General features: G+C 38.4%; 1 protein-coding gene across 2 annotated transcripts; it reads left to right on the forward strand.

Annotated features, from left to right (window-relative positions):
- Nucleotides 1-12,266: 12,266 nt before the first annotated feature.
- On the forward strand, nucleotides 12,267-59,618 carry LOC149798802 (uncharacterized). 2 transcript variants are annotated; one of them, XM_089957699.1, is made up of 8 exons: nucleotides 12,267-12,744; nucleotides 14,374-14,558; nucleotides 15,824-15,944; nucleotides 34,879-34,969; nucleotides 45,223-45,429; nucleotides 45,714-45,874; nucleotides 56,863-56,968; nucleotides 58,026-59,618. In XM_089957699.1, the coding sequence occupies exons 1-8, from the start codon at nucleotides 12,487-12,489 to the stop codon at nucleotides 58,187-58,189; spliced, it is 1,293 nt and encodes a 430-aa protein (XP_089813825.1). In that variant the 5' UTR covers nucleotides 12,267-12,486; the 3' UTR covers nucleotides 58,190-59,618. The 2 variants fall into 2 exon arrangements, with proteins under 2 accessions (XP_089813825.1, XP_089813826.1); XM_089957700.1 differs by lacking the exons at nucleotides 56,863-56,968; nucleotides 58,026-59,618 and adding an exon at nucleotides 51,095-52,008.
- The last annotated feature ends 12,471 nt before the right edge of the window (nucleotides 59,619-72,089 follow it).

The raw sequence follows: 72,089 nt of genomic DNA on the forward strand, positions 1-72,089 counted from the left end.
GCGTGTGCCCTATGGAAAAGTGACAATATTTGCAAAAGTTAGGATACAGCGAACACACGTCCAAGTATTTGATTTCTTCTCCTTTCTCCTCGTTGGCGTAGTACAGCAAACACGTGGCATTCGCCAGTCCTCTTCACAAAATGTCCCGTGTGTTCAGTGGATCCACCAAATTGTACCTTTCCAGGATGCGTTTAAACTCGGGATCGGTTTTCAAACGATGATCGTACTCGTGTTCCCACATTTCCACCACTTGGTATCATTGCTGTTCTAACTTCAAGCGCGGCTGACAAGTGGCCTGGTACTAGTCTTGCATGGTATGTTGTAACGACTAATTTTTGTGTCACGTTGAGGGTAGCAGATGGGACATCCATGAAATAAGCACCCGTAACACTCGTACACGTTCTGAGGGTTTTCGAAGTCCCAGCCATCTACTGAATGCGTTCCGATGGTCTTTTCGCCTCATCCGTTGCGGAAGTGTTGGATCCATTTGTCTTGTTTGTCGCACATGCAAGTAATGTTACCAGCGTAGCGCTTTGACCGAGCATTAACGTTTGACAAAGTTTATCGTTTGAGAGCTTATGACAGCCAGGGTGTTTTCGGGCATGTACCGTTCGGTACACTAAAGGCAACGCTTTGGCAATGGTGCAGGCTTCTTTCAAAGGATCGATCCCTCCGTGCTCAATGAACAGTTCTCGAAATTTTCAACAGCAACGCCGTAAAATGTCCACGTCAGAACGACAATGCTTTAACATTTCTTCCTGAAAGTAGAAGGGGTCCGAGGCGTGACATTGGTTCCAAGCATAAAAAGCTTCTCGTTGTTTTGTGCGCATGTTGTCGGGGTCGTAGAAGTGAGCATCGTGCGAATGGGGGTAGGTAGAACGGAGTGTTGATTGGCTACGGTATTGAAAAAGTGCGGATTATAGCCTTTGGCTATATCTGTCATACCAAACATTTTAGGCATTAGGCTCAAAGACATGGTCAAGTAACTCATCGAATCTTTAAACTGCACTTGTCCCACTTGCATGGAAATGATTTTGGCTCCGTTCAAAGTCACTTTGCGACGTTCGGTACTTTGTTCAGCATAGTATCCCGAAAAAATTGCCCATCGTATCCCGATATCCTGAGAAACTGTGAGCCATCACTGTGGCATTGCAATGACAATCTCCGTAAATTTCAATGTCCTTATGGCTCTACTTCTCGTCGATGGTGTCTAAGATCCATTGGGAGAAATCGGACAGCGTGTTAAGTCCTCGAAATTTTTTTCCACGTCCTCCAGGAATCTTGCTGCAATGAGGACAATGCCTACATATAGACTCTTGGATGCACTTTTCGCACGCTCGATAAGCCGCACATACATTAAGAATGTGAATGCCGGTCTTTTGCATGCATTCGTGTTCGAAGTCCACAATTGTGACATTGTTTCTTTCCTGAACATACGTGCGCATTGGCATTATTAGTACATACGCTTTGTCCACAAGTAGGGCACAGTCGAAGCAGTTGACAAGCACTTTTCTACTATGAACCTTGCGTTTTCACATGTTGTTGACAAAAGTGCACTGAGAAGCTGGGCAATGCACCCGTTAGTGGCCTTCGTCAAGACAGGGTTTAGAGTAATATCTGTATCCCAGGAATCCAGTGATACTGGTAATGGCTTCGAAACGTTCATCGTGATGATAGACTTGAATGTATTTTCCGCCTTTAAAATCTTTGCCACGAAACATAAGAGGTCCGTGCACTTCTTGAGGGTGTATTTTTAAAGTGTAGCGTGGAGCTAAGACGCCTTGCAATGTTTGCATTTCAGCAATGCCACAGGTTATGTCTTTGGATATCCCAGCTTGCTGTAAAGGAGTTCTGCTTCTCTTCGTTGTTTGGCTCGGTTCGATTTGTTAATCGTTCTTGTCGGCATATGTTGGTCCCACCATGATGGCACGGGATAAACACAAATTTGTCTTGAGGATTATTAATTTGGACGAGGCTCTTTTTGGTGCTACGAAGGGCGCCCACCAATAACACTTTTCTGTGTTGTCCGGTCCCCTTGGGAAGAGAAACGTGGGTCATGAATAGTGTCGCTTTTCCATCGGTGAAACTTGTCGTTGGATCTTGTTCGATGACTTTGAAAGGTGTCAGTTCTGATGGGCTGCTAAACTCGATAGAAACGGGAGATTTCAGCCAGTCGTGATAAAGGGAAAGTCTCAAGCGATCGTCTTCCTTGGTTTGACATTGCTGTTTCAGTGTGGTTAACAAAGAATCCCACACATCGGTGATGAATTCTTCTGCATTCTCCAGCGGTACGTCAGATTTGAAATCTTTAAACTTCACAGTGTACGTGTAGGCCGTAGTTCTAAATTGTCTAGAGGAGCGTTTATCCGTCTCTCGAATGTGGTAGTACTTTTCAGGGTTTCATGGTAGTGGTTTACTTTGGTTTGGTGTAGACTCTTTGGGCCTGGTTTCTGGCTCACTCGTGTCATCTTCAAAATCGCTGGCACGGATTTGAGCTAAGAATTCAGCTACTGTGGGAGGCGATAGGTCTCGTTTCTCTCTCTTACTTTCTTCTCCTTTCTCCACGAAATGATGCGATCGTTTCATCTTAAGTGCAAAAGTCAAACGACTGCATTTGAAACGCCATGGTCTCCTTTATATAAATGTCATGTTAGTGTATATATAAAGGGTCAGTGTCTTCCCTCCAAGTATTCATTTCACTCTCAAGCCTAACAGAGCGATTGATGAGCCCACACAGATCGAACTTCTGATCCGAGCTTTTCGATGTGTCATACGAAGGTTTTATTTGGAGAAGCCGACGGACTACTCCCCCTTCCTTCGAGATAAAAGTCAAGATACTTGCTATATCTGCCAGAAAAAAGGGCATTGGTCTTCAGAGTGTCCAGACCGTCGAAAAAGCAAGACAGGTGTCAAAAGAAACAAAAGTTACGATACCTGTTATCACTGTCAAGAGAAAAGACATTGGTCTTCAGACTGCCCTAAGAAACGACATGAGCAGAAGGCAAAGAGGGATTCCGAACCGGAAGAAGAGGTACACTCCCAAAAAGAAGAACCCAGACATGTTAGGAAATAGAAGAAAAGACGACGAGAAGAAATTGAGGAAGAAGAGGAGGAAAAAACTGTGGAAGTGAAGAAATTAAAAAAAGGAGAGAGTGAAAAGACAAAAAAGAAGAAGCTAATGAGCTTTTTGAAGTGTTGTGTTGTGAATTTAATTCTAAATTCGTACAAGAATATAAGAGCAAAAAAATGTAAGTTTCTTTTGGTTTTGATTTTTTAGAATAAGGACCTACACTCACGCACTCACACACTATCATCATGGGGAAAAAGGGATTTTCAGTTTGAATTGACTTTGGCAAAATGAATACTAACTCTTTTCGAAAGAGGCTGGTGACCTTGAAAAGGACTATTGGGTGTTTGTTTTTAAAAAACAAACTCAGGGACAGGAAGTAATCAGCTTTAACTGCCTTATCCCTTTTCCACGGCCAAGACCAACTTCTGGACCTGCTTCTGTCGATGATTCGGTATAAATCAATAGGGTGATTATCTCAGGTGTAGTAGGTGTGTAGACAGGGTTGGGCTGTTTGGATCGGAAAGGTCTTTTTCTCTTGGGTCGTAATAAAGAAGTCTGATACATCTGTTTCAGACTCCTTAACTCTGAAAAAATGTCTAAGAGTACCGTCACCGTTTGACTTTCACCGTCCGCCTTCGCTCCTAGACCTTGTTTCTTTTCTGCTTCTTCTTCTTCTTCCTGTCGTTTCCTTATTGCCTCTTGTTCTTATCGCTGTTGCTGTTCAAGGAGGAAAGCTTGTTCTGCTTCTTTTTGCTGCTGTATAAAATTCTCAAATTCCCTTTTCTGTCTCAGTTTACAATTTTCGACGTGTGGTAAAGAAGGAGAAGGTGGCGAAGGTGCCGGTACCGGAACAAATTCTTGCGAAGAAGAGCAAATCCGCTAAATCCCAATTAAAATCGGTCTCGTCTGGAAGTAGGACCGTGTTTGCGTTGGTAAATGCTGCTGTGCCATCACTCCTCGTAGCCACGGCTGGTGCACCCAACTTCATTGTCTTCTTTGTTTCTGTCATATTCTAACCCTGATGCATTGATTCACTGCGCGGAAAGACTATCTCATCTATATAGGGAATGTGACATCACAGGCAGCTCTCTTCGGATTAGAAGATAGACTCCGCACTGTGACTGAATTTTGTAACGCGTGTTAGGATTTGTGAGAAAACTCAATCAGTTTCGATCCGCACCTTCCACTATAAATAACCGCGGTTTACTTCATTCCCTTCACCTGTTCTCGTCACAAGATGTGGACTAACGTAAAGTACAGCACAGGACAATTCCGCCTAGGCAAGCAAGTGGAATCAGTTAGATATGAGAAGTAAAGTCTTACTTTATCATTAGGATCATTGAGTTTAACAGTGAGATCTTTTAACTTAGAGTATCGTCTAGAAAATTGCTAGTGATTTGCATTCACAAGGACCTCCAAAGGAATATTACTGTTTTTTATAATTCACTTTTCTACTGAGTACAGTCTAAATCTTCCGTTATGCACACTGTGTAAAACTTTCATTTGTTATATTAGACTCATGTCCAAACTTCCAAATTTAGGTAACTTTGCACCACCAGGTGGTCTTTGATATTAAAATATCTAGACTAAGCTGTGGTGAGTGGTTTCTCTGGAAACATTAGTATGGCAAATATGTTAAACAGTCACGCCAACAGTGGAGAAAAAGGAGGGAAAATCAAAAACTATTTTCCAACAAATCTCAAGGTGACCGACCAAAGCCGACTGCTACTGGCACATAGGATGGCAGGATACCAAGTATTGGACCTCACCAACTTCACGAACATCGAGAGACCACCTCTGACAAAGTTCTTGCAACACTTGTTTCCGAGAGGGACTAGACCAAGTGACATCCGCGGACTACAAAACAGAGGAAGACGGCTTTATTTTCTATTCGTAAAAGAAGAAACACCGATCTATGAGAACAATCAGACGATGGAAAGCGGTGAAGATTTATGCCCCACCACCTCTGATCAAGGCCTTAGGCGAGAAATCCATAGAAGTACATTTTTCTGGTCTGCCCCTTGAGATACCGACCATAGAAATTAAGAGCAAAATAGAGAAGAAATATGGTGTCAAAGTCATAAAATCAAAAATGGCCACCTATTGGGGTTTCCCGACAGTGTATACTAGGGTAAGATTGATAAGCATCTCTCCAGATGACTCAAAGAAGATCACCCTTTATATATACAATTGGTTTTATAATGATAAATGATATAAAGGATGTCAGCGTCAACGCAAATGCAATAGATGCGGGGCTACTGGACACCTACCCAGAGACTGCCAATACCAATATCAAATGCAGCAAAACACACACCCAAAGACATACGCTGCAGCGACGACCAAAGCGGCGACAACCATGGACTTTGAGACAGAGAAAACACTATTAACTCTTTCTGACCCTATAGAAGATCACGATGAAACAGAGAAACCTGAAGAAATAATACCGACATCACAACTCGACAGCACAGGAAACAACACGCAAGACCAATCACACAAATAAAAGTCGGCATATCAAACCAGCTCTGCAGAAAAGAGGAACACCAAAGCGAGAGCCAGGATACTATAAAAAGGAAGGAAAAAGAAGTAAAACAAACAAAACTGGAGGAAAAAGACACTGCCCATTTTTTTTGTTCTTGAGGAGCCAGACTTTGAAGAAGTAATCAAAAATCCAGAAATCATAGCCTGTTAGAGCACACAAACCATTTCAGCGCCAGGGAAAGAAGAAATGTCGTAAAAGATAGATAAAACAATCAATTTAGAAGAAGCAACCGAATCCCCAAACCAAACCCAAGGGAATGGAAAGGGGATTAACCAAGATCAGACCTCCGCCCCCCTAAAATGCCCGCAAAAAGGAAAAAACCAACAGCCACACCAAGAACTTCTGAATCCGAAATAGTGGACTCTATAAGGAGACAAAAATGACCAGGAAATAAGGAAGAAACAAGACAATCACGAAGCGGGAACAAGGAACAAGTACAAGCTAGAAAAACTCTCTCCCTAACAAGGGATGACGGGAGGAGAACAGTTATCCTAGAAGAATATAGAGCTTTACATATTCAAAATACAGGGACCAAACCTACAAATCTTGACTATGAACATCAATGGAACTGTAAATAAAATAGAAAGAATTATAGCATAGTCCAAAAATTATGACATAATTTTAATACAAGAGACGCATGGGATGCCAGAACAGGTGTTGAAAGAACTGAAGGAAGATCTCGACGCTCTAGTTTTCACCAGTAACCACCAAACAGAAAGCAGAGCTGGGGTGGCAACAATTTTTCGGCCCACCGCTAAAGTTCTAAACCTTGAAAAACATAAAGTACCATATGAACTACAAGGACGTCTAGTCCATATAAAACATAACAATTGGAATATTTTCAACATATATATTCCAGCTGTAGGAATAAATCATCCCCCATTTTTTAAAAAAATTAGCAATGCAAATAATTATATATAAAGCCATGCTCTAGAACGCTGTATAATAGGAGGAGACTTGACTTGATACCGCCAGAGCTAGACAAATGTGTAAAACTTAACAGAAGCGGATAGAAACCTGCAAATTTGGATCAAAACCTTTATAAAAAACAAGCAACTTAATTTATACCTTTAGATGCCTAAACGGAAACACCGGAGAATACACCTATAAATATGATCACAATAAAGGAAGCCTTTGATATTTTCTATATATCAGAAAGGCATATCAACGTAATAAAAATTGTACTATTTTACAACAACAAATCTCCGACCACAGACTAGTAACGCTTGACCTGGTATTCACAAATACAATTAAGTGGGGACAGGGTATATGGAAACTGAACAATGCTCTTATGAATGATAGTGAGTACGTGAGCACTGTTCTGTTCGTACACACATAAACAATCTAAAACTGAAGCATTTTGGCGACGTCATAAACGAATAGGAACTATTTAAAAAAAGACATAAAACGCATAACTAAATCCTAAAGCAAAACTAACAAACTCAATAAAAAATGGATTCCAACAAAATATGCTGAACTTATAAATAAAAATGGACCAACTACAGAGATCGAGGATAAAATCATAAAACATTGGGACTAAATAGAAAGATTTAAACCAGGGCAGGAAAGTTCGGATACTTGTATCAAAGGGTAGGAGAATTTATAAAAGGATGGAAATTAAAAGAGAAGAAGCCCAAAAGATAGATTCCATCCGAATTAATAATACTGTCTATAAAGATAAAAAGGACATATTAGAAGCAATAAAAGATGACTACGGTAATATTTATAGAACCCAAAACTTTAATCAGGATACAGTAAATAACTATATACGGAACAGTGGTTATAAACAAATACCACTTATAAATAGAGAAGATTGTGATAAAATGTTTACAGCTGGGGACATTTTTAAGGAAATTAACAATCTATAAAAAGGGAAATCTCCAGGATCTGATGGCCTAATATCAGATTTCTTTATCAAATTTCAACAAGAATTCGTAGATATTTTAGAACTTCTTCGCAACAATATACATTTTACTGGGGAAATGTTAAAAAGATTAAAAGAAGGGAATATTACCCTACTATATAAAGGGAAAGGAGATACGAAAGAACTAAAAAATCGGAGACCGATAACACTATTAAACATTGATTATAAAATTTTAAGCAGAATTATAACAACAGAATAGGAACATGTTTAGACATAATTCTAGATATAACCCAAAGCTGTGGGGGGATATGTAGAAACATTTTAAATACTAATCTTTCAATAAATGCTATAATTAATCTTTTAAACATCAAAGGTAAAAAGGGAGCCATGTTTCTAATCGATCAGGAGAAAGCGTTTGATCGAATAGAGCATAACTTCATTTTCAAAACGTTGGGACACGTGGCTTCGGCCCAAATACTATCAATTAGATCAAAGCTACGTATAAAAACATTACCTCTAAAATAATTGTTAATGGAGTCTTGACAAAGGAAATAAGTATACAGTATATATATATATATATATATATATATATATATATATATATATATATATAGTTACGTGTTAAGGCTCGAATAAACAGTAACACAGAAAGAGTGGAAACAACAAGCTTTTTAAAATTTAATAAATAATTTATTTCCCTGGAAAAATTCTGTAAAAATGAAAAGAGAACAGAACGTACGGTTTCAAGAATCAAATCTAAAAATAATCCAAGAATAATCAACGAATTAAATTGCAAACGTTTTTGTAATAAATGTTCTAATAATTTCAAGTTAGAATCCTGATGGAAAATCCAAGATGGATGACGATGACATATGCTGTAGTCTGTAATGTGCTTATCTACAGTTCCTTGTAGAAATACAAATAATGGCACTCCGGTGTTGGAAATCCAAATTAAATTTGTAAGCAGTGTCTTTCCAAAATTTCTGTGTAAGCACTCCTCAAAATATTTCCAGAAAAAAAATTAATCCTTTTGAAATCCAACTGATCTGAAGAAAATTGTAGCTCAAAATCTGGCTAGAACAAAATAGCTTGACATCAGTGTAAAAGCCCAAAACTAAACTGAGAAATCTTTTCTACGCATCTCTATTAAAACTAACACATGCCCAGTAATGGAAAATCCGGAATTGCGAAACACAGTTCCACCTGACCGTGTTTATATATAAAAAAGTCACGTACACTTATTATGGCCCTGATTAGGCCAATGATTTTACTCCGAGAATAAAAAGAAATAAAATTGTTTACATCTTAAATCATGACCTTGACAGCAACCAATCATTTTAAAATAAAAATAGAACTTATTTACATGATTGCTACCAATTTTGAATCAAGGTCAGGATCTAGGTCAACACCTGGTGTTTACGAAAGAATGATTCAGGTCAACTGATTTTCTTGAAAAATATCTCCAGTTAATAAATTTACACTATTATAGCATATAATAAAATAAAGCTATTTGAATAAAATCAGATATACGTTATATATATATATATATATATATATATATATATATATATATATATATATATATATATATATATATATATATATATATATATATATATATATATATATATATATATAGTGTATATATATATATATATATATATATATATATATATATATATATATATATATATATATATATATATATATATATATATATATATATATATATATATATATATATGGTCCGTTTCGCCACCTCACCCACGAGGTTAAAACGCCATTTTTTCCTTTACCTGTGGACCTAACAATACGTATTTACACATTTTGTTGCTAAACATACCTCTGCTTTGCTTTGTGCAATTCATGCGCATCAATATACTATCGTTGGTGTTGCTGTTGCTGTTGTTGTTGTGGGTTTAACGCCATTTTCAGCACGTAATTGTTATGCAGATGTAATTTAGCTATTTGTTGTTAGTTTTAAAAAAAATCATTACATGTTATTGTAATGGAATATTGTTTAGTGGACTTGATTTAAAAAAAAATTAAGTTCAGTTCTGTTTGACCTGACTTTTTTTTATTGATAAACACCTAATAATATAAACACTGTATCTAATTTCTGACCTTGATTCAGAACCAGTGAAATTTTGGTAAACAACTTCTTAATTTTGTTTTTAATTATTTCTCAGAGTAAGAAATATTAAGTTAAGTCAAGGCCATACCTGGACGACATGATACTTATTATGCAACAAAGTTCTATTCCTTCTGGAAGGATAAACTCTTGACCCCCATCCGGGAATCTGTTTTGCGTTTTAGTTAGTCTTATAACTGATGTTATGATAAGAATTCAGTTAGTCGTGCCTTAACACTTGAGAAGTCAAGATGTTTTATGTTGTGACCAGTTTGGGGCTGAATTGTTATTCTCTTCAAATGATTGAATTTTTCTCGAGTAGTTGGTTTCCTTGGAAATACTCTAAATTAATTCTTGGACAAGGACAAGAACCGAAATTTGTACAAAATTAAAAACTGGAATAATATTTTCTGTGATTCAACAAGAGACTGTACAATCAGTACTACGCTGACTATGGCGTACGTTATCGCCTTCCATCTTGGAATTTCATCGGTATTTGGACTGTGATTCAATTAGAACTTTTAATTGATATGACTTGCGTTTTTTTTTATTCTTGGATTATAATTTGCATTTAATTTGCAATACCGTAAGTTCTTTTCTTTTTTTTCACTTCGTAGTCTAGGGAAATAAATTATTCGTTTAATGTTACGAAGTTTGTTGTCTTCACTCTTTTCTGTTACTTATTTTTAAACCACAGACACGTAAAAGAATAATGTTATGTATATCTATATTTTGCGTAACTCTTGGTACATGCTTTTATTTATTTTTTGAAATTTTTATTCATGATTGTAAATTGTACAAAATATCTTCAGTTAGATTTTGTCCACGTGACCTGAGTCTGTGAATTACTTTGGATCTATAAGTGTATGCTGAAGTATGTGTTAACAGTTATTATTAATAATCTTAATAATAAGACTTAGTGACGTATTAGGGTTAATTTTTCACTGGCAAATTGGGTTTGGAAAGTTCAGAATAATTCATTAACTTTCCAATAGTTGGGTTAGGTCACATGGATAAGCAATTTTGATGCAAAATAAGTAGCAAGATCCGTCACGTGGGAGATATTGTGAAATAAAGTCGCAATAAAAGGTTAAATAAGGAATAAACAGAGCAATCATACTCATGGCTATTTTGGAGTCATCATCATATCTTGTGTTCATGTTGTAAGTCTGCATATGTGCGTTATGTTGTAAATATATATATTCGAGAGGAAGAAACATTTGCTTGGACGTCTCAGTAAAAAATAGAAAATGCTCATTACTTGGACTATCAACGTATTCTGGAACTGTTGTGAATTATTCAAAGAATCAATACAAGTTTGATAACATCACAAGTCTTGGTGGACCAGTATATTTCCGGGTTTGAAATTTATGCGGAACTTTTCATTGTTTTGGACTTTCTTAGAACTGTATCGGGATTATTTTTGATTCACTTTATAAGATTGAAATTCCTCTCACGTTTTGATTTGTAACTTTGATATTTAAATTATTTGTTAAGTTTTACACAACGTGTTGGTTTTACTTCTTTCTGTAAGTTAGTTTGTGACCTTAGAGTGGTAATACTAGGTTATACGTGGCGGCTGGTATATTTGGTGGAGGGATAACCCAGGAAAGAACCAGCAACGCACGGGAAGTTACTGACAAGCTTTCTTACATATCCACACTGGTCGAGTCCGACACTCGAACCCACTCGGACAGATGTGAGATATCAGTGATCTGTTAAAGGAGAGCGTCCGTGAGTCGTCTACCCTAATATCGGGGATGGTGTTCAGCCATGACTACCCCACGTATGTGAAATCATCATAGGCTATCACGAAGACGACAGATACGGCTATTTGGAAAAGAAGAATTTATGTGGAGAGAACAAAACTGTCTGAAGAGAGAGCTGATGTATGGAACTTCTGTCAGACGAAGTTTGAGGAAGAGAATAATACCAGTGCAATGTTCCGTATGTTAACTCGATTGGGTTAACAACCCCAACGGCCCTTTTCAGGGCTACTCAGTTGCTTCGAAAAGATAAGCTCATTGCCAAATATTGTTTTGTCTTTATGTTGTAGAAGTATTTATTTGTTTGTGTATGTCTTTGTTTGTTTGTCCATATAAAACCCTTATGACCCTAAAAACCCTTATACCTACAAAACCCATGACGTCACCCATGCTAAATTTCCATTGACCCCGAAGTGCCATTCCCATGTTAAATTCCCATTGACACCCAAGTGCGATTCACATGTTAAATTCCCATTGACTCCGAAGTGTTATTCCCCATGTTAAATTCCCACTGACTCCCAAGTCTTGGCTCCCATGTTAGTTTCTCGTATGACCATGTGAATTTATTCGCCATTTTCACTATGTGAAACCATATGACCTCCAAGTTGCATACAAAACTACTTTGGAGGCCGTGAATATATTTTATTGTATGAAGCTGTTACTTCTTATGTCAATAGAGTGTTTCCACTATATTTGTGAAATACTTCCTTATGCCTACTCAATACAGGTAAATTTAGCCAGCCTATTCAATCTCACCTTGAGAGACTCAGACTTTTCATAGTCGGTTTTTCTCAAATGTCCTATTTTCATTTTGCAAATTTACAAGTCCATACGCATCAGGAAAATAACGTGGGTTTTCCAGTGTGCAACGATCCGTAGACTGTTAGTGAATTTTAGTATATTCACAAGGCCTCTGGTCATATTCTATAATATAAGAACACGCAAGTGTTGCAACGAGAGAAACTTCTGTTCTGTTAACAAAACTATTGTGACTAGAGTCCTGTACTAGAGTGTAAGCGTATAACTAGATACTGTTTTAGAAGATAATATAAGTGATAAGAATTAATAAAGAGAACCGAAGTGTCCTTGAGCCAAATATCCTTCTCGTACAACAACATGGCTGAAGGAGACAGTCATTCAGACGTACGTATGCGCCGTATGGAAACCAAAGAGTCAAATGAAGATTATATGGATGGCAAAGGTCAGAGTTACCAAGGTGAAATCATTAAGGAGAAAATTCGTGTCGAAGTCGAAGACACTGTTACAGTCCCACTGCTGCTACCAAAACATTTTGCAAATGGACAGCGTAATTCAGAAGAATGCCTTGACGTCCAAGATTTGCACGATTCCGTTATCTCGCCTGTCAATTCGTCGGTAAAATCACAATAATTGCATCTCCCTCTCTCTCTCTCTGTCTCTCTCTCTCTCTGTCTCTGTCTCTGTCTCTCTCTCTCTCTCTCTCTCTCTCTCTCTCTCATTATATCGTTCGAATTCATCATTCTATTTCTGTATTCCAAGCATGGCATTAACTGTATGTTATATAGAGTTAGCAGAAGGAAACCAAAAGTTGTTTCCATATTCAGATTTGTACACCGATCTATTGTCCTGGCCATTGTTATCTATTAAGTTGACTAAAATAAGCCTTATACTGTTTTAGGTCTAAATTAATCGCAGCAATGGTGGATTAAAATTCGTTTACAATGACGTATGTAAGCGTGACTTTTAAAATAAAGAATTACACATTTTCGTTGATTAAGAGGAAACGGTAGAAAAAATTGTCAACGTTTAGTATCAGTGATTGCTAATGAAAATAAAACTTCCTGATGAAAATCTATACACGTTTTAATTTAACCCCATTCAGTCAGTGTGTGTGTGTGTGTGTGTGTGTGTATGTGTGTGTGTGTGTATGTGTGTGTGTGTTTGTGTGTGTGTGTGCATGAACGGCGTTTGGGGGTGGCAAATGGGGCGACTGCCCCAGGCCCCGCTCTTGAGGGGGGCCCCGCGCTTCAGGCCTAAGGTCGTCCTTATTAGTTGGTCGAGCTATATTCTCAGCCAAATCCCGAAAGTTGATCTAGTCTAGACATAATCAGTGTTTGCAGTAGCATACCAATCGAGATACCGATACTCTGGCCCCGCTCGGTCATGGTCGGCCCTTGGCCCCGCGTACTCCTAACGCCACCTCTATGTATGTGTGTGTGTGCGTGTGTGTGTGTGTGTGTGTGTGTGTGTGTGTGTGTGTGTTTGACGTGGCCTTAACTATTTTCAGCCGTTTTTCACTCAGGGAAATTCATTTCACATTTCAATCACACCCCATCCCATGAAAATATTTTCGCTTTGTCACCTTTCTTATTTTCAGTAAATTTTCTAGTAGCTGGATTACATCATTCCTAAACGATTGTCCTGAACAAACAGTTTTTCTCCAAAGCTTGGGGGCTTTACTGTCAAATTAAATATTTATTGATTCTTAATTAACTTCCTCATAGACTATGATAGGGTTAGTTGACTCTGTAGTCTAAGTGTTCGTGTCGCTCAGTTCCTCCCGCGCTCTCAAATGTATGATCGGAGACGGCTGTGACGATGAGTAAATGCTTTGACATTGGCATTTAACCCTTTTAACATGGATTTGAATAAAATGCGAGTGGGAATTCAGTAACTGTTTGGACTTCGGCTTTTTGCTGGGACGTCATTTCAACTTTTATTTTGGGGGTAGGCAAAACTTGATTGGGGAGGGGGGCAAAATTTGATGGGCTTGTTAATTTTCGTATATAGGCTACAGCAATTTTACAGCATATGCAAATTCGGGGAGGGTGCTATTGCGACCCACCCCACCCATGACTCCCTGGCTTTTTGTCTACTTTTTTCTTGGTTTAATATCTGTAAAGATATTAAGACATTCGTGTGGAACATTGTCTGACATATTTTGTATACGAAGTAGTTCTGTTTGCAAAGATGAGTGATGAAGATCTATACTATTTTTACTTAAGAAAGTATTCCTTATTACAGGACGATGACGAAGATAGCTATACACGTAAAATCAAAAGGCGCCCGAAGCAACTGTACATCAATCGCAGAACACGGCTATTTAAGATTACAACATGCACGTATCGTTATAGACATCAAAAATTAAGACAGCACTACATAACCGATATTGAACAGTCAACAGATATTGAAGGAGAAACAGGAGTGATGTAAGTATGTTTTAATTGTATAACACTCAGCAATAATAATAATAATAATAATAATAATACCAGTAGTAGTAGTAGTGGTAGTGGTAGTAGTAGTTTTACTATAACGATTATTATTATGATTGTTATTCTAATTATTATTATTATTACAACTCTTATTATTATTATTATTATTATTATTTACATTTTTCTCTACTTGCATTCAATAACGTTTCTTAAACTGTATACTTTATGAAATAAAATGATTTGGTCTTGGAGCCACAAATTAAATTGCTCGTTAGTCTCATTTCTATAGCTTGTTTATTATCACGTAAACAGGTTTTACGTCTTGAGTAGGTTACGTTTATTTTTTTAACTTTTCCACTTAGGAAGAAAACTATTTCGCTTAAAAAGATGGATATTTATTGTATTTATTGTGACATGCAAAGTACCTGCGTCTGTCATTCCTGCAAATGCCATGCCTGATTCGAGATGGGGCGTTATTTATAAGTTCTTTGCCCATACGTATGGACGCATCGGAACCGACCGTATGAGCAAGGAAGAAATTCCGAACCTACCGAAACTTGGAAAAACGTTCTTCGAGGCGCTGCTTGGGTTGTATTGTATCGACTTCTCTGGCTTATTGATCTGGCATTTGCGCAAACATGGTTTCCGAACAACAGCAACGGACACAGTAGCACGTTTGGAATACCAAGGGACCACAAAATAACCCCGATGGTAGCACACCTGCATATGAGTCTGACTGACTTGGAACGACCACTACTTGCCCGCAGGTATTGTCTCTATATACGTGACTTTAAGGACGTCCGCGTATTGTAGAATACTTGCTGATCCAAGGGGAAGACAATTCCGTTGGCGACCGATTATGCGTTTTCTTCCAAACTAGAGGTATACGAGATTCGCGAATGGTTTGGAGGCTACCTCGCAAACGTCCACGTATGCATACAGGCAAGGTGTCTAACTCGATTCGCCTTTTCATTATGCCAAATAATTCGTGCAGCGCCTTTTTTATTACGCCAAATAATACGGTAAGTACTTTTATGCCATAATGCGGATATTGCCGTTTAAATTGCCATTTTTGTTGCTAGGTCTTGTACTGAATAGGTACATATATATGCAAAAGTCGGCTAAAACAGTGGGTTTCCTTGGAAATACAGCATATTACCAGTAAAAAACTAATATCCACGGGACACAACAGCGAGTTGTGTAATCCCCAAGAGACACAACAGCGAGTTGTATGATTTTGTTTTCCTTTCTTCATTTATCAGACTCAATGACGAACTCTGCTCTGTGAATAAAGTACAACTTCAAGGAAGGAAACAAAAGGGTATCATCAAAATTTTCAAAAAAATCAAGCCAGACATCAGCGGATTCATCAATCTTCAGCTGGTAAGTATAATGCAAATATACATCAAAGTGAGCAGAATGAGCAATCCAAGGATTAACTCTCCTGTAAATACGTAATCACTCCAGATTCCTGTCATGGTCCATTTATCGAATAATTGTATTTGCCATGCTATTCCTAACCGGAAGAGACCACTACACATTCCTCCCAATTGTTCACCTTATTAAAAGCAGTTAACTGCTGGCGATATAGCATGCAAACCACTTCCAACTGAAATGATGAAGCACAAACATTTTACCACAGAAGGTTATTTTTAGACAAAGATATTCTTCAGGAGAATTAAACCTGCCTTGCCCCCACCCACCAAACCATCATCATCATTTGCTGCAGGAAATACAATAAAGACGTCAACATACTGAGGCCCAATATTCTTTTTTTTCTGACATATGTGACAGGTATCTTCACTCTCCGGACAGCACTTGTCCTGTATGGATCAGAACATTTTTCCAGCTTCAGTAACTAATGTTTGGGACCCTGGTTGTTGATTATCAAATGTTGGTTGAATTATTTTCCCTGCGTCAGGGCAACATTTATATAAACACGTAGTCATTGGAAGACATTTGGTTTTCAGAGGGATACCACAAGAAAGATTTAAATATGCCCCCAAACCATATCATCTTTGTCAAACTACTCTTTGTATAGGGGATACAACTCAGTCGAAAATCATTTTGGAAAATCTAGTTTCATGGTAACTTTTCATTTTGAGATTAAAATATGTTGTCCTTTCGTAAAAGGTTTTTGTAAAACCTTGAAATATTTGTATAAAAAAAACAAATTCCTTGATAGGCTTTAGGTCTACTTCTTATTCGGTAGATTGTGTTTCATTTTTAAATTTTTCGTTTTCTAAAAATAAGTTTTAGATTTTTTTCCCCAATTAATTTCAGTCTTCGACAGTTTCAGAACGTTAGTACTATTTTGATCTAAACGAAAATTTGTGCATTTTATTCGCATTTTTCAATCGATATGAACAGCTAATTCATCATGATAGAGGGATGCTAAGATTGATATTCCAATTTAAATATACTAAACTTCTCAACTGCATTGAAATACTTACAGCTGAAGGAAATAAACAAGCAATACTAAAACAATATGTGTCCTTTATAAAATCAATAATTAGAACACTTCCAATCTTATGGTTCTGGAAACTGTTACAGATGCCCTTTCTATGATTTTGATACGTTACACCCTAGTTCAGTTCGCATGCACAGAGCCGGCAAAAGTTACTTCTATGTTTTCTTTTTATAGATCTGAGTTCATATTTTCAGCAATGTAAATTCCTGATCTAAAGATACAGACATTGCTAATTTAGGTTTGTATATTGAGCAAAGATGACTTTCTTAATACTGGAATTGATCAAAATAACGTTCCTAACGAGAACTATCAGAGGAAGAATTTAGAAGAAACAGCTGACAACAAAAATCGGCTTCTGCTTCTTTTTTCTTTTAAAAATTAAATATTTCTTTATTTATGTAATCAAACTATCTTTTCTCCAACTTTTTCATAAGAATATTATCAACTTGGCTCTGATTTTATTCCTCAAGTTTGTGGAGATTTTTCGAATCTATAAAAGAGAGCATAATCTTCTGAGATGAGATTATGATGGAGAAAGAGAGCGAGATATATTGTGTGTGTATGTGTGTGTGATTTGGATTTTAACGTAGCTTTAACAATTGTGCAGTCATATCGCTACGACGTCTGAAGTGTGGCAGTTTATAGTGATGTCTAGCAGTGGGACATCATGCAATATACATGTAACATGATGTCCCACCCAATTACATTATCCTGACACCAGGCCGACCAATCCTAACGCTGTTAGTACCATTTTCATTAGTCTTTGGTATGACTAGGCCAGGTTTCCAACCCACGACCTCCCGAAAAGAGAGAGAGAGAAAAAAAAAACCCCAAAGATATAATGACAAATGGTTTCTGGTCACAATTATTCAAATTTAATGGTCTTTTTCGGTGTATCTTGCAATAAAATGTAAATGAGAGGACGTGATATAAGTTGCTTGATTTGGATGTGATAATTCATAAAGCGATAGAGCGGTATCTAAGCTGCGTGAATTGGAACTGAGAGTTAATAACACGACAGAACATTATGTAAGCTGTGTGATTTGGTTCTGATAGTTCAAAACACGACATAGCCATATGTAAGGCTGTGTGAATTGGGGCTGAAAGTTTATAACAAGCAGCAGAGGGGGCGAACAGACCACTTGTCTGAAACCTAATTTGCTTAAAGTATAAGCTTCTTCCGAAATAAAAAAAATAAGGTCACTACTGAACCTGACCGAGAGTTGTGTTTACATACCAGAGGTCCCGCCCCCTCTGCTGCTATCAATTAAAAATTATCGTATTAATAATGCCACCAGCTAAGGAATCTCACACTGCTAAATTAGCTCGAGAGAGACTAAAAGCAATCAAAACATTTCTTCCTGTTCGTGATTCTGTTAGAGAAAAATTGCAAGAACGTCAAGAAGCCCAAGTTGAATTTACAGAAGGCACAGAACAGTTATTTAAACCCATTACAACAATTACTGAAAAAGCTGTATGGGGAGATTTTAAGGATGACGAGGACGATGAGAAGAAAAAGAAGAAGAAGGGTATTCTTCAAGTATTAAAACAAACCGCTGCGCAGACTAAAAAATTAGCAGAAAGAACCAAGAAAACAAAAAAGATTTTACGAGATCTTCCAACTGAAATAGCTGCAGTTCAACCTCTACCTGATGAAGAAATACTTGAAGGTATTGGTAAAGTTCGTACTGAAATCGCCGACGTGAAAACAGAACTTTCGTCTAAACCAATAACAGAAAACATTAAAATAATCGAAAAATTTAATGAAAAATTTATCAGAGAAATTAGAAATACTGAAGAAGATGATTTACCTGAAAAAATAGTAATTGGTATGTTTGATAAATCCAGTATTTTAAAACCCGGTCATAAAAAAATAAACAATGATAATCTTATTAAGTTGATATATCGCATATATAAAAACAAAAGGCAAGTCAGACATGATGATTTGGAATATGTAGATCTTTCTGACAAAGTACAAGGACTTTATAGAGAGGGAGTGAAACAATCAGAACAACAACAATCTTCTCCACCTCTGCAACAGACAGAACAACCAGAAAAAAATTCAACCTGTAGATATATTTACCGATGAAGCTCTTAATACTTTTACTGACCGAGATATATTAGTTAATATTGCTGCGTTTCATCATAAATCCAGAAAACAATATGTGAAACCTGAATATGTTGAATCAATGGTTGCTAAAAGTTGGCTTCCTGCATTATATTTTGCGTCTAAAAATTCGAGTGTTGATATTAGTGATCCAGAGTATGTAAAATGTAAACAAGATGTAAAAAGAATAAGACAACTATCAAAACCTCCAGAAGAATCAGGTGCCACTGGAAGCGGTTTTCCTTTGGTTACTCAGGGAAGTGGTCTTATTGCCTGTCCTAACAATGTTCTTTCTGACGTAGAACGACTAGAAATACTGATTGGAGGAAAACGTGCAGGAAACAATTCTTCAGAAATTGTTAATGAAATATCTGATATTTGTCGAAGATTATTTCATGGCGGTATTATGGATCTCAGCATTTATCGTTCTCTTATTGATGAAATTGCTGATGATTATCACAGCGACTAAACAATTAATTAATCAGTATAAAAATGATTATACACACTGCTCAACGTGGACCGATCATGGTCAGGGTAATAAACTCACGACTGCCAAATTACAAAACAATTTACGGATATGGACATGGTGATGTTGTTCAGGGTCTATTTAGAAGGATGGCTCCAAAAGCAATACCAATTGCAAAACAATTAGGGATGAAGGCTATTGAGGCTGTTCGTGATAAAATTCCTGGCGCTATTGGTAATCTTGCCAGTAAAGCGTTCTCGACAGTCAAGGACAGACTAGCTCGAATAGTACGAAGAAAACAGCAGCAACCAATGAAACTGGCCAGCACTGAAGTTATGCCCGCAAATGTCAGTAAAATAGTAAATCAAACCGCAAATCAAAAACTAGCGGAATTATCTGAAGAAGGAGAAAGAAATATAACTGCAAATTTAATGGCGGGAAGTGGTCTTCAACGATAATTTAGATCACCATTTGGAAAATTGATAATTATAATAAAATGTTCAAGCGTATGTCCGACCCAGCATTTGACATGGATGTACCGGTCCTCAAAGATGAATCAGTACGTGATTATCAATTTTATTCCTATGACGCAAGACAACCAAATCAGCGGAGGAGAATCGAATTACAGGTTCAGGATACAAGTAGATATTTCTTGCCCGCTGAGGCGTTTATTGAAGTAGAAGGTGAACTTGTAAAGGCGGATGATACTAACTACGGAGTCAATGACCGAGTTGGTTTTGTCAACAACGGGATTATGGCACTGTTTAATAGCGCCACATACATGATTGATGGAAAAAATATTGAATCAATTCACAATGATGTTGATGTTGCTACAACAATAATTGGTCTAGCGAGATATTCTGATAATTACACAAGATCAGCTGGTCCAACAATGATGTTTGCCAAGGATATTACCAACAACGCCGATCATGTTCAGTATATTAAGTTACAAACACCACGAGATACTGCAGTTAATCCACAACCAGGTGATTTTGAACATGAAGATAGACCAGGTGCTGCTTTTTATATTATAAAAAGTGTTAATGCAACTTACAACTTAGGATTTGCAACACTCCGAGCAGTGTTGTCGGGAGATAATAGAAATTTTTCATGTGCAATTCCACTGTCTCACATCTTTGGATTTTGCAGAAATGTTAGAAAGGTCATCTTTGGAGCTAAACACACAGTTGTGCTCGCAAGAAAAAGTGATGATAATGATGCAATCTGGCGAGGTGCTGATGTTGCTGATGCTGGTAAAGTAAATATAACGAAGCTTTCATTGTGGATGCCAGTAATGATTCCATCTATTGCTGAAGAACAAATACTCTCTTTTACGGATCAAGGCGGTAAATCATTGCTATCATGGTTAACAGTAACCACAGATGCTGCTCAAGGTAATGCTAATGGTCTATTTACATGGAATATAGCATCACAGCAAGGTGTTTCTGCGCCACGACATATTTTTATTGCGCTGCAAAATAATGATCGGACGAATAGTCAAGAACGTTCACGTATGATATTTGACCAACTTGGAGCTGATGAAGTTTCCTTGCGGATAAATGGACATCAAGAACCAGCTGAAGATATATTGTTAAATTTTGGTCAAAATCACGTAGCGCGTGCATATCATCGTTTGATGTCATTTATGGGACGTGATCAAAACGTGGATACTGGGCTGCAAATATCACAGTTAGATTTTATAAATCTGTATCCGATTTATTACTTTTCGTTGGAGCATCTTGATTTATCCAGGCAATCTGTCGTTGATATACACTTTCGAGCTCGTGTTACTGACCTGCCAGGTGGTGCCGCCTACAGAGCAATCGCGGTTATACTCAGTGACAAAGCGATAATACTTGAAGGTGGTAGTGGACGAATGAGGGTTATTGATACACCAGTAGAAAATCTTTAATCATGTTATTTAAATACACGAGTATTATCATAAAATGCCATATCATCACGTTAGTGTCAGTCTGACTCCTGGTCAGATTAAAAACCTTCAATCAAATTCAGTAAAAAACTGCGGAATGAAATTATCACTAAAGCGAGATCAGAGCACGGACGGTCAAAATAAATTATCATTATCAGAACGTCAACATAAGCATTTCAACAGCGCAAAGACAGACTTCAAACTTAATCTCTCTGCTGGTGCGGTTAAAGACTCAAGTAAAACAGGCGGTATTTTTCCACGGCTCGCGGCTGTTGCAGCATTAATTGCCGCAGCCGCACCTGCCGTAGCAAAAGCAGCCGCATTAGGTGCTGCTGGAAGCGCTGCTGGAATGGCTCTAAAGAAAGCAACAGGGCGAGGATTAAAAAAAAGAGGGACCGGATTAAGATTACCGGGATCTCGTTGGGGAAAAGGTCTGTGGATTCCAGGATCACTTCGTTAATTATTCCAGCATCAAATTTTGATTTACTTGATGCTGATAAACAACTAAAAATAAAAAACTTCAGAGGAGTTTTTATGCGAGATCAATTGCCGGACCGACCAAACAGAACTGAAACAGGTATTATTAATCTCGATGATAATTCAGGACCTGGTACTCATTGGACCGCATACGCAATTGATCCACGTGGAATCGTTTATTTCGATTCGTACGGGTTAGCTCCACCTTGTGAGTTTATCAAGTATGTCGCGCCACTTCACGCAGCGGTTTGGTATTCAACGCTACCAACACAAACAATGACGGATCCGCCAATATGGGGCAGTGAAGTAATTAATGTACTCGACGCTATATCAAAGTCCTCTGCGGCATCTCATAAAGTCGTGCATGATTATACAAGTAACCGCTTCGTTTTGAACAGATCTTAAATTATAATGGTTGATATTTACGGAAGATCTTCTACCAGTAAGAAAAAAAATCCGACATTGATTTGTCGAAGTACGCGACTAAAGATGAACTCGCTGTTATTATGAACCTGGCTGGAGTTGACCCAGATGAGGTTGTTATTTTTCAGGACCGATACGGAAAACTAAAAACGAGCAACATCAAATGGAATGATATAGTTCGACGAGTACTCTGTGCGGTCACGGATAACATCCCTATGTTTACTGACGGTGGTAGAATCAGGGATTCAAGTATATCGTTTACAACTATCAGAGATGAAATTGCAAAAAGCGTTGCTAATCGCGTGAAAAATACCGGTGACACAATGACAGGTGAACTCAGCATGAACGGAAACAAGATAGTAGTTTTAAGAGATCCAACATCCGACGAAGATGCCGCGACGAAAAAATATGTCGACGTCAACTACAATACCGTAGATGGTAAATTATCCACGTTGCGGGCCGAGTATGATGTGCACGTAGGCGCTTTTGGAAGATTTCGAAGAAATTTTTAAAAAACCTATGAATCCATAGATAAATTCTTCGGCACTCCGCACGCCGTTGACATAAAACTTTCTGATATCAAAACTAACCTAGACACAACTAAAAAAACATTAGGAGATGTCGTAAGTGGAATTCCTGATATCGTTAACAAAATTAGTCTGATTAAAATTCTAGCCGGAATAACTCCCGGGCATATTACCAATATCGTATGCACGGTGTCATCTGGATTCGCAACATGGTCGCAGCAAAATAAAACTATTAAATATACCACAACAGTCACTGGCGTGTACAGGCTGTCTGTGTTCAGTGCTGCAAAATTCGAGATTTTTACAACGTACCCATGGCGTCATTCCACCGACAAGTTTTCTGGAGTTGTGTCTATCATATTAAATAGCGGAAACGAAGAAGTATTTATTCTGGAAGCAGCTGATAAGAGATTAATCGCAACATCTTTCTGGTGGTGTCTAGAATTTGTAGCTGAAACACCTCAATTGGTTTTCTGTATAAAATATAATGAGTACCTCAGTATCGTACAGGTACATTCAAGCACGTGAATAGCAAAGAAACTTAAAAAATCGAGTCGAACAATATACGGTAAAAATAAAGAAATATCGACGACGACTAGTTATCGTTGACGTAATCGTTTATTCAGGATCCGCTCTTGTTGTGTCCACCGGCGTATTATTATCAACGATAACAATGATGGCGCCAGTAGCCATAACAATCTGTATTTCAGCTGAAACATCAATTGCAGATGTGCTCAATATTATTGCAAAAAAGATAAGTACTTGCACGAATAAAAAATTATCCGATTACATGATAAAGTTGCACACGGCGACGGTAGCATACTCGAAGTTATCTTCGTTGTTATCAACAGGTCTTAATGATGGAATTATATCTGATTTTGAGTTTAGAGAAATGATTAAAATATACAACTGTGCTGGTATTAAAGGCACAAATATATTAAATAATGACATCACTAGAGCTACTCCAGCAGATCGTGACAAACACAACTTCGCTGAAAACAGCGATGATCTCAGTAAGTTCGATTAATCCTGAATTTAACGTTAGTTTTCCAACTTCGATTCCAGTAAAAGAAATCGCACTAGCACAATTACGAGTATATTACAGTTGGCCAAACATCAGATCGAAATCATTTAATGGTACACAGACAAATAATTCGCTTGTATTCGCTAATAAAAATAAAGATGATGGAACACCTGACTGGAACGTTATTGGGATACCCACTGGCAGTTATGAGATTGAAGAGATTAATGAAGAATTTGCGCGTAGAATAAAATCAATAACGGGAAAAGAAGCAAAAAATTTCGATTAAAGTTCATGAGCCGACGCTATCTTCTGCGATTGAAATACATTCACCTGATTACGCCGTTGATATTTATCAATCATCGATAAGATCAGTACTAGGTTGGCCTGAAATCCTGCCAGAATATCAGGGACCACCAGAACCACGTCGGGATGATTTTACAGTAAATGAAAAGAAATTTATAACAACTCCTAAATACCGAAATTTGTATCCGTGGAATGGAACCAGTGCATATGAAATTTATACTTTTAGTGGTGAAATAAGATATTTGGAGATTTATGAAATGTATTCCGGCCCTATTAATTCTGAGGTCAAACAATCAATCGATAATATACAAAATTTGTTTTTGTCGTTATCGCAACATTATAATGATGATATAAAACAACAGATCATTGAGTCAGTAAAACATCTAAATCAATTGGAATCAGATTATAATTATGTTAATGGAACTTTCATTAGGGAAGTACGTAATCATGCAATTGTTGCTCGTAATTTTCCTTTCCTCCTCCCTAAATAGCCATTTATTAATTATTATAGAATAACAGAAAAAGAATATGAAGGGGAAGGCGATTTTATATTTGAAATACCAAAATTTAAAAAAGATGAAGACAAGAAAATTATTGATATAAATTTTCCTAAAATCATCGAATCATGGAGAAAAATAGCCCCACCTCCGCTTGTTCTCAGACATGATAAGGATCCATACGGTGGCGGTAGACATGTACCCCCCGGAATCGTTAATATAACATCGACTATCGCGGTTAATCTCGTTTGTGATGTGATCGATGGCAGCTATCAAATAGATCTTGGAAAGTCGAATCAGCCTCAACTAGGATACATTTTATACACATTCACACCACAAGTTTCCCCTGGGGATTTGATCGTGCAGGTACCAACCAATCCTGTTTATCTGCGGTGTCATAATAATATGTTAACACGAATAAATTTTAAACTAACTGACCACCTCGAACGCTTAATTGACCTGAGGGAAGAGAAATTGATTGTGAATCTATATGTGAAATCTTAATGATTTTTCAGAAATATTTTATTTATTCTAAAATATTTTATTTATTCAGAAATATTTTATTTATTCAGAAATTGATGGGGTGGTTTGGTACAAAATCGATCGGTTTGTTAATTCTGATGGGGTGGTTGGTACTCAATCAATCAGTTTGTTGATTTTGATGGGGTAAATGATACTTAAAATTATGCAAATCAATCAGATTGTTTGTTTTGATGGGGTGGTTGGTACTTAAAATTGTGCAAATTGCAATAATTATTTTATTCTCAAATAATTATTATAATCTGAAATATTTTATTCAGAAATATTTTAGTTATTCAGAAATTGATGGGGTAGTTGGTACTTAAAATTGTGCAAATCGTAATAATTATTATAATCTGAAATATTTTATTCTGAAATAATTATTATAATCTGAAATATTTTATTCTGAAATATTTTATTTATTCAGAAATTGATGGGGTAAATGGTACTTAAAATCATGTAAATCAATCTGTTTGTTAATTCTGATGGGGTGGTTTTGGTACTTAAAATCATGTAAATCAATCTGTTTGTTAATTCTGATGGGGTGGTTGGTACTCATAATTGTGCAAATTGCAATAATTATTATAATCTGAAATATTCTGAGGTATTTATTTATTCAGAAATTGATGGGGTAAATTGTACTTAAAATCATGTAAATCAATCAGTTTGTTAATTCTGATGGGGTGGTTGGTACTTAAAATCATGTAAATCAATCAGTGCTGCAATAATTATTATATTCTGAAATATTTTATTTATTCAGAAATTGAGGGGGTAAATTTGCCATCGATGATAAAAATTATCGATAGCGAAAGTGCAAATCGATCCTTATTCAGAAATATTTTTTTATTCTGATATGCAGTTTATTATTTTATTTTTATATTAACAAAACAAAATAAACTTCAAGTTTGCCATCACATTCTAGGATACACAAGGACAGCACAACCCAGAACTCGTAGCTTGCCATCGCATTCTACGAGTTGAGTGGGTACACGAAACACAACCCCATATGAGAGCCCCTAACCCGTCAAAGAACGGACTAGAGACTCAAGAGGGTGTATTTGGTGAGCAGTCCAGAACTATTAGCTTGCCAACGCATTCTACGAGTTCAAAGGGCACAAAGGACAGCACAACCCAGAACTCGTAGCTTGCCACCGCATTCTACGAGTTCAAGGGCATAAATCCCCATATAAACTCCTAGATTACCATCGCATTCTAGTAAGTTTAGAGGATACATATAAACCCCATAACTCCTAGTCTGCCAACACAGCCTAGCAAGTTCAAGGATACATATAAAGACAGTAGAACCCCATAACTCCTGGTCTGCCACCGCAGCCTAGCAAGTTTAGAGGCGGCCCCATAACTCCTAGTCTGCCACCGCAGCCTAGCAAGTTTAGAGGCAAAACACAACAATAAACCCCATAACTTCTAGATTGCCACCGCAGCCTAGCAAGTTTGGAGGCGGCCCCATAACTTCTAGTCTGCCACCGCACACTAGCAAGTTTAGAGGCAAAAACACAACGTATAAGGCCAGTATATATAGTGGAGGAACCCGGAAAAACCCATAATTGGGGAATTTTTCTGGGGTTTTTCCGCATCATCAAAATGATAAATGTATCTCTGCAAGGGATCTACTATTATACAATGTAACTGCAGCTATTTTTTTCTGTTTGTAAGTTATAAACCATAAATATCCTTCTACGAGTATTAATTACGTAGATGGTTAAAATACATCGCAAATTTGAAATAGATGTATTACAGCAATTTTCCGCTTACGATCGTAAACACGGTCAAAGGGAAGTAACTCAATTACATGAGTATGCTCAACGGAGTTATCCCCCTTCTGTAGGTAAGTAGTGTACTCGTATACTACAGACCCAAATATTAAATAAATAGTTAATAAATATAATTCGAGGTAATTTGACGATTTATCTCCATCATTGATATTGGAAGATGATTCTTTGATCATATTTTTTAGAGAAAGTGGATCTGGTTATATTTTCCGCGACAGAATGTAATGAAAACCTTTCAATATCAAAATATTTGCCACCTGCATACATCGATTTAAATATTCTCTCTTCACCCGTCTCTAAATTTATAGATAAGACTGTTTTGGCACTCTTATTATTACAACCGGTGTTTCCAAGTCTACAATTCTGACTTTGAGTGATAATTCTCAGATTGGATAAATTATTATTAAGTTTAATTCCATCATTATGATCAATCACAAGACCATTTTTAATTATCCCAAAGAAACATTCGAAAATAAATCTTTGACAATAATATCTTTTCTTCCTATCAACAGTAAACTGGAGATAACCAGTATTACTAATAACACCAACTGGTCTCTTAAACCGGCAATTTCTGATCACACCATTACGATTTGATTCGTAATTCTTGATGACAGGATGCTTCACAAACTCGTTCATATTTTGCTCCATTTGTATAATAATAGTATTTGCTTAAATCATAATTTGTTTGAAAACTTAGATAGTCCTCTACGGATTTTATAGATCTGTCACTGTCATTATTTTTTTTATCATAATATCTTTTAAGTTCCCTGTATCGCTTACCACCACAACGAGCACATAACTGTATCTTCCCCGGACTCCGACACCACATCGCAGACACGGTATTGGTCCTAAACTACCATTACGAACATATTGTGAATGTTGTCCGCAGAATTCGTTTTTACAGGATTTATTACAGCGAGTCAATGAACCGATCATCAACCATTTGCACTGAGACATTATATATACTATTTTTCATTTAAATACTTGTTTGAAATATAATATGAGCGAGTTCGATAGATTGTCCCGAATCAAGCCCTGGAGCGCATATAAATTTAATCTCGACATAATATCTCCCGACCTACCGATGCGAGACCTGGTTGATCCGAAAAATAAAAGCTTGATTAATAAAATTCACGGCGCCAAGAAAGAATTTCACACAGATGGTGCATCTCATGTATGGTCAACGTTCAAGATTATACGCAACGGTGTCATCGACGCTACGATGAATGACGAACGAGCAGCAACTATCATTAACTACATTGATAATCGCAAATATCTTTTCAGAATAAAATTTGTCGTGCTAACAGAAACAGGTAATTGGATTATCAGTGACAAATATGATCCTGTACACAAGGGTGAAAAAACTATCGTACTAAGTAAAGATTCTAAGCCAGGTCTACTGACTGGCATTGACAAACCGTATTATGAGCGAGCGTATCCTGTGACCGCGGTTATTTATGGTATCTATGTGATGAATGAAAAAACCCAACGTTGATAAACTAGCGCCGATGAAATTTTCAAAAATAAACTGTGTGGCTGAACGAGTAACAGAACATTTTACAGTTTCGACTCGTGGAAACGGCTTAACGGATAAAAGACGTAAAACAATAAACACGTGGGGAGAAATTGTTAAAGATACCGGGGCGTCAATCAAAGATGTGGTTGAACTAGGGAGAAAAACTAAAGTTCCCAATAACCGTAGCGACGATAACAGGAGAAATATTGCTTGAATCAAAATATAAATCAAAAGGTGCTTCGATCGAAATTATTGATAATAAAGCACACGCGTAGACTAGCGCAGTTACAGTTTTTCCAAGATATCGAACTGTTAAAATTTACCGCAGAGACATGTCTGATTTTATGAACAACATAAGTAAAGACGATCCTGTGTCAGTATGGTTATTTCAGAGTTCTAACGACGAATCATGCGTGGAAGAAAAAAATAAATTTGATCAGTTTGTTCGACCTAATGGCGTTATTTATCGAAAAGATCTTCTCCACGTGAAAATGAAAATGCTTGCACTGCAATATACTGATGATACTGACGAACTATTGAGTAACTGTTTTACTGTTCCGTCAGTTGCGGCTCATTTTGCTAGAAAGAAAAATTCGTGGAAACCAACTAGATTGGATTTTCTCAATGACATAATATCCAGTTGTGTCGAATACGGACACGGTGGATTATGGAATACTAAATACGATCACAGAGATGTTGTTTCGGTTGATATGGTCGCGTGTTATCCCGGAAGTTTTCTCGGGTACGGAGATTGTTCTGTGTACTTTGAGCGATTCGGTCATCCGACGCATGAAATGACACGAGTATCGATAAATGGACCATTACCGGATTTTGACCTGACTGTATTCGCTCGTATCGAGTCATTCGAGTTTGCTATGGGACTTCATCCAATTTGTTATATTTGGTTTGGAAAACATTTTTCAGAAAAAATGTGGGTACCAATAGTACTGTTACGATATATGCATGATTGTGCGATGTTAATATCGTTGACGATCAGCGACGCAATTATATCATATCGGAAACAAACTGAAGTTTGGTTACCACAACAAAAACAGTATTCTGATGATGAAAACCCGGATAAAACAGATTATGAGAATAAAATTACGAAAGATCTTGGCAGAAAAATAATTGGCAAGTTCACTCAAGGAGGATCATACGATCATAAACGACATTGTGCAAGATTGATCATGGACGATGCTGAGTTAGATTTTATAATCGCTGATAGAGCGAAGAAAAACACGTTTATAAGTCGAGAAATAGCTTTCTTGTCAAATGGAACTAAACTAGGTACCATTGTCTTCTACATGGACAGTGAGTCACCTCAGTATACTTATTTAAGATCATCGATGCTCGCGTACGTTTCAATAAATCTATTATCGATGATAAATAAGGTTTCTAAGTATGCTGTCAGAGTTGCCACGGACTAGTTTTATATCAATAAAGAATATTCAGGATTGCTAGAACAACTACATATCGATACTTGTGCACAGTGGGGTTCGTGGAGAATAAAAAAAGAAAACATACTCGATTATTCCGAATCTGCTGATGTTACGATTAAAGATATTTATTGTAAAAAATATCAAACATTAAAGCTATCTTCTGCACCATCAGTGTACGATCCAATAACCAGAAATAAAACGGTTTATCTGAACGGACCGGGAGGGTCTGGTAAGACGACTCGAGCAATCGAATTATTTCAGAACTCAGATATAATTGTTTTAACTCGTACACATAGACTCGCGCGAGAGATGAAACAACGAGTACAATCGTGTACTTATCACAGCTTCTTTCGATGGAAGGGTGACGCATGGACTTCTTCAAGAATGGGTGAGAAATATATTCCGAGGATTATCGTTTGGGATGAAATATGTACAGTACCGTTAGAAACATTAAAAACGTTTGTTGATTGGTTATTAACAAAAAATACTGCTGTGATAATGTGTGGCGATGACGGTCAACCACCACCTTTTGTTGGACCATCTCCACATGATTGGCTGAAAGATTTTGTTGACCACTTCGAAGAAGTGACTGATGATCATAGAGTACTTGATCCAGAATTAAGGGAGTATAAAAAATTAATCAGACTGTGACCAAATAAAATTCAATGTGAAGTAATGCGTGAAGTGATTTCAGAAACACCCATGAACGAATTTTTGCGCGCGTGGAGACCAAACTATTTGATAGTTGCAAGTAGAAAGATAGTCAGAGACACACTTCAGCAGCGGTTGTTTCAGTTACAACAAGAAAAGTTTCCAACGTTGCCAGTTCCGTTATGTTATCGACCAGCAGATACACGACGACAAAATATTGACGTTGATATACCAGGACAGACCGAGATTCAGAATTTAGTGTTGAATGATATTGTCGCATCGATGTCAATGTTGTTGAAGATGCGCTAAAAACAAATAAATCCCCGTGGACGCTAGGATACGCGATGACGATTCATTCATCTCAGGGATTAACTATTACTGATACAGTTGTTTGGATCGTCGATGATCGTATCGAGTGGTCAAATTTGGTTTATCTCGCAGTATCTAGAGTCAGAAGAATATCTCAACTACGAAGGATTATCATGAACGAGTCAGTTATTAATGATGATGATGTTGACGGTGACATAATAAGAAAAAAATTAGCTGGTTATAAACAGTGTGATAAAAAAAACAAACGAGACTTTGATCTTGAGGTTGAATTTATTAATACGCCGAAACAACAGCAGAATAATCACTGTGCAAGTTGTAATTGTATAATGTTATGGCGGTATCTGAAAAATGATCCAAGACAATTTACCGTAGATAGGAAAGATAACCATCTTGGCCATACACGAGAAAACACGATGTTGACCTGTCTTGAATGTATCGACGTTTGGGTGCTAGTTAAGTGATGGCGGTGGTAATTGTGTATCTTCAGGAATCACCTGCAATTGTTCACGTGTAAAACCACGTTGAGGAGCAGTTGAATCCAGTCTGTAGATTGCGGATCTACCAGCAGATCTTGTTACGCTAGATATCTTGTGTGTCGTAATGCTCCAAAAAGGATCAGTCGCTCTTTTTCTACCACCTTCAAGTTCACCTCGTTCATTTAAATATCTTACGGTCACATTACCTAATACTGGCTGCGCTGAAAAATCACGTCGTTGTACAGGTATATTTTTGTTGGTAATTGCGTAATAGGTTTCATATTGGTTGTTCGAGTAATCTCATTATTTAACGCGGCTATCACACTTGGTAATCTTGCAACCCATTCGCGAGATCTTTTATCTTGAATAAATTCTTTCGCGTATTGATATTCAAATAACTGCTCAGCAAGTGTTCGATTAAATCGTTCAGCAATTGCCTGATCACGATGAATTGCAGTGTGTCCTCGTCGTATTTTGACATTATGTTGCTTCATCAACGATGATACTGGACCAACAAATTCTTTGCCAGGATCAACCTGTAATAGTTGTGGCCATCGTAATGGTCCTCGTTGATAAATTCGTTCAAACGCATCGGCTACTTCAGATGATGTTTTCGTTGATAATGGTACTGCCTCTTTATGTCTACTTGCAACGTCAATGACAGTTAACGCGTATTTGTATGTTATTTGACGTCTACGTACTTTAATCGTATCATAAGGTAAAAACAGAATATCTGCTTGATGAACTTCATTAGGAACACTAACATCGAAATACGCGTACTGAATTCGTTTCGGTGATGGTAGGTAAATTTGCCATATTGCTTGTTTGGATAACCACGCTTTAGCAGTAGACTGTTTGACTTTTGCTGCCTCAGCGAGTTTACTAATTGCTGCTTTACCCCCCTCCAATATCCCCTTGGACTATAATAAATTGATTCCATTTATAATTAATTACCAGCTCCTAATACGAGTTTACCTTTCATTGCAGATTTTACTAATCAATTAGCTAATGATTCTCTGATATTTTTATTTGTTATGGAATCTAGCGAATGAATCAACTTCACATCTGCAATATGCCTATGTTGTAGATCTTTATTTTTATAAGCCACATCATGAACATGACATGCTTTATCAATATAATTTATGGGATACTCATCTGGTTTTGGTTGATCCTGATTGTCAAGCCTGATACCAGGTCGAGTACCAGGACCACAATAATTATATCCTGGTAGATGTTTTTCTCCAGGGTATTTAGCCCATGGCGTTCCTGGGAAATTTGACATTAATTTAGCAATATCACCACCATCTTTTCTGGGTAAAAAAGAAAACTTTTTTTCTGTTACATACTGCACATCTTCCACCATATGCTATTCTCGCATTTTTTGTTGTAACCGTAGATAGATCATTAGTTGGACTTTTAACTCTGCAACGTAAACAATATAAATTCATATTATTGATATATGGATATAATTAATTTCTCAGCGACACGAAAACAAGAGCCAGTTAAACACCATCCTGCGTTGCCAAATTCGATCAGAATGATAATAATAGGTCCATCTGGATCGGGTAAGACACAGTTATTACTTAATCTGATAATGAGATGGCTAAAATGGGATAAGTTGTATTTAGTAGCACCATCAGTTGATGATCAACGATGTTATGATGTACTTAAAGATTTCAATGAAAACGCAGGCTTACTTGACGAAGATAAGGATGTTATAGAGTTTATAACAGATATTGATGAAGCGCCGAGCGTTGATGTTTTAGACGGATTTATTAATAATTTAGTTGTATACGATGATGTGATGCTGGACAAACAATCAAATCCTGCCATAATTTTTTCACGTGGCAGACATGAAAGCACTGATGTGATTTATGTTACTCAGCGATACACACAAATACCAAAAGTGATCAGAGATAACTGTAATATTTTAGTTATGTTTAATGGAGTCGATACGCACACGTTGCGAAATATTCATCAAACTTGGTGCAGCGGTGACATGGATATAATTAAATTCAGAAATTTATTTTCACAAGCACAATCAACCCAGCACGGGTTTATAACAATAAATTTACATGATCCTAGAACAAGATATCGTATTGGACTTGATAAAAGTTTTGGATAAAAATTGATAGCAGCAGAGGGGGCGGGACCTCTGGTATGTAAACACAACTCTCGGTCAGGTTAGTAGTGATCTTATTTTTTTCATTTAGGAAGAAGCTTATACTTTAAGCAAATTAGGTTTCAGACAAGTAGTCTGTTCGCCCCTCTGCTGCTTAACACGACACCGCGTTATGAAAGCTGTGTGATTTGGAACTGATAATGCATAAGACGACAAAGCGTTGTGATAGCTGTGTGACCCGGTGACTGACAGTTTATACCATGATACACGTACACCCTCAAACAATCCAACATTAAATTCTACAGAAGGTGCTTCGGTCGAATTGTAGAAGTAAAATTAAAGAAGTGATACATGGCTGTCTCAAATGTGGCTACAACATAATTTGTGTAAGTACTCTTAAGGCGATATTCAACATCAATCAGATGTTATAAGGCCCATTTCAATCAACCCATGAAACTTGCCATTTACAAGCAAAACATTCGGTTGTCCCTTCAGTTAGTCAAATCATTAAACAAGTTTAGGAGGTCTCGTCCTGGCATCACAAGAAAAACAGGAAGATATTCAGTAGCACCCGTGTCGCCATTGTATTTATGATAACATATCAGACAAAGAACGTCCTCTGCACTGCTAAATTGAAAAAATTGATTATAAATATTTAACAAAGATTGTTACCAACGTTAACGTTTATTTATTTTGTTAATCATTCAGAACCATAATTATAAATAACATCGTTGTAATCATTGTAACCACCACAACTGTTATCATTATCATCAGTTGAGAGGATTAGAGTTGTTCGTCTTCAAAAATCAGCAATCGTTTTACCCGGATGTTTGTGCACTTATATGAGTGTATGGGTCCTTAAGCTTATGATAGGACTGAAACAGTTAAAAATCGGTACATGTTAATATATCTCTTATTAAATACAGCATTTAAGTCTCTATGGTGATGGGAATGCGATGAAATGATAAAATAATACGTCATTCCTGGCAGTTAGTGCTTACCTATGCAAGTACAATTTTAGCATTATGTCCCAGGTTTCACACACACACACACACACACACACACACATATATATATATATATATATATATATATATATATATATATATATATATATATATATATATATATATATATATATATAATCAACACACACGCATATGCACATTGACCCTTGTCATCAACAGTTGTATAGTTTCGATTTTCCTTCGCATATTAGGTTTATTACTGTACAGAACGTATTATTTCAGGAACTTCGCCGTTGGAAAGACCATAATACTGGCCCTGTGCAGTCCATAATTATTAGAGTCCGTCTAAATTTACAGTTGAAACCGGACAAAGGTATTGCCACATATATTCATCTTTTCTTGCCCTTTTTATAAGGATTCCTTTCTTTTATCTCTTGTATAGCTCCTCGCCCCTAGTGTATTTTTCCTCGTCCTTCTAGTATCTCTCCTCACCTCTTTCATATAAGCATGCTCTTTTTATCTCCAACATTTCCAGAAAGCTGATGAATTTTAAATCTATATATCGTTTTTAGTGAAGTAGACAAGATTTGATACACTGAAGAAAGAATGTCGTATTGAAAGATTATCAGATCACATTTTACGATTAAGCAAAGAATTTATGTAACATTAGAAAAATCACTCCTATGTGGTGTCTTAATTATATTATTTAATTACTGGAAATTTAATGTTGTTTATGTAATGACTATGCAATGTAACTAAAATTACTCGCGTGAAAATTCTCCGCATTTTGGTCCAATTATTTCATATTTGTATCTGATGACCTGTATCTAAATATTTAGGTCAACGAATCATATTTGAAACGACAACGACACTAAATAAATTACTTAAGTTGATGTGTCATACAACACCATATCAAGCCAACCAAATCGTAAACAGTACCAAATATCATACATACGTTGATCTGCCCTTATCCAGCCAATCAAATCGTCAACAGTACCAAATAACATACTTATGTTGATGTGCCGTTACCAAGGCAACCAAAGCGTCAAATGAGCAGACGAAACTAATTTAAAATAGGAGATACATGTACACTTATTTTCGAGACCAGAGTACCTTATACAAGTTTTACAAAACTAGCTTTTTGAAAGAACGCGTTTATTACAAGACATGTTTTGCAGATAGGAACGAGGATTTGGCTGCCTTGGTAACGACACTTCAAGGGACAGTACAGTCATTTTGCGCTGGTATGGAAATGAATTAAACCTTTCAAAACAGAAACCTCAGTACAATGAATTCCTCCTGGAAGTGAAAGTTGTTTCTGATCCGGTCCCAATTTTTCACCTTTCTCAGTAAACCGAAACACATACTCTGAAATAGCGAAACAATTCTTTAAACTATTCATCTCATTCTCGTAAACAGGATGCTAACATTCCATATTTTCTTTAGCAGCAGAAGGGGTGGGGGCGACCGACCCCCAAGTAAGTGGCGACGACTTTGGGTGGCGGCCCCCATCAAGGCTCCATTTTGCAAAAAGGTGGCTACAAAAATGTTATTTTAGCCAAGTATTGTTGACTCATTTATCTATCCAAAGGCTAATCAGAGGCTTGTATGTAAGCGTTGGTTACTGTCCATGAAGGGGGCCGAACCCCAAAAAATACGCGTCCAACTTTTTCGGGGATGGACCACAATCAGTGCTCGTTTTAAGAATTTGAGGCTTTAAAAAATTCTTTTTTTTAGAAAAGCAACGTTGACTCATCGAAATATCCAAAGTCTAATCCGAAGCTGGTTATTCTCCATGAAGAGACTTTTTTTTTTTTGGGGGGGGGGGACTCTCCTATTCAAGGCCCCATTGTGAGAATGTTAATTTTACCTTCGGTAATGCTGATTTATTAATCAGAGCTAGCAAAAAGGAATGACTGCGACCAGGTTGATTGACGTTTAATATACTGAAATCTTTTATGTCTACTCACCGGCGATCTGTAAATAAAATTGCTTTTTTTTAACAAGAATAATGGGTGATTCTGCGCTTACCATGGAATCTCATGCAGCTAAATTAGCTCGAGAGCGACTAGATACAATCAAGAAATATATTGCAGTCCGTGATACTGTCAAAATTCAGCTACAACAGCATCGTGAAAATCATGTGCAATTTATAGAGGGTACAGAGCAGTTATTTAAACCAGTCACAAAAGCCACTAAAGGTCTTCTTCCGTAGTTGGAACAAAACTTTAAAGCAACTGAAAATAATAGATGACAGAACTAAGAAAAACCACAAATATTCTCCAAAGTCTTCCAGCTGAAAGAGCTGCTGTTCAGCCACAATTACAGCTAGAAATACAGCGAGTATTAGAGGGTTTTCGGTCGAGCCCGTGCTGAGACTGGTGATGTAAGGGATCTTGTTGCACCACAATCTGTAAATAAAACCACAAAAAACACTGCAGAATTTACCGAAGAAGGTCGCAAAAATACGTCAAAAAAAACCCTATAGCGGTTGCTGCAGCAGGATATCTTTATCGTTGTATTTTGTAAGACCCAAATACTGGTAATGTTTCAAAAACAAGTTGGGTTTCTTTTGTATTTCGAAAAAGCCATGGTAAAACTAAAATCAGTGGTGAATATATGGTGATATTTAAAGAATTTGAGAAACAAGTCAAAGAAGCTAGAAAAGCTCCGTTACCTAGAGTTATGTTGTCGTCCGAAAAATTACCATTCAAACCATCTCGTACTGAGGAAGAAGAAGCAATCGGAAAACAGACCTCGACAGTGATTCAAGATAAACTTTGTCCAAATAACGTCCTCGTTGATGTTGATCGACTTGCAATTCTGATTGATGGAAGACGAGTCGGCATTAATTCCTACGAAATGATCATTGAAGCAGTTGATATGTGTCAGAGTTTGTTTACCGGTAGCGTCATGGACAGAAATGTTTATCGGGCACTGATCGATAAAATTACCGAGGATCACTACAGTGATTGATCAATTAGATCGGCGATAACAAAATTACCTGATTCTACGCAATACCCAACGTGGACCTGAAAACGTCAGGGTGATAAATTCACGATTTCTGGTTTATACAGTGATCTACGGAGATTGACTCGAGACTGTTATTCGGGGTTTATTCAGAAGAATGGCCCCAAAAGCTATACTTGATGGGAGAAGTCCATGGTAAACTTGTGAAAAATGATGATACCGAGTACGCTGCAAATAAACGATGTGGATTCGTTAACAACGGTATTTTGGAGTTGTTTAATAGTGCCATATATATACTTAATGGTAGAGAAATCGAAAAGTGAATCGATAACGTTGATGTGGCTACGACAATTATCGGTCTTGCAAGATACTCCGATGACTATTCACGGTCCGCCTGTCCGTCCGTTATGTTTGCGAAGGACATTACTGACAACCCAGACGATAGGCAGTATCTCATGGTACAAATAACATAGGCTAGCACTGTTGATCCACAACCAGCTGGAATGATACCCCGTCCAGTTTTGGGTGGTGCTTCGACACTACATAGCGCCAAGCCAGAATTCATCTTAGGGTTCTCAGCACGACGATATCAGATTAACGCCAATGGTGGATTTTCATGTGTGATACTTCTGTAATATATCTTCGAATTATGTAGACATGTTAGAAACGTTATCTTCGGAGCAAAACACACGGATGTATTGGTTCGAAGGGCCACAAACAATGATGCTATCTGGCCTCCTGAGATTGGTGGGGGAGGTGCTGGTACAGTAACAATAACAAAACTAGCGTTATTGATTTCAACGATGACTCCATCAGTGACAGTTATTGTTCATGTATAGTGGTGGTAAATCAACGCTGTCGTGTCTGACAATGACTATAGACACAGCTCCAGGCAGAGCAGGAACATTTTCATGGCAGATCGTGTTAAAGCAGGCAATTCAGCCCCACGACGTTTATTCGTTTGCATTTCAGCGTGTCACCAGGTATAACGATCGGACAGCAAACCCAATGGTATTTGATAGATTAGCAGTGCCTACGATTTCGCCGAGGATAAATGGACATCAAAGAACCGTCTGAAAACATAATACTGAATTATGAAGAGACAAACAACGTTACACGGTGATTTTAAAGTCTGATGAGGTTTATGGGGAGTGATCAGAATGTAGACTCCGGACTGCTTATACCTCAGCGGAGTTGTATCCAATTTATTACGTTTCTTTGGAACAACTCGATTTGTTCAGACAATCTGTTCGTTTACGTACACGTGCGAGCTATTCTTGATCCTGCGAGGCTGGTGGTTACAGAGCGATTGCTGTTCTGTCATACAAAACAATGTTGCTTAAAGGTGTTGACGTACGAATGACAGTCGTCGATGCGCCCGTTGAAAACATGTTTTCCAAACATATAAGTCTTTTCCAAACATGTAATTAGATCAGTCATAATGTTATGATGTCATATCATCGCGTCAATGTTACTCTGACATTCGGTCAGATTAAAAAGCTGCAATTGGCATCAAAGAAGAATTACGAGACAAAAATATCTCTGAAATCAGCAGCGTTGCAGGGCCCAAATAAGTTAAAGCTGACTAAATGTCCGCTGAGACACTACAATGATGCCAGAAATCAAAAACTGGCTTGCAACTTGATCCTTCTGAGAATGTGAGCAGTGACACAGCAAAGACCGGTGGTATATTTCCACTACCAGAGCTGGCTGAGGATGAGCTCCAGCTGTTGCAAAAGCAAATGCACCAAGTGCCGTTGAAACAACTGCCGGCATGGCTCTGAAAAGTCAACAGGACACTGATTAAAGACTTAATAAAGACCTAAAAAAGGGACACGGTTTACGATTAAACGGAACGCGGTACAGTCAGGTTCCAGTCTGGTATTCAGCATTACCAACGCAGACATAAATGGATCCACCAATAAGCGGTCTAGAAGTACTTGGTGTATTTAACACCGTGTCAAGGTCATCAGCGCCGCCTCATAAAGTCGTGCACGAATATATCAGCAGACGCCGTAGCCATGCAACGCCGTTTTCAAAAGGTTAACGGTTTAAAATGGTAAATATTTACGGAAGATCTGCTAAAGGCAAGGTCTCGGGTGAAATTGATTTGTCAGCGTATGCAACACGAGATGTACTTGCTGATCTTTTGTATCTCGCCTGGGTTGATCAGGATAAGGTTGTTGTTTTTCAGGATCAACAATGGCCGTTAAAGACTAACAATATCAAGTGAGTCGATATTCTCTTGCGAGTTTCAGGTGAGACCAACAAAAACATCGTGGTATTTACCGGTGACGGAAAAATCAAAGACTCAGATGTATTGCTCACAATTATCCACAGTGATGTCAGTAGACGTGTTGCCGGCGTAACAATGACTGGTGAACTCAACGTGAGAGGAAGTAAAATTGCTAATTGAGAGAACCAGAATCGGATGATGACTCTGCAACGTAAAAGTACGTGGACAACAACGACATCGCATTAAACACCTCTTTAGCAATAATCAATGAAGGATTGGACATATCCAGAGCTGAATATAACAATCACGTGACTGTGTTTACGAATGTTCGCAGAAACATAAGTAGAGTCACCACTGATTTAATTGGAAATCAAATGGCGCCGGCGCTAGTATGGTTGAAATTTGCGCGCTACGACAGCGATAAAAATAATATTAAAGATTACCGCTGGGGTTGTTCATACGAATCCATTCATCAACATGGTATTCACAGTAGCATCTGGATCAGCAACATGGCAACAACAAAACAACTCCATCAAACATACCGCTGAGCTTATCGAGATGTATAGGCTCTCCGTGTTCAGCGCTTCGCGATGTAGGACATGTACGACATATCCATGGCATCATTCCATCTACAGATTTTCCGGAAACGTCTCAGTCGTGTTAGATCCAAATACTGAGGAAACATTCATACTGGATCCAGAATAAAACATTAAGCGCAACGACGTATTGGTGTTGTCTGGAATTCGTCGCGCAAACACCTCAATTGGTAACTTAGTATAACACATAATGAAACCCACCGAGTACTGTCGGTACAACCAAGCATGTGCGTGGAAGGCATCGCTGGAAGAAATCATCGACGAGCACGTGACAAAACAAAAACAAAAAATATCTCTGACGAATCATCGTCATCGACAATGTTGTATAAGCGGTTTCCTAGCCGATCGCTTTAACAACGACGTTAATCAGTACGTTATCAGCGATGCACGTGATACCGCCTTTGGTTGGACTCGGTGTCAGTGTTTTGGCGGCGTTGCTGTTATGCTCAATATTATCGCGAAGAAACTATAAACATGAGCCAGTAAAGAATTACACGAGCACGCAGAAATAACGAAAGTGGAGACGTATACGTGTATAAATATATCATCAATACTGTCAGCGGGGTAAAAAGACCGTGCAATATCAGACAATAAACTTACTGTGATGAGGGATATGTTTAATCGGTATCACAAGAACGCAAACATACCGTTGCCAACGTTGGCAGTGCCACTTTTACAATTCGCCGTATAGATAATAATGGCTGCAGAAATAACCACAAGACTGGAACAGATTATCGCTAACACAACACCGCCGACGACCACAAAGCTATCAGATACGTCAACGCGGCCGGAATTTGATATTAGTTTTCAAACTCAACTCCGAATAAAGCCACCAATGGTCGGTCACTAGAGATCGCACTGACACAAATATAACTTTATTATAGTTGGCCAAACATCAGAGCAAAATCATTTGGTGGATTAGACGCTAACAATTCGCTAGTATATGCGTATAAGAAGCAGGATGGATCGGAGGAACCCGACTGGAACGTCGTTGGAATTCCAACAGGAAAATATCAAATCGATCAAACCATTGACGAACGTTAACTTAGAGTCAAATCTACAACTGAAAGAGAATCAAAGATATCTATCAAAGTACACGAGTTAACACTGAAAACCGCCAATGAAATATCAATGCTTGATTACGAATTTGATGTATATAAGTAATCGATCAGAACTGCGTTGGGATGGCTGCTGAAAGCACCAACTGTCGTTCCACCACCATAACCAACGCGATCTGATTATTAATCAGACGGAAAAAAACTTATGGGAAGTCCAAGTTATCCACTAAAGTGGATAAATCTTACTAATATTGAAGGTTGGCAGTGGGATTACCGGTTTATGCGACATATCGAATATGTACGGAGATATATTGTCGTAGTAAAGAATGGTTTTAAAGAGATATAATGTTCAGTTAAAAAAAATGTGGAGGGATCAGCGCTGATCGGGGATTTCTAATGAAGCACTTACCGATGAAATAGAGGAGGAATACAAAAATGCACAGCTCAGTCAGAGAAAGCTTTTTGAGCAGTATGTTCTTGAATATCCGAATGACAGTCTTTAAGAACAAAATCACTGAGACAGTAAAAGATCTGAACCATATGAAATCTAACTCGGAATGCTTTCAAAAATATGTGTTGGAAACAGTAGCTCACTCTGAAGGTGACATCACAAGATTCTATCAAAATTACAAAGACACGTTTCTTGACTTTTTCAAGATCACCAAAGACCAACACTAACTACATTCAAACTGTCGCAGTTAAACACCGATTAAATGCAATGGGATCTCGATGACATGATCGACGAACTTTTTCCGAAGATCTGTGCAGCATGGAAGAAAATAAGAAGCTCAGAAACTATTTTCCGATATAATAACGATCCAACAGGTCGTATCACCTGGCATTGTCAACATCATGTCGACGATTTGTGTAAATCTGGTCTGGGACGCTGTCGACGGTAGTTATAGCAGGCCCAGCAGGGATATGTTTTTTATTGCTTTTCTCCGTAGGTCCCACCGCATCATTTGATTGTGTTAGTGTCCGTTAATACTGTTTATTTACGATGTCATAATCCGTCGCTGTCAGGAATACGTTTTCGTCTAACCGACCAAGATACGCGTGGGGAAGAAGTAACTGTTAGCTTGTAAATGCGTGACAGACCCAGAACGGTCCCCCACTATGACCCACCTCCCTCCAACTCCCTCCAACATTTTTTGTCGTTAAATATGCTTTACTATCTCAGTTTCGTATTGTAGAGACAGCTCTGATCGTATTTTCTCAATGGCGCCAGGGGAACGAATTTATCTATCTCACGTAATTCGTGTAAATCCGCCAAGGACGATTCCATTTCTCTTAATTTGGTCGGTCGGATTTGTATTTGGATTGGCTAATGCGTCAACACGCCTTGACTAAAGCAGCATTTTATAGCCCCCGTTTTGCAAATTGGGGCCTTGATGGCGGGGAGGGGGGGTACCCAAAATTGTCGCCATTTTTGGGGGGTCAATCGCCCACCTTAATGAATAGAAGCCTCGGATTGGCCTTTGGATAGGCTAATGAGTAAACACTCCTTGGCTAAAACCGCATTGTTTAGCATTTTTTAGCCCCCGTTTTGCAAAATGGGGCCTTAATGGAGGGGTGCACCCAAAGTCGTCGCCACTTTTTTTTTTTTTTTTGGGGGGGTGGTCGTCCTCCACCCCACCGCTGATTCTTTCTTTCAATAAGAAATTCATTTAATCCAGCAAGATTCACTCACCTGTGGTACATTCTTGTAAAAGAGAAATACCGTTCACATTTGAAAATAAATTGATAACAACATTTTCTCACTATAATGAAAGGATTTATTTCCATTAATTGAGCTTTGAATATAGTCATTTCATATATTCACTTTAAAATTAATGCAACATCGACCAATGTTGTTAAGCTGATGTCTGTTGCTAGGCTTTTCTCTTTCTATCTAAAGCTCGTTATAAGGCCTATGAGTAAACTTTATGATATCACAGTATTAAACGGTGTGTGTGTGTGTGTGTGTGTGTGTGTGTGATTTGGATTTTTAACGTAGCTTCAAAAAAATTCAGTCATATCGCTACGATGTCTGCAGTAAGGCAGTTTATAGCGATCTCTAGCACTGAGGCATCATGACACAGACATGTAGCATGATGTCCCACCCAGTCACATTATCCTGACACCAGGCCGACCAGTCATAACACTAACCTCTTAATGCTGAGCGCCAAGCGAGGCAGCTGTTAGTACCATCTTTATAAGTTTTTGGTATGACCAGGGATTGAACCCACGACCCCCCGCATCCGAGGCGGACGCTCTAACCACTAGACCACCGGAGCGGTCAGTCATAAACGGTTTTGAAAGTTTTCAGTAAGAACAATTGTTAGGTAGATACATAATGGACGTACTTGGTGTACCCAGATGTCGACCATCTAGGCTGTTTACAGTTGTTATGTACTGCTGAGATACGGAACGGTATATGGTGAAGTTGTTTGCATCTGCAATATGCACAGTGGTGGGAATGTTGGCACGCATCTGTTACTGTTACTGAAATTTCTCTGCATGTGGTAATTATGGAAACTATGCACTATCTATGGCAGACAACATATAAAATGGTTGCTCCCAAGTGCAGATATATATCAGCCTGAACTAGTCCAAAGGACATTAACTTTAGCAATTAATAAAATAGGAAAATTTAACTTGGCATATTAGGCAGTACCAACTTCTAAAAGTGCAATAAATTAATTATAGAATGTATAACAAGTTTTTAAAATGTTATCAGCTCATATTTTCCAGCTGAAAATTATCAAGCGGAGTTAGCAGTCTTTCGAAAGATGTACATCTGAAGTAAGGCCAATCTATATACTCTTTAACTCAAACTATACCCATCAATCAGACCAAAATAAAGGGAATTAAAAGTTTTTCATCGAAAACCTAAGATAGACAATGTCTGTTTAAAATAATCAAGATAACCAGTGAGTATAACCTGGGAAATTAATTTTCTTTAACAATCGAACTTATGCATGGTGCAAAAGCCGTTGGCTCGACCGAGTAGATGCTAATGAAAACAAACAAAACTTAATTCAATAGATTCGCAACTTTTCGGTCAGTCCCTTGTTGGTAATGAACGAAGTGGTCCGAACAGCAGTTTTCGGTTAACATGTGAGGTAAGGTGTGTCTGATTGGTTTCAATGTTAGGAATGATTAAATCCGAACATGTGGCCAGTCAGTAGTGCGGAAAATAGCACAATGTCACGTAAAATGAATTAAAACCAACACACGATGGAAAAGTCAAGGACATCTTGTCATATTTTTGACAGTGACAACGATAAATGTTAGGACGATTTTGATTGGGTGTAGTGGCTTCATAAAATGAAATTCACAAAGCTGAAGCACCAAAATATCGGATCGATCCGCCAAGATACGGATAGGTTAACACATCGGAACCTGGCTATCGAAGATGGCTGGAAAGTATATGCATAACAATTATTAGCTCTCAGTAGATTTACAAATGGATGACTTGTCAGTTTTCAAATCTCACTATTTATAGGTTAATGCTAGTGGTTATGCATATACAAGGAAAATTCTGTACTTTGTATTACTATAATCCGACCATGGAAAAAGATTTATGCGGGAACAGACTCTCAGTCGCATGACTTAGGAAAAGCAAATGAAATTCTTGTTAGTAATACAGCATGAACAAATACTGGAAGCACGGTATGACCTGATGCTTGCAATGAAACAGACTGTACAAGTAATTTTGTTTGGCTTATACAAACACAGAGTTCCAGCACTTTATTAACCATGCAATTATTTTCCACAATTCAAGGTGACAAACGAAGTTCAGTCAACAAAAAGTGTCAGAAGAACGAATTCGAGGAAAGATTACCTACGGGAAACGTCATCAATATAATATTTGGGTGTGACAGAAAGGCATGCGTCAAAGTTCTAGCAACTGAAGATTCGTATATTTTAGTTAGTGATGCGGGCAATATTTCAGTGGGAATCTTAGAGGAAGGTGATTGTGTCAACACAGGTAAGTTAGGGATTGTACAATAGTTTGGCAGAATATCATCCAAAATTTAAAGTTCAAACACACGAAAAGCAATTGTTGAAGTTATAACAAAGACTCTTGTCTAAAATGTCAAATAATAGTCACCATGTGCCAAGCAGTCTAAACTTGTATTTGAAGTAGTTGCTGTAATTTTCTGCCATAAAAGTACCTCGCTGTGGAAAGTAAAAGTTAGAACCATAATATAATGCATATGAAGCAAATACAACCTTTATTTGAACAATAATCCTCCGTTTTTCAATCAACAGGAATCTCTAAATTTAACGTCACGCCATTCCAAGGATATGATGACAGCGTGATGCCTGACGAGCGATGGGTATTTGGTGTCATAATCCATTGTGACTTCGATGGCCACACACTATATATGACGAGCTGTTTGGGTGAAAAGAGTAACGGACTGGTGTTCAAAGTAAGATTTTCTACTGTTCTGATTAGTGGTTTAGCTTTGAAATGTGTACATCGAAAAGACATGAGATGCGTGAGCAAAATGTATACGGATATCTTTACAATTACCGTTTAAAACAAAATTATTGGAAAACGGAAAATACTAATGTAAAAATGGCACTGTCTTATCAGAAAAAATATTAAATTTTAAAGCTAAAGAAAATTGACACTTTTGAAGTTTTCTGATAAATGGACATATTCAGCCTATAAATACAAATAAAAATTACCCACAAATTTAAAAATAAATTTTATGAGAACGAGGCACACATTGCTCATTGTCTTGTTTTGGATGTTATACATTAAGGATGTTATATTTGTTTTATAATACCAGGAATACATTTTATTTCTCTTTGAATCAATTGAAGAAAATTCATAATGCATTGATGCTTTTAGCTTTCTGATATGGACAACTAAAATGCCACTAACAGACAGTTTTTATTTAAAAATTGTTATCGAAATTACATTTTAAAATGTCACTGTCTAACGTCAAGTAAATAAATATATTTTGAGCGAAATCAGAACAAGAAATTGTGTAGATGGCATTATTTCATTTTGTATATATTAATACGTGGTCGATACGTTTTTGCGTTGCTCCTAATTAAAAAATAAATCCACGTGGTCATGTAGGCGTATTTACTCAAACTTAAATTAAATCTTAATTGTTGTTTCTGAACTTCATATTAAAATAGTTTAACAAAGCGGACGTCCGATCTAACATAACAAATAATAGGGTACTGTGGATTTGTTTTCAACACGCGCTGCTTTAATTGTGTTGTTGTTGTTGTAAGGTTTAACGCCATTTTTCAGCACACGATAGGCTAGACATGGCGGCCAGTATTACTGGTGGAGGAAGAACCCGGGAAAACCCCGGAAAGAACCACCGACCCACGAGAAGCTACTAGCAAGCTTTCTCACATACCCACATTAGCCGAATCCGAGACTCGAACCCACGCAGACAGAGGTGAGATGGCAGTGATCCGTAACGGAGAGCGCTTTAGACCACTCGGCCACTCGGGGCCCCGCTTTAATTGTGACATCAGAGCGCGATATTCAATCCGGTTTGTATGGGATCAAACCTTTAGATTTACCTCGTCCAAAAATGTCCATGTAATTTAGCATTTATTTGCCGACATGTACTTCTCGAGACGTGTAAGTAATGCCATTCCAATGGAATAAGGAAGCATGAGGATCCAAATAAAGTGAATAATAACCTGTTAAAGGCATGCATAATCAAATTATAAAACTTGACACCCATTACGATGTCTGAAGTGTGGCAGTTTATAGTGATGTCGAGTACTGGGGTATCATGCCGCAGACATAAAGTATGATGTCCCAATCAGTCACATTATCCTGACACCAGGTCGACCAGTCCTAACACTAACCTCTTAATGTTGAGCGCCAAGCGAAGCAGCTGTTCGTACCATTTTTATAAGTCTTTGGTATGACTCAGCCGGGGTCGAACCCCGGCCTTTCGCATCAGAGTCGGACGCTCTAAGCACTAGGCCACCGGAGCGGTCCATGCTGAAATTGTTCAGCAACGAATAGAAAAATGTTATGGATATTATTGGCTATCAACGACAAAAATGAAACTGAAACAAAACATTAAAAAATCATACATAGTGAAAGTACACGACGTTTATGAGATTCCAGTATTGTATTATATCGTTAAAACGTCAACCAAACGTATAAGCTATGCATTTAAGTACGCTGAAGTGCTGCTTTTGCTATTGCAACAGGCAACACATGCAATATTTGCAGCTTTTATTCATCTGCTTGAAAGATCAAGTACATATTTTATTGAATTTAAAGATATTAACAGATACCATAGGTTACATTTAAACATTCAGTAATGACAATGTATTCTATCAATGTTTTCTGTGCAAATGAAAACAATTAGCGACATAATACAACCTTAGTTCGATCACTTTTCCTGGGTTGGATGAAATCGCAAACCTAAAGAACTGCTTTGTAGAACTACAGCATTTGATGGAGCCAATGAAGCTGGTGCAAACAACATTGGTTGCTACACATAAGCACCCCATGAATTAAAACCTACTAAATGTTTTTGGGTGGCCGAGTGATCTAAGGCGTTAGCTCTTATATATAAATGACATGGGCTCGAGTCTCGTTCTGGGTCAGCGTGGGTTGGAGAAACCTTGCCAGTAGCTTCCCATGGGTTGTTGGTTCTCGCTACGTTTCCCAGGTTCTTCATGCACCAAATATATAGCATTATCAATAACAACAAGAATAAAATGTTTTACACAAACTTTAAAACTTACTGCTAGATGAAATTTGTCTTAGCTCGCGCATTTTAGGAAATATTCAATATCGTTAGAATGCATCATACTTTCTTTCATGACTAGAAATTCTTCTTCAGATAGTAAAATCTTTTTCTCTCGACTTAACAAGGTTGATATTCTCAAGGAAAAACAATACTTACTGTTTAATGAATAGTTAAGGCAAACACCACAACTAACTGCTTTTGACCAAAAAATAAATACTTTTGATTATGTTTTAAGTTGTGGTTGTTTTAATTGGATCCTCGTTCACATAAGAAGATCGTTTGAGTGTTGTCTTTTCTTTTCATGGCAAAGTTTTTCACAAATCAATGATGCCTGCATAATATTTAAGTCAAAATGTTCAATCAGTTTGGAATAAAGTTTCAAAAAAATATGTACCGTCATTAATCGCTTATAAGGCTGGTCAAAATGCAGAAACATAGACCCTCATCTACAGTCGCATAATGCTCCGGCAGAGCTAGATCCTGTTTGTTTTGTTTTACTACAGTGCTGTCCAACCTGCGGCCCGCGGGTTGATTTTCAATGGCCCATCAGAGCTCGAACAGTTTTTTTGTACATTTATGTAAAAAAAGGTCAATGGCCTACTTTCATTGTTTATCTTCGTAACCAGGTAATCACGTGAGCTGGGACAAACAAAATCAAGCATAGCGTATTACAGCTAACGCCATATATCGAATGATAATGCCAAATAACCAGTAAGTTAGTATATTAATACATCCTGTCATGCATTTAACTCGAGCCATAAGTAATTAAAATAAACATATCCCGCCAAAATTAATAAGACCGGAAACGGATATCTAGAACATGCTAGCGTGCCATTTTTTGTAAATAGTAATAACTACAACCATTCATAAATATATTTATTTCTAAACATCTAGAAAGAAAATGACAAGTAGTTCCAGCAAAGCAAAAATTCGAAAAGTTACGGAAGGGAGCCGTACGTGTAATAAGTCATGGTAACTGCATTTTGTGCTAATATTAGCAAATGATAAGCCGGTGTGTCGGATATGCCAGAATTCTATGTCTGTATTGAAGGAAAAAAATCTACAGAGGCACTACAGGTCCATGCATAAAGATTTCGACAAACATTATCCAGTTGGTACGAAGGTAAGAGATGACGAAGTTGCATACCCTAATAACGAATCTTAATGACCAGCAACCGCTCCAGGTGTCCTAGTGGTTAGGGCATCCCCCTCAGATGCGGGAGGTCGCGGGTTCGATCCCCGGCCGAGTCATACCAAAGAATTACAAAAATGGTACTAAGAGCCGCCTCGCTTGGCGCTTAACATTAAGAGGTTAGTGTTAGGACTGGTCGGCCTGTTGTCAGGATAATGTGACTGGGTGGGACATCATGTTACATGTCTGTGGCATGACGACCCATTGCTATACATCACTACAACCTGTCACACTGCAGCCATCGTAGCGATATGACTGAAAAATTGTAAAAGCTAAGTTAAAAATCCAAATCACACACACACACACACACACACACACACACTTTACGACCACCAAAGTGTTTTGTTGAGCTCAAGTGACTGTGCGGCTGAGGCATCTGTAAAATATAAGCTGGGTTTTAGTTAAAAAGAAGACACCATATTCAGATGGTACAAATGTTAAACTATGTTTCCAAGAGAGTGCAGATTCTTTATTTGCTGAGTTTAAGAACAAAGATGAGATCAAGAAACATATATCAAATTTCAGTTGTCTCACCAGACGTTAGCAAGACGTGTTGAAATGATATCGCATGATTTATTTGAGCAGTTGCTTTTTGATTTGAGGAATACAACTGGTTTCAGTCTAGCACTGGATTTGTCGTGTGATGTCACTGATACAAAACAACTTATAATTTGGGTTAGATTTGACATGGAAAAAACATTTAAAGAAGATTTTGTTGTTGTTGTTGTAGGGTTTAACGCCATTTTTCAGCACACGATATGCTATACGTGGCGGCCAGTATTAATGGTGGAGGAAGAACCCGGGAAAACCCCGGAAAGAACCACCGACCCACGAGAAGCTACTGACAAGCTTTCTCACATACCTTAATTAGCCGAATCCGTTTAAAGAAGAATTGCTGGCACTGGTTCAATTGCAAAATACATGAAGAGGTGATGATACATAGAAAGCATTGAGGGCGTATTTATTAAGAAATGGCATTGAAATGAAAAAGCTCGTATCGGTTACCACAGAAGGTGCAGCAGCCATGGTGGGACGGAGATTAGGCCTGATAGGATTGCTGATGGCAGATGATGTTTTTCAGGGTTATCACTGTGTCATTCACCAGCAAGCCCTTTGTTCAAACCTGAAAGATGATGAGCTCAAAAATGTAATGGATATTGTTATTACAATATTAAACTTTATACGAGTAAATCCTTTAAATCACATTAGAAGAGTACGAAAGCAATTATGGTGATTTTGTTTTTCATACATATGTTCGTTGGCTGAGCAAGAATCTGGGATCTAATTGAAGACATCAAAATCTTCCTCACAGTGAAATCCAAGGAAGACTTGTTAAATTATCTGGAAATGCCAGTGTTCATTGTTATGCTAGCATTTCGTACTGACATCACAGACCGCCTGAATAGATTAAATTTGAAATTGCAAGGGCAGCATCAAATATTGCTAATTTTGATGAAGGAAGATAGTGTTTTTGAAACAAAGCTAGGCTTATTCATCAGTCAATTGAATCAATCAAATTTTACACACTTTCCTGCACTTTCCAAGACAGCACACGAATTTCCAGATCTAGTCAAAAGTGAGCATTTCAACATATCCTTTAAAACGTGACAATTGGATGTCTCTGCTCGTTTCAAAGACATTCGCAGTCTGACTCCTCTGATACCTTTTTTGTGTTGAAAATCCCTTCACATGTGATATTTCTATCGTAGCCACAAAGATGCAGTTATTGGGAGGAGATGAAGGTGCAGTGCAGCTTGAAATCATTGAATGCAGCATGATATGGCTCTTAGTGACAAACGCCAAGGATACGACACCAACTGAGTCCTGGATGATATATGTTTCTTCTGATGAATTTCCATGCAGATCGTAATGGTGTAAAGTTGCAAGTACAATTCAAAGCCAGACATCTCACTAAAAACGTGCTTGAACTTTTATTGCCATACGTTTGTGCGGTGAACTATTACAAAGCATACATACAGTATTAATTAATTTTAATAAAGATAAACAATTGTGAATAATGTTTATAGTCGTTGCGTTTAAGTGTTCTGCTGCAGCCTTCGGCTTCAAGAATTGTTTTTTCTTCAGTAGCCCATGGTGTCAAAAGGTTTGACACAACTGTTCTACTAATTCAATTTATGTCGGCGTTCACAACATTTTTGGACTAGGTCAAACTCCAGGTTTGGCCATATGCAAACCGGATTGAATGTCTCTCTCACTAATGTCACAATGAAAGCAGCGCGTGTCGAGACTCGTACTACTGTGTTATTTGTAATGAAAAGCCCGGCTAACATAATAAAAGTTCATAGCTATCAATAATTATCGTCTGGAAATGTTTTCGATGTCATTTAAGGTGGAGAGCATTCAACAATCAGGAGTGAATAGACTTTTGGTGAAACTATTTTAGCATTAAATTTTGGAATAAGAATTAATTTTGAATTTAATTTAAAACATGACCACATTGATATATTCTTTACCAAACTGCAAAGACCCAGATCAACGGGAGCATTACGAGACGGCAAAATTGTCTATAGAGTTAGCAGTTGGATCTTACCTACACGCAGATCTCTCTCTCTCTCTCTCTCTGTGTCTCTGTCTCTCTTTCTGTCTCTGTCTCTGTCTCTCTCTGTCTCTGTCTGTCTGTCTCTGTGTCTCTTTTCAGCATCTGTGTGACTGGACTCCCACTCAGCTTGTTATTGCTTACTATATATATATATATCTGTGTGTGTGTGTGCGTGTGTGTGTGTGTGTGTGTTAGACAAATCTTGAAGATAGTTTGCACACAGATATATACGTTAGATCAATCTTAAAGATAGTGTGCATGCGACTGTAAATTGAACGACAGTTTAGTTGTGGTTTACGTACTCTTTATACGTGTCAAGTTAATGTATCGTGTTTTATGCGAGAAATGTAGTCAAAGGTGACCCATCTATCACGCATATCTCTCTCTCTCTCTCTCTCTCTCTCTCTCTGTATATATATATATATATATATATATATATATATATATATATATATATATATATATATATATATATATATATAACCATTGACACCACTGACTCTTTATTTGTTAAAGACACAGTATGCAATAAACTTGATTAAAAACATGACAGAGTCGGACTTTTGTATGCATACTAAACATGTTTATTCAAGATGCAAGATTCAAATACACTGAATATTCAGCAATCACCTAGATTTGCGAAAAAGCGTCACAATGATGAAGACGCAAACTTTGGCATAAGGTCTGACATTCGGGTATCCTTTTCACACGGTTGACCTTCATCATTGCTTGCAGGCAATGCTATACAGGGTAAAATATCCCCAACTTTCAGCATCTGTGTGACTGGACTCCCACTCAGCTTGTTATTGCTTACTAGCTGCGGGGGGGGGGGAGGTTACTATTGAGAATATTGTCTTCATCCATATAATACACAATCTTGAACAGAAAATTACTTTTATAATTTAGGATTTTGTAGATAATGGTGACTTGAATTAACAGGACAGCAGTAGATCAAGGGAAATAACTTGCCCTGTGACGGTCTCGACAGAAAAGAGTTGTTTCCCTTAAACAGTGTCTAAACTGACGACAACCTGAAGTTGGATGTGGTGGGTGGGTGGGGATTATGTTTGCCCGACAAGCGCATGTAAGTTCATCAGATCGTGAGTTTCAGTCTAAGAAAGTGTGATATTTGAAGATAAATATATACATTCAATGATCACACATACATTTATAGAATCGATGTGCGCGCAAATTATATCCCGAATATTTAATTGCTATACGTGTAATTATAGGTTATTGGTAAGTTCCAGCTGCAGAGAGCTCTTCGAGATTACTAAAAACCTAATGTCAAGGAACAAATGTACACCACTTCCAACTACCTTCTCTCCAGTTGACCTTCCGGACGTGTTTGCAAATTTTTCCGTGACAAAGTACAAACCATTAGAGATAATGTGCTACGTTTCACTGTCGGGCTCTAGTCCAACATACCTATCCGACCTCATCCAGCAAAATATTTACGCTCCTTTTCTGACAGTCGTATACTCATTATTCCCACTATGAAAACAAAGTCATATGGACAGCGTTCTTTTGCATACCAGGGCCCAGCAACGTGGAATGAATTGCCCACTGAACGTAGACACAAAGACACAGTGATCCCATTCAAGAGTGCTCTTAAAACTCGCTCATTTTGACTGCAAGAACAAACTTAAAGACCTAATAATGTTTCCTAGCTTAACTATTTTCAGCATGTTTTTCATGTTTTCGAATTTCATGGTGTTTTTGTAATCATATCATTATATATGTTTTTTATGTTATAGGTGTTGTCTAATGTAAAGCGCTTAGAGCTTCTAAAGATTAAGCGCTGTACAAAGTCATTATTATTATTATTATTATTATTATTATTATTATTATTATTATATACGTTAGATAAATCTTAAAGATAGTGATAGTGTGCACACAGATATATCCGTTGGATCAGTCTTAAAGATCGTGTGCATGCGACTGTAAATTGAACGACGGTTTAGATGGGCCTGCGTTCGTATATAAAATATGCGGTTTACTTACTCTTTATGAATGTCATGTTTATATAAGCCAAATACACGTTTTATGTCAGCAATGTAGTCAAAGGTGACCCATCTATCACACAACAACTCTCCCTCACTCTCTTCTCTTTCTCTCCCTCTCTCTCTCTCTCTCTCTCTCCGCAGATTTAATTCCAGATAAAAACATGCAAGTTTCATTGAATAATCCTTCTTTTTCTAAATGCAATAGAAGAAACTGTTTGATTTAAAATATTCTTGAACAAACTCATGCTATAACTTAAGTGTCGTGTTTAGGCTAGAGAAAACAGTAACACAAGAAATAGTGAAAACAACAAGCTTTGACAAATATATAATTTTTTTACCTGGAAAAATGCTGTAAAAATAAAAATAAATATGAACTTACGGTTTTAGGAATCAAATCAATAAATAATATAAGAAGAATCCACGAATAAATTTTTAGAAGTCCTAATAATAAAATGTTCTAGCGATTTCAAGTTCAAGCCCCGACGAAGAATCCAAGATGGAAGACGATGACGTATGCTGTAACATGTTGTGTGTTAAAGTCTACAGTTTCTTGTAGAAACAAGAGATATCACTTTTGGATTTTGGAAATCCGAATAAAACTTTATAAGATATGTCTTTGTTCAAGAATTTCGTATGAGCTCACGTATATCTCCAGGAAAAAATAATTAATCCTTTTGAATCCAAATAATTTGAAATAACTCCAAAACGACACAACATACATTGTGCAGTGTAAGAACCCAGCTGAGAATATTTCTCTACAACAAAGGTTATATCGTATTCTAAAACGCAGTTTCGAAAATCTCCAAATTGCGAAATCGAGATAAGAAGAAAAAAGGGGGCGGGAGGCACGTGATCATATTTATATAACGTACGCCTAAAATGACCCTGACGAAAACCAATCAGTTTACTCTAAGAAATAAAATAAAATATTGTTTACATCTTAAATGATATAGTCCCATAATGACCTTTACAACAACCAATCGTTTTAAAATAAAAATTAGAACTTCTTTACGTGGCTGCTACCAATTTTGAATTAAGGTCGAATACCAGGCCAGTCTTATGGGTTTACTGAAACGAACAGTCAAGGTCAAGCTATTTTCTGGAAAGAGTATTAGTTCCAAAACCAGATATAATTCAATCAAATACACATAACAGTCATACGTGAATATATACTACTTTAAACAAATGAGAAAACAATATTTAAGTTAGGTATGTCAACAAAGAAATAGGCAAGTAATAACTAAACTGGTATGGAGACAATACACAAGTATAGAGACAATACACAAGTACAGAGACAAAGCACAATTTCAGGGTGGCAGAACATCTTTTTCTTTATTTATCTTCGTATGAAGCATGTTCACACATGAACGCAATTAATACTTAAAAGGGCGCCGAGTGGTCTATGGTGCTGGCTGTAAAGATCACAGGCATTTCACCTCTGCCCGCGTGGTCTTGAGACCCAGGTTCGGCCAACGTGGGTATGAGCAGGGTTGCCAGATACTTTTTTCACTTTCCGCACGTGTACCTTTAAAAAGCAGCCCAAAAACCGCCCAATTAATATATTAAAATCTGAAGAGTAAATAAGAAACAAATACCATAAATTAAGTATCACTACAGACATTTATGCATCTGTAACTTCAAAGTATTCCTCAGGTAGAACGTCCTCGTCGTGATCAGCAGATTCAGTTGTCGCATAAATTTTCGAATTGATATTACTCAGCATTGCTGTAGATGAGACAAATCCGTTGCAACAGATCCCGTTGCGCTTCATATAGCTTCGAATGCTTAACAAAGCTTCCATCATGCCTTGCCCCATCCTGTTTCTTACTTTAGTTTTAATCAGATTCATTTGAGAGAAAGTTCTTTCGATGGCTGCATTACTGCAAGGCAACGCCAACACACATAAGACGAAATGTCCCAGTTGTAGAAAGTCAAAAACTCCGCAAGCGTCCGGATGATTTCCTACAGTTATCCAAAACTGCTCAACTTCGTTATCACTATAGTGTGGCCAAGAGATTAAACTTATTCGCATCCACTGCTGCTCCAGGTCTCCCAAATTTCCCTTGTACAGAGGTAAAAAGGACAACTTTGACAACTGCGGCTTCTGTGCTCCAAGGACGACAGAAGGTGAGAGATCAGCCACATATTTTTCAAGCTGCTCAACATTTGCCGGCAAACTCTGACGCAGTTCCCTTAGTAGTTCTAACAGATAATGACGACAGCGCTCTTTTATTTGGTCTGCCAAAGAGCACTCAATTTTGGAGTCGTGCAGCAGCAAGTTGAATTCAATGCCAAAGTTGATCGCTGCTAAAGGTAAATGGTTAGACCTGTTCTCTAGATCAAACGCTATTATTGCTCCCCACGACGGAAATGTGGTTGGAATTATAAGCGCGCTTCGTTCTTCCGGTTCCGGAATTTAAAAAAAAAAACATTTACGTATGTGGGATAACATCTATGGAGATACATCCAGAATAATGGATTCATTAAGATTTTTAGATATTATCGTCACTAGCGCCAATTTGAAACTGAATGCGGAGAATTTAATAGCAATTTGATGCAGCCCAAATTACGGTGGCACAAATCAAAAACTAGCCCAAAAAACCGCAACCCGCAATCTCAAAATTTTTCACGCAACCAAATTTCGAAAGGAGCCCAATTGGGCGAAAAAACCGCGTATCTGGCAACTCTGGGTATGAGAGAACATTTGCCAGTAGCTTACCAGGATCGCTGCTTCTTCCTGGGGTATTCGAACGTGCTTCCTCTGCCAGATATACTGGACTCCATGTACAGCCTATCATGTGCTGAAAAATGGAGTTAAATTCCGAAACATCATGACCATACTTTACTTTTAATTTTATTCATCAAAACTCTAGAGAAACCAAATTTAAGCATTGTTTGTTTTCGTTTACAGATGCTTTCTGATGTAGATGACAGCCTGAAAAATTCTCCAGATGAAAGATTTTTCCTGATGCATGAAATTGGAAACAAAACAGTTTTGGAGTCGATGCTGTATAGAGGTAAATTGATTTGAATTTTGTAAGATGTGCAAATTATTTCCTTGAAAAATAAAGTTTAAGTTTCATAAATAATAAATGAAATATATTAGTCACACACACACACACACACACACACACACACACAATTCGCCTAAGCTTATTTCTTTTTCAACAAAAATAGCAGTATAATAAAGGGGGCCATGTGATCACCCGTGTTATAATTACACGTGATACTTTTATGATGGCACAGCCATGAGCTCACATGAGGAAAACGATGTTTAGTCCGCACAATTTTGTTTGATTTTTTAATATAAAAAATGCTTATTAATATAATAAAGCACGGAGTGAGCCCACTAACGCCCGATTACCCTACTGTTACTTCTACTTGTGGCCGCATGATTTTTGGGGGTCGTGCTGTTATATAATGAGATACACAAAAATGATGCACATGATGGCAGATGCTGCTGGCTTATACAATGATTTAGAGAAAAAATAATGGCAGGCACACACGAGTTTCCTTGCGTGTATGTTACTTTAAGTTAGTATGAGTTCCATCCCATGTTTGCCTTCTGTTTTAAGGCAACATGACTTACTTTCCCCTACCTGCATTCTCTTTTTAGGAAGATAAAATATACAAATTTACCTAACCGCAATCTTGGAAATTTAGTATAGTACGTATTAATACAGAACATAGTATTGTAGTAGCAGTTGTTGAAACAGCTATTATCTCACTGGGTAGGCCACTCTTGACATTCGAGGTAGAGTCCACCGGGATTCTGAAAAAGCTTGGAGTTACGGCCCATCATTGATATACGAACCTAGCGGTAGCAGGAAGCTAGAATTATACTGGCAAGCAATAGACTTCGGTAAGTCCGAAATCCCCTTTCAAACGCCGTTCAGGCTAGCAAACTTGGTATACGGATGACGATTAGAAATAGAACAGCTAAATAAATATCATTCTTTTTATTTAAAGGACCATGAAGGATGATTCCAATTATTTATGTGGAGTCGTTTGGGTCTACAAATGTATTTGCACGATTTCCTGTTGTGATTGATTTCTCCAGCACTTTCCTTTCAGGTCAATGTGTCCATTACGATGCAACCTCTGATATTCTTAACATGCAAGCACTGAATATACAGAATACAGATACTACAAACGATGACTTTCTCATGGAGTTTTTTCGTCTAGATGGCTCACGACATTTCAGCAGACAGCTGACCAGAATCCAGAATGCTCCCTGATGCTACCAAGTATTCGTATTTTTTCTGCATGTGTGGTGCTCCTGAATCTTAGCATAGTGACGTGGAGACAGCTAACGCTAACACGAACAGATGACCAGTCCACTAACTACTTCTTTGTGAAAAAGAGCTTATGTTGAATGTAGTTATCTGTCTGTTGTACTAACCTGATGATTGTTGGTTATATATATATATATATATATATATATATATATATATATATATATATATATATATATATGCATCATCAATTATTCTGTAAATGGCATAGGTTCAAATTCAAAAGCATTCATAAGACTGAGTTTTTACCAGAATCTTCACGACCAACCTTCACTACTACTGATTACCCCTAACAGACTCCACAGAACCAGATAAGCAGGCGCAATTGACGACAGCAGATCTGGGTCCATGCAATTTGCAGGCGGATCTGATTTACTAAACGAGTATATAGATATGACATGAATTTTCGGGCTTACAGCATGCTTTGCGTTTTTATTCATTTGAATGTATGAATGTAATTTATGTCATTAGACAAGTTCTTATCTATATATAGTATATAAATGTATAATTGTAATTTTTGTCACTAGACTAAGTCATTTATGGAGACATAATTGATTCATCATTAACTCTGGACCACATGCATTTTGCATTTAATTTTTTTTATTGTCATTTTTATTTCATTTGAAGATGACCATGTGCAACATCATTGCAAGAAAATGCCTTTCCAGAACCTTCATGTAATATCCGTAGAAAACTTTAAGATTAGAATTGAAAGGGGTGTTCCAAATAACAGATCGCATAAATAATAATCATAAGTACTTATAACCTTTTTAAGCTACTTTTCTTTTCAAAGTAACAATCTGAGGTTAGGAGTATGAGCTTGCTTGGAAATGAGATTTTTTTGACCAGCTATCCCCAGGTTTGTAGCTAACCTCCATTAGGGTCAAAAGACAAATAATGACTTACCGGTGTTACACGGTTCGGTTATAACTCTGCTCGATTCAGTAATGTAGAAATGGGAATTTAGTCATTTAGATTTTAAAAAAATGTGCTTTGACGAGAATGTAAAATAAATTGTTTACTATTTAAGCACCCCAGAAGAAATATAAGTATATAACAAGAGAAGAACATTGCAAATGGGTGAGGGTGGAACAGTTGAGATGAGAGACATCAATACCCATTTATTTCAAATTTATCTATTAATAAAAGTTGTTTATTCAATAATACATGCATGTAAGTAGTAAAACCAATTGCTATATTTTTCAGCTGATGAAACTTTATTACCAGCATCTTGTTTCGAAAATCAATGGCCTAATTATATATTTTAAACATTTTTATGTTTTTCTCAGCATTATTTGTATTATTACTTTGTTTCGCCTATTTATTTTTCTGTGCCATCTAACGCCTTGGAATAAAATTTCGTTACAGATAACGTTCTACTTTTCAATAAATTGGTCTGAAAGGTATCGATGCGAGTCATGCTCTCTTGACTTTTTGGTTAACCAATCAAATTACTGCTGTTGTACTGAAAGTGACAAACTTGAATCAGAATACATAACTGGTAACTATAACTCTAACACAAAAAGCAACGCTCCATCGGACAGGGTTATAAAAATAAGTGACAGGGAAATGCAGAACATAAACTTTTCTAAATGCCTGTAAGAATTGGCTTGTAAGATGTCACGATGATAATGAGAGTGTTCTGTGTCACGACGATAATGAGAGTGTGTCACGATGATAAATCAGAGTGCTGTATGTCACGATGATAATCAGAGCGCTCTGTGTCACGACAATAATGAGAATGCTCTGTGTCACGATGATAATCAAAGTGCTTTGTGTCACGACGATAATTAGAGTGTTCTTTGTCACGACGATAATCAGAGTGCTCTGTGTCACGACCATAATTAGAGTGATCTGTGTCACGACGATAATCAGAGTGTTTTGTGTCACGACGATAATCAGAATGCTCTGTGTCACACATGAATTACAGCAAGGAATAAGAATAAGACAAATGACTAAAATCACTCAGCATCTCACATTAATTACGGCGATGAATACAAATGAGAGCAATCATATTGACACGAATGACTAAATTCGCTCGGCATCACACGTATTACGGAAATGAATACAATTGAGAACATTGTAACGGACAGAACCTAATTTTTTAATGTTATTATCTCCATCATTCTTTACATCGAAATATAACTAATGTGACAGCGACGAAAACTGTGACCCCGTATATTGCAGGATTAACGAATCGTAGATTTTTTGTGTGCAAACTATGCCACATTGCCACATCGCTACATCGCTGCACAATTGTAATTTACTACCTTTTCACTTTCCTTTTGGTATGTTTTATGTCGTTCATTGTTTTCAAGATTAGGAAGGCATGAATGTAAAAATAATACATTAGTTTGAATAAATTAAACAGCTTGCCCTATTAAAATAAAATCAGCACAAACGAGGATTTGAATTTACCGCTATATCATCTTTCGTGAAGTCTTTTGCAGGGAAGCAATTGGCATACTCAAACAAAAACACCGCAGGTTTGCAATTTAGTTAGCAGAATCAAATCACAATAATCCCAGAATACTATTTTACCCAATGCCAATGAGCACTTTGTTAGCACAATGAATAATACAAATACACGATTCCTCTCAGTCTGTATAAAAACCTAGCATTACATATACCTACAGACATATTTTAAAATAAAACAAAGGTAAACAGGAACGAGAAATTAATGTATTCTCTCTTTAGATACATCTTCACGAATATAAATTGCAATGCCTCCTACGTGAATTGTTTCAACACAACACACCAGAAAGATGTCGCAAAACAACCCACCTGACATAGTCATCCAAAGGGAAATCATCCCTAACTTTTAAAGATGTGCATTACTTAGGCCTAGCCTAAAACTACGAAACACCTAGTGTTAGGTGATTGCAATTGACAGTCATGAAGCAAACGTTAGACACAATATACATATCAAATAACAAAGGGCAATGTAATCAGAGAAAGTATGTATGTATGAAAGAGCTATATTTACTTGAATACATAAATAGATACATATAACGTCTTAAGATTTAAAAATGAGAAGAAGAGAAAGTGAGGAAGAGGAGGAAAAACCTGTGAAAGTGAAGAAATTCAAGAAAACAGAGAGAGAGAGAGAGAGAGAGAGAGTGAACAAAAGACACAGAAGAAGTCTATGAACTTTTCTTTATGAACGTGTCTGGGTTCTTCCTTTGGGGAGGGTACCTCTTCTTCTTGCTGTTCTGAATCCCTCTCTTTCTCTTGTTCATGTTGTTTCTTAGGGCAATCTGAAAACCAATGTTTTTTCATGACAATGATAACAGGCATCTTGACTTTTGTCTCCTCTAGCACTTGTTTTGCTTTTTTGACGGTCTGGACACTCTGAAGACCAATGCCCTTTCTTCTTACAGATATAGCAAGTATCTTGACTTTTATCTCAAAAGAAGGGGGAGTAGTCCGTCGGCATGTCTGAACAAAATTGTCAAATGACACCTCGCAAAGCTCTGATCAAACGTTCGATCTGTGTATTCTCTTCCATCGTTCTGCTCGGTTTGAGAGTGAAATGAATATTAGAAGGGAAGTCACGCACCCTTTATATATACGTTGGTCTGCCATGGATATAAAGTGACCCATGACTTTTAAATTCTTGCCAGTGACTTTGAAGATGACATGAGTGAGTCAGAAACCAGACCCAGCGATTCTACACCCAGCCAAAGTTCACCACCATTAGTAAACCCTGGAAATTACTATGACATTCGAGAGACGGAAAAGCGCTCCTCTAGAAAATTTAGAACTACGGCTTCTTTGTTAACCACTCTGAAAAGTCAATGTCAAGCCAAAGAAGACGATCGCATGAGACTTTCCATTCATCACGACAGTCTGAAATACCCCGTTTGGATCGAGTTTAGCAATCCAGTAGAATTGACACCTTCCAAAGTCATCGACAAGATTCAACAGGTGCAACAATCCAATGACAAGTTTCACATCACCGATGGAAAAGCCACACTGTTCACGACCCACGTGTCTCTTACCCAAGGGGCAGGATGCAAAAAGGTGTTATTGGCGGCCGACCTTCGCTGCACCAAAAAGAGTCTCGTCCAAATTAACAACCCTCAAGACCAGATGTGTTTAGCCCGTGCCATCGTGTTGGGACGAACGTATGCCAAGAACGATACGGTGGAATGGAAAAGAGCCTGGAAAACTATTCAACAATCGGACTGAGCCAAACAACAAAGTGAAGCAGAACTTCTGTTACAGCAAGCAGGGCTATCCAAAGACACACATTGTGGCATTCCTGAAATGCAAAAATTGCAAGACGTCTTGGCTCCACGCTCCACCTTGAAATTACACCCTCAAGAAGTGCGCGGACCTCTATTGTTTCGAGGTAAAGACTTCAAAGACGGAAAATACATTCGTGTCTATTATCACGATAAACATTTCGATGCCATTACCAGTATCACCGCATTCTTGGGATACAGTTATTACTGTGAGAAATGTGACTATGGTTATAACAATCGAGAGCAACACAAGCATTGTGGATCGAAATGCTCAGGATGTTTCGCCTCTCAACCCTGCCTGGACGAAGGACAAGAAAGAGTGCGAGCCCTACTTGTCAGCGCATTTTTGTCAGTTCAGACTGTTATCAACAACATCTGAAGACGCAAGGTTCACAGCAGAAAAATGCTTGTCAACTGCTTAGATTGTGCCTTACTTGTGGACAAGACATACGCACCAATAATATCAAGGCACACGTATGTTCAGGAAAGAAACGATGTCACATTTGTCACCAAATCATGGACTTGGAACACGAATGTTACATTCAGAAATACCAACCACAACAAGAGGAAGATGACCAGAAGAAAGGCAATTTCATCTTTTTCGATTTCGAATGCATGCAAGAGACTGGCATTCATATTCCTAATTTCTGCGTGGATCATAGAGCGTGCGAGAAGTGCATCCAAGAGCCTATCTTTAGTCATTGTCCTCAGTGCAACAAGATTCCTAGAAGACGTGAAAAATATTTCGAGGACCGAACACGCTAGCCGATTTCGCCTAATGGATCTTAGACCGCATCGACGAGACGTGGAGCCAAGAGGACATCGAACGTTACGGAGATTGTTATCGCCATGCCAGAGTAATGGCTCACAATTTCTCGGGATACGATGGACAGTATCTTTTGAGATACTATACGGAACAAGGAACCGAACGTCTGAAAGTGACTTTGAACGGAGCCAAAATATTTCCATGCAAGTGGGACAAGTACAGTTTAAAGATTCAATGAGCTGCTTGGCCATGCCTTTGATTCGAATGCCTAAAACGTTTGGAATGACAGAAATGGCCAAAGGCTGCTTTCCGCATTTTTTCAATACGGAAGCCAATCAACACGCCGTTCTACCCCATTTGCCTTAGGCTCACGATTACAACCCCGACAACATGCGTACCGAACAACGAGAAGCTTTCTACGCTTGGTTCCAGACTCACGCCTCAGACCCTTTCGACTTTCAGGAAGAAATGTTAAAGAATTGTCGTTCCGACGTGGACATTTTACGGCGTTGCTGTGGAAAAGTTCGAGAACTGTTCATGGAACACGGAGGGGTCGATCCTTTGAAAGAAGCTTGCACCATTACCAAAGCATGTTCTGTAGTGTACCGCCAACGATTCATGCCCGAAAACACCCTGGCTGTCATCAGCCCTCAAACGACCAACGTTGTCAAACGTCAATACTCGGTCAAATCCCTACGCTGGCTACATTACTTTGTGCAACAAAGAAGATAAATGGATCCAGCACGCCCGCAATGGAGGAGGCGAAAATACCATCGGAACGTATTCGGTGGATGGTTGTAACTTGGAAAACCCCAAGATCGTGTACGAGTTTAACTGTTGCTTATTTCACGGATGTCCCCTCTATTACCCTCAACGTGGCACCTAAAATCAGTTTTTACAGCGGACCATGGAAGACTTGTACCAGGCCACTTGTCAGCGACGTTCGAAGTTAGAACAGCAAGGATACCAAGTAGTGGAAATGTGGGAACACGAATACGATCACAGTTTGAAAACCGATCCCGAGTTTAAACGCATCATGGAAAGTTACAAGCTGATGAACACACTGAACCCAAGGGACAGTTTGTACGGAGGTCGGACGAATGCCACCTGTTTGCTGTACCACGCTGACGAAGAGAAAGGAGAAGAAATCAAATATTTGGACGTGTGTTCGCTGTATCCTTACGTGTGCAAGTATTGTCGCTTTCCTGCAGGGCACTCGCAATTGATGACGAACACATTGACCTGGACAACATTCGACAATACGAAGGGTTGATTAAATGTAAAGTCTTGCCTCCCACCGACTTGTACCATCCCCTGTTACCTCACCATTGCCAAGGAAAACTGATGTTTCCCTTGTGCCGTACTTGTGCCGAAACGTGTAACCAAGATTAGCCTTGTCAACACACCCAGGAAGAACGCAACTTGACGGGAACGTGGGTTAGCGTGGAATTGTTCAAAGCTCTGGTCATGGGATACCAACTGCTAGAAGTGTACGAAATTTACTACTTTCACAAGACACAAAAATACCACAAGGGCAACGAGACTCAGAAAGGCATTTTCGCAGACTACTTGGATGCCTTTTTGAAACTGAAACAAGAAGTCAGCAGCTATACTTCTTGGTGTCTCACTCCCGAAGATCAAAAGAAATTCAAAAAGAAATACTGGGAGCAGGAAGGCATCACTTTAGACCACGTCGAGAAAAACGAAGGAAGGCGATCGTTTGCCAAAGTGATGTTAAATTTCTTGTGGGGTAAAATGGCACAACGGCCGTGTTTACCTAAGGCGGAGTATTTGACAGAACCTTCCCGCTACTTCCAGATGATTCACGACAAAACCAAATACATGAAACACGTGAACGTCGCTCGTGATGATTTGATCTTAGTCAATTACGAAGACGAACTGGACTTTGTACAGGCCGACGAGTTTGGAAATGTCATCATTGCAGCTTACGTGACAGCCCATGCTCGCTTAAAATTGTACGAAGCTTTAGAACTGTTAGGTGATCGCGTCCTGTACTTTGACACGGACAGTTGCATCTACATCGATCGCCCGGGTCAACATCACCATGACATCGAAGGAGACCGTTTAGGAGCCTGGACAGACGAACACCCCGACGAGAAGATTTTAAGTTTTGCTAGTGGCGGTTATAAAAATTACGGCTACGAATACGGGAACAAACAAGGAGACGTTCACACAGAGTGCAAAGTGAAAGGACTGACTCTCAATTATCGTACCAGTCAAGTGGTAAACTTTGGCGTATTGAAAGCAGCCTTGCAGTCTGGAGAGGATGAAAACTTTAAACTGACCACCTACGAACCGAACAAGATTGTACGCTTATCCAGTCACCAAACTGTTAGTCAATCCTTGGAAAAGCTGTATCAAATCGTGTACCAGAAGCGAGTGCGACTTCCCAACCACTTCACTTTACCGTACAGACATGTCGGTATAAAAAAATGGTTGCAAGAAGATAACCACCAACAAGAAGGATGATTTTGCCACAGTAAGAATCAAGTGAGAGACCCAATGAGAACTCCATGTTCAAGCCATACCATTTTCCTGTCTTCTTGCCTGACTAATGTGATTGTGCTCGTCGATTGGAAACGTTTCAAAAATGGCCCACGGATAAGGAAGGATAACCTACTTCGAATGTTTTAGCTAGATGAGGATTTGCCTACATGGAACCTGAGACTGGATTGGGATATGAAGTACAGTGTTTCAGTTGTGGCCTGAAGTTGTGAATGGATCAATATATCTATAAAGATTCAGCTATTCTGGAACATACTCGATGGTGTTCGCACTGTCCTTACCTTTCTATGGCCTTTCCACCTATCACACTGCGGTCCATTTATGACGGTACCATAGAGAAGGTAATAGCATTGTCCAGGAAGAAGAAAGGAAGACTTCCAAAACTAGACATAAAAAAGGAAAGATGTACAAGCTCGAGTCTTCATTACGGCTAGTATAAAAAAGGACAACGTCCAAGATCGATAGTTCATTGTCAATACCAAAATCAAGCGAGAAAGATGAATCCTTTTAATCTGACATCATTCAGGTTCAGTGATTCTCAAATGGAGTGCGATGCTGTGCCTTGCGATGAGAGCGATGCAGTAAAGCATCATGGGAACTTTGTTCTCACTACTACTACTACCACTACACCTACCATAGAAACTGCTGCTGTGCGCGTCGTTATCGTGGACTCTTTACTGGTTTTCATTGTCAATGTCAACCTTCACGTGAGGCCATGGGTCTACCACCCTACGGATGTCATCCAAAACTGAGCAAACACCTGTCGATGTCACCCTGCCCTCATCGAAACAAACCTGTGAAAGACGAATATTGGTTGCCGGTGTGTTTGCCTGAATACTGCAATGTTGAAAATCGTCTGTAACCGTTCCATGGAAAATGGCCTAAATATCTGGGAGGACCTACACCCGAAGAATTAGCATACACCAGTGGGAACAAGATTCAGCTTACCTCGAACATGCTTGATGGTCTCCGAATTGTCAAAATACAAGTAAAACGCAAATAACAATTGCATCCGTTACGTCACTGGTCTATAAACCATTGGTTCCTGAATGCTACAAGAGGACTGATTCATTTGAAAACGTTCCAATGGTCAGACATTGTTCAACTGGACAAGGACAAAAATATTTTGGTGTCAACTCATCCTACATGTTACATGTTGACCATACTACAACGAGTACCAGAGTAAGAGAATTTTGTCTCTAGAGGAAATTTCTATTCGATGTGTAGTGTGTGAAATAGAGACTAAAAAGTTTGGTTTGGCTACTGGAGGACAAGCAGTTTTTTGCAGAAAGTACACTTATTACCTTCCACAAAAAAGAGGTATAAAAACAGACTACCATGCCAAAACCTTTCTCACTCGCGATACAACCGATTCCGTGGAAGGAAATCAATGACACAATTCAGACAGTGGAAGATTACCAACACTTATCACAAGAACTGTGCCGACGTGTGCGTCTTAGTGACTGGTTTTCTGGGATTTCGTTTACCAGCCGATTCCTTGTGGACTATTTGCGACCAGTACTTACCACTCAATAAAACATGAAAGTGGTCCCTTTAAATGTCCACGAGAGACTCTTTCTGCTCAAAGCTTTGCGTTTTCATCTGGATACTTCTCAACCTCTACGGGAAGAAAAAAATTCGTCAAATTGTAGGTACCGAAGATGTGTATGACGATGTGTGTGTAGCTTGTGAATTTCACCCTCATTGAACAGATGTACGTGACTGGAAAAATTCCGGGTTTGAGGCTTGGACCAAAAAAATGGCCCATTATGCTCAAGAGTTGTGATCCTCCATTCAAACGTCCGAGGAAAAAAGTCACTTTTAAACCTGTGTTATTGACAGTACCAGAAGAACCCGTCACCAGGGACAATCACTCCCTTCAGGACAGGACTGTCATGGACATTCCCCAAAGACCATTCCGGGAGGACATCTGGGTGACTGTAACCCATGTAGAGACAGATTGTAAGAACATTACACACTGTCCCTAGGACATCTTAGTTACCAAGAACATGTTGTACAGTGACTTGTTTATATTCCCCTTTGATCGTTTTGATGTGTTTATTATCGTTGTACTTAACCATTTGGCTTTTATGTATTTTTGTCTTTCGTTTGTTCCATTTTAATTAGCAACAAACGTGTCCTGAAAAAAGGATAAAATCTCTTGTATTGTATGTCTTCGTGTCAAAAGTGACATTCCTTGCACTGTGGCTACCTCTGCTGTCTCTGCTCCCTCTTCCTCCACTTTCAAAGTCATCGACGAACACTTAGATCGTGCCAGTTGGGAGGCCTTTTATCTTCGTCATCCCTTGAACATGTTAATTGCCGGATCTAGCGGTTCAGGCAAAACCGAATTTGTCAAACGTTTGATCGAACGTAAACATCATTTGATCGATCGACCATCTCAATTCATCGTGTGGTGTTACAAAGAGTGGCAATCGGCGTACAGCCTCTTGCGAGAAAGTCAAGGCGATTCCATCGTGTTTGTGGAAGGCATTCATAACGAAGACGACGGAATCGTGTCTGACCCCAGTCAAACCCATCTGGTCATTTTCGACGACATGTTAGGAGAAGACGAAGAAGAAATTAAACTGTGGTTTACGCGCAAAGGGCATCATCGTAATGTCAGTGTCATTTACATTACTCAAAATATGTTTCAACAAAGTAAAGCCCATCGCACCATCAGTCTCAATGCTCATTACGTGGCCTTGTTTAAAAGACGTAGAGATAAGTTGCAAGTGCAAGTCTTAGCCAAACAGTTAGGAACGCCTTGGCTAACTCGGGAGTACGACGATGCCACTCAAACTCCACACTCCTATTTACTCGTCGATTTGAAACCCACCACTCCCGATTATTTGCGATTTCGTACCCATTTTTGTTACCACTGGTGTCAAGACGGAGGGCCTGTCCTGTACATGTCTCCGTCGGGGACTTAAAAAAATCTATAAAAACCTCGGACGCTTTGGGTCTATCTCACTTAGTGTCAACATGACGTCCCTTCAGTCTCATCTTCCCGTCAAATTGATTCATGCCTTGTACGGAATCAGTCGCGAAAAAAATCCACAAATACGTGCTCGTGTCTTAGAAGCCAGTCTCAAAAAAGTCTTACGATGGTTTACGGTGACAGCACGTCAATCACTGCATGGCATCATTCAGATTCCTCATCAAACCAAACGCTTTTTTGACAGAAGCAAAGTAGCCTTGATTCAACTGGCCGATCTCCGCATCGACATTCAAACCAAAAAGCAAATAATTTTGAAACCTGGAGGGAACGGTACTCTAGGAGGTGTCATCATTCGGTCTCTCTTAAAATTTGATCCTAATGCCCACAAAGTTCTCCCCAAGAAAAAGCCACTCCCAAAAAAGCCAAACGAAGCCCAAGGAAGAAAAAGAGCAACGGTGTAAAGACCAGGTTACAACCCCAGAAAAAGAAAAGCCCCCAGAAAAAGAAAAAGAAAAAAGAAAAGCCTTCAGAAAGCAGCTTCTAGCCTCAAAAGATGTACTTCAACCAGGACGCAACCTTACATTTGAAAACCACAACCTGCAGCGACGGTGACTGCATCTCCAGTAGTCTCAGATGATTCCGTTGGTGATGCCTACCCATCCCAATTTGACGAAACCATGGAAACCCACGTCTCCGAAAATGTCTCCTCTAACGGCTACACCCTCCTCCTCTTTAGCTGCAGTGGCATCTGCTCACAAAGTACCTGCTCCCAAAATCAAAGTCCAAGAGAGATCGGGCATGTTACAGAGTTTACTGGATTTGTCCGAGCAAGAACTGTCCCGATGTAGTCCGTTGCGAACCCCTCCGACGAGGCGTGATGCCTGTCATCATGTTGATACGACGTAAAGACAATCAGTGCCTACGCGTTGCAGTATAAAAAGGGATGAGACAAAGCATGGGTAGCAGTGTTTTTGTGCTCCTGAAGACACAAAGATGTAACCCGCCCCAGAAAACATCCCTCTTCTAAACCCAATTGAAAGAAAAGGAAAGGGCTGCATTCTCGTTTAGTCAAACATGGGGACATGTTGCCTGTCCTGTCAAAAGCTTCTCTACCCATGCGTAGAAAACTGCCTCCAAAGATGCAATCGATACCGTGAGCGAATGTTGTTTGAACGTCTTGAAAGGCATGACACCTTAGTCTAAACACCAGAAACAATGCGTAGCCAAACATCGTCAAGTTCTTCGCCAAATGGTTCAAAAGAAAATCCCCATTCGTCAAAAGTAAAAGATGTTGGTACAACGCGGAGGAATTTTGCCTCTGTTGTTAGGACCTTTGCTGAAACCAGTATTGGGAACCTTACTGGGAGGACTCGTGGGAGCAAGATAAAAAGGACTTCTGGAGTCCACTTATCTCAGATGTGACCCTTGAAATCGAATGGAAGGACATAAACTGACTTTAGTGCCTTACAAACGATGGATGGAATACCATCGTTGGCAAGAACAACGCAACCCCCATTTGCCTCCCAATCCGAATTTGACCGAGATGTCCCAGTTACAACACGATTTGCAGTCATTGATGGATCGCCACGATTTGTCCGAAACAGAAAAATTGCAAAAGTACGGTCAACTCTTGGAACGACTACAACTCTTTCACCAGAAAGCTTTAGACGAAACCTACTCTGAAAATTTTTAAGACCCTGATGAAAAGTCCACCACCACCCACAGTGGTCAAGACAGACGCAACCCCACGAATGCCTGAGGAAAAAGAGGCACGAGAAGTCTTTCAAACTCCGTCAGCAGCTCCCATTCCTAGTAAGATTGCAGCGTCCTTGTTGACCCCTTCCCCACACCCCAACAAGAAGAAATGAAAGCTTGGGTTAAAAAGAGCATGTCCACTCGTCCTTCGACAGAAGTGAAAAAGAAAGAAGGGAAACCAGACGTGAAAAAAGAAAAGAAGACCAAAGCCATTCCATTACCACCACCACCACTACCTTCGACTTCTACTCCAGTGGCCCATCGGACACGTAAATTCGTTTCCAAACCAACCTTTCTTCCGGTCCAAAGTACCGTCAGCGAAGAGTGTGTGACTTATTAAAATATGGAGAAGATGTTAGCCAACATTTACTACGATCCATCCCATCCTGCCAGTTACTGAGGAGTTCAGAATTGTATCGTGCTGCTAAAACTCGACTGAAAAGTCTCCCTTTACCTAAAGTGCAACGACGGTTACAAGAACAAGCCACGTAAACTTTGCAGAAACCCATTCGACAAAAATTGTCCAGAAGTCGCACCCCAGTGGAGGCAATGGCAAGCCGATTTAGCCGATGTATCTCATTTGGCCACCTACAATCTTGGCTACAAATATTTGTTTTGTGTCATAGACGTCTTTTCCAAATTCGCCTGGGTCGTGCCATTGACTTCCATATCGATCAGTGAATTAGTATGAACCCTCCAACTGGTATTGAAACAAAGTGGTCGGCACCCTCTTCGATGGAAAACCGACAAAGGCACCAAATTTCTGAACCAAGCTTTCCAAAAAAAAAAAAATTAAAGAAACGTGACATTCATTTTTTCACCACCGAGAATCCCGAAACCAAACCAGCGTCGTGGAACGTTTTCAACGCACTTTGAAAGAACGCATGTGGAAATATTTTACACACCACCACACTCTCAAGTACATTGACATCTTACCGCACTTGTTCAAAGCGTACAATCAATCTTACCATCGAAGCATCGGACGCGCCCCCCAAGAAGTGACTCCCGACAAGGAAGTGGCCGTTTTCGAACGCCTGTGTGGTACGTCCCCGACGGTGACTGTCCGCAAGAAAAGTGGAGTGTTGGCAGTGGGAGATTTGGTGCGCATTGGCAAAACCTAACGCACTTTCGACAAAGGTTACTTACCCAACTGGACCACTGAATTGTTTCGTGTCACTGGACAAGTGCATGGTCGTCATCCTGCCGTTTTTAAATTGGAAGACATGAACGGGGAAGTGTTCAAGGGAACGTTTAACTTGCCCGAGTTACAACGTGTCAACCAAAAAGAAGACGACGTGTACACCATAGAAAGCATTCTCGAACGCAGAACCCGTAAAGTAGGAAAACGGCGTGTCTAAGATGTCAAAGTGCGTTGGAAAGGATATCCATCCGGTTTTCATTCTTGGATCGACGCTTCGCAAGTCATCGACTATAAAAAGAAGTGACCATCATGACCTTCCACACTACCTCAGCTACCGCTACCAGTGCCGTGACCACTCCTTCACCCAGTTCTTTTCTGCAAGATCTTCAAAAGCAACCCTTGTGGGTGTGGTGTGGAACACGTGTGCCTAAAACTCAAATCGTCTTTTTCTGCCAAATCTTTGTGGT

Source organism: Sinohyriopsis cumingii, chromosome 5 (genome assembly GCF_028554795.1).
Source record: "Sinohyriopsis cumingii isolate HCF-2022 chromosome 5, ASM2855479v2, whole genome shotgun sequence".
Taxonomy (NCBI): domain Eukaryota; kingdom Metazoa; phylum Mollusca; class Bivalvia; order Unionida; family Unionidae; genus Sinohyriopsis; species Sinohyriopsis cumingii.

Excerpts from the sequence above, each read along its gene's own strand:
- LOC149798802 (XM_089957699.1), top strand. The coding sequence starts at position 12,487 with ATGGCTGAAGGAGACAGTCATTCAGACGTACGTATGCGCCGTATGGAA. Across the intron at positions 15,945-34,878 it reads GATTCATCAATCTTCAGCTG|GAACTTCGCCGTTGGAAAGA; the intron begins GTAAGTATAATG and ends GTATTATTTCAG. Across the intron at positions 34,970-45,222 it reads ACAGTTGAAACCGGACAAAG|GTGACAAACGAAGTTCAGTC; the intron begins GTATTGCCACAT and ends CCACAATTCAAG.